This window comes from Eubalaena glacialis, chromosome 6, assembly GCF_028564815.1.
Source record: "Eubalaena glacialis isolate mEubGla1 chromosome 6, mEubGla1.1.hap2.+ XY, whole genome shotgun sequence".
Taxonomy (NCBI): Eukaryota; Metazoa; Chordata; class Mammalia; order Artiodactyla; family Balaenidae; genus Eubalaena; species Eubalaena glacialis.
This window is the reverse complement of record NC_083721.1, coordinates 40,347,162-40,419,250: the sequence shown is the minus strand read 5'-3', so window position 1 is coordinate 40,419,250 and position 72,089 is coordinate 40,347,162. Positions and strand designations below refer to the sequence as shown.

At 36.2% G+C, this 72,089-nt stretch overlaps 1 pseudogene; it reads left to right on the top strand.

The window, feature by feature from the left end:
• Positions 1–27,788: 27,788 nt before the first annotated feature.
• LOC133092950 (eukaryotic translation initiation factor 3 subunit E-like) lies at positions 27,789–43,499 on the top strand (annotated as a pseudogene).
• Positions 43,500–72,089: the final 28,590 nt, after the last annotated feature.

Sequence of the window (72,089 nt, the reverse complement as noted above, 5' to 3'; positions counted from 1 at the left end):
ATAGCTTGTCCTTCAAGGAGCCAATGTTCAAACCTGTGTATAATTTAGAAATTTTGTTCATCCCATGCATTCAGTGAGCAGGATTGAATTACTCAATGGTTGCAAAATAGAAATGTAGAATTAAAAAAAATAATTTACAGCATTCCTATAAATAATTATATCCAACACAGAAGATAATGTTACATACAACACTAAAGACATAACAGGTTATCCAGCCTTGCCCTTACTTATTTAGTTTTTTTAAAAAAATCTTTTATGGTGTGTCCAACCAAATTTTAACAATCCATGTTGGCTTCTATGACTTCCACTGGAAAATTAATAATCAAATAAATTTCAATAAACACTTTTTAAAATTATTTTATACTAGAGCATAGTTGATTTACAGTGTGTTAGTTTCAGGTATATAGCAAAGTGATTCAGTTATAAATATACGTATATCCATTCTTTTTCAGATTATTTTCCCGTATAGGTTATTACCTATATGAGTAGAGTTCCCTGTGCTATACAGTAGGTCCTTGTTGGTTATCTATTTCATATATAGTAGTGTGTATATGTAAATCCCAGACTCCTAATTTATCTCTCCGCATCCTTCCCCTTTGGTAACCATAAGTTTGTTTCCTGTGTCTTTGGGTCTATTTCTGTTTTGTAAATAAGTTCATTTGTACCTTTTTTTTCAGATTCCACATATAAGGGATATCATACAATATTTGCCTTTCTCTGTCTGACTTACTTCACTTAGTATGACAATCTCCAAGTCCATCCATGTTGCTGAAAATGGCATTATTTCATTCTTTTTAATGGCTGAGTAATATTCCTTTGTATATATGTTCTACATCTTCTTTATCCATTCATCTGTCGATAGATATTTAGGTTGCTTCCATGTCTTGGCTATTGTAAGCAGTGCTGCAGCGAACACTGGAGTGCATGTATCCTTTCAAACCATGTTTTTCTCCAGACATATGCCCAGGAGTGGGATTGCTAGATCATATGGTAGTTCTATTTTTAGTTTCTTAAGGAACCTCTATACTGTTCTCCATAGTGGTTGTACCAATTTACATTCCCATCAACAGTGTAGGAGGGTTCCCTTTTCTCCACCCCCTCTCCATCATTTATTGTTTGTAGACTTTTTGATGATGGCCATTCTGACTGGTGTGAAGTGATATCTCATTGTAGTTTTGATTTGCATTTCACTAATAATTAGCGATGTTGAGTATATTTTCATGTGTCTCTTGGCCATCTGTATGTCTTCTTTGGAGAAATGTTTATTTAGGTCTTCTCATTTTTTTCATAGGGTTGTTGGTTTTTTGATATTGAGCTGCATGAGCTGTTTGTCAATTTTGGAGATTAATCTCTTGTTGGTCACATCATTTGCAAATATTTTCCCCCATTCTGTGGGTTGTCTTTTCGTCTTGTTTATGGATTCCTTTGCTGTGCAAAAGCTTTTGAGTTTAATTAGGTCCCATTTGTATATTTTTGTTTTTATTTTCATTACTCTAGGGGGTGGATTCAAAAAGATATTGCTGCAATTTATGTCAAAGAGTGTTCTTCCTATGTTTTCCTCTAAGAGTTTTATAGTATCTGGTCTTTCATTTAGGTCTTTAATCCATTTTAAGTTTATTTTTCTGTATGGTTTTAGAGAATGTTCTAATTTCATTCTATTACATATAGCTGTCCAGTTTTCCCAGCACCACTTATTGAAGAGACTGTCTTTTCTTCATTGTATATTCTCGCTTCCTTTGTCGTAGATTTATGGACCATAGGTATGTGGGTTTATTTCTGGGCTTTCTATTCTGTTTTACTGATCTATAAGTCTCACTTTGTACCGGTACTATACTGCTTTCATTACTGTAGCTTTATAGTATAGTATATGAGGTCAGGGAGCCTGATCCCTCCATCTGTGTTTTTCTTTCTCAAGATTGCTTTGGCTATACAGGATCTTTTGTGTTTCCATACAAATTTTAAGATTTTTTTGTTCTAGATCTGCAAAATATGCCATTGGTAATTTGATAGGGATTGCATTGTATCTGTATATTACCTTGGATAGTATAGTCATTTTGACAATATTAATTCTTCCAATCCAAGAACATGGTATATCTTTCCATCTGTTTGTGTCATCTTCAATTTCTTTCAGCAGTGTCTTATGGTTTTCAGAGTACAGGTCTTTGCCTCCTTAGGTAGTTTTATTCCTAGGTATTTTGTTCTTTTTGATGTGATGGTAAATGGGATTGTTTCCTTAATTTCTCTTTCTGATCTTTTGTTGTTAGTGTATAGAAATGTAACAGATTTTTGTGTGTTAATTCTGTATCCTGCAAATTTATGGAATTCATTGCTGAGCTCTAGTAGTTTTCTGGTAGCATCTTTAGGGTTTTCTACGTATAGTATCATGTCATCTGCGAACAGTGACAGTTATACTTCTTCTTTTTCAATTTGGATTCCTTTTATTTCTTTTTCTTCTCTGATTGCTGTGGCTAGGATTTCCAAAACTCTGTTGAATAATAGTGGTGAGAGTGGACATTTTTGTCTTGTTCCTGATCTTAGAGGAAATGCTTTCAGTTTTTCTACATTGAGTATGATGCTTGCTGTGGGTTTGTCATATATGGCCTTTACTATGTTGAGGTAGGTTCCCTCTTTGCCCACTTTCTGGAGAGTTTTTATCATAAATTGGTGTTGAAATTTGTCAAAAGCTTTTTCTGCATCTATTGAGATGATCATATGGTTTTTATTCTTCAATTTGTTGATGTGGTGTATCACACTGATTCATCTGTGGATACTGAAAAATCCTTGCATCCCTGGGATAAACCCCACTTGATCATGGTGTATGATCCTTTAATGTGTTGTTGGATTCTGTTTGCTAGTATTTTGTTGAGGATTTTTGCATCTATGTTCATCAGTAATATTGGCCTGTAATTTTCTTTTTTTTTTTTCGTATCTTTATCTGGTTTTAGTATCAGGGTGATGGTGGTCTCATAGAATGAGTTTGGGAATGTTTCTTCCTCTGCAGTTCTTTGGAATAGTTTGAGAAGGATAGGTATTAAGTATTCTCTAATTGTTTGATAGGATTCTCCTGTGAAGCCATCTGGTCCTGAACTTTTGTTTGTTGGGAGTTTTTAAATCACTGTTTCAATTTCAGTGCTTGTGATTGGTCAGCATATTTCCTATTTCTTCCTGGTTCAGTTTTGGAAGATTGTACCTTTCTAAGAATTTGTCTATTTCTCTAGGTTGTCCATTTGATTGGCAAATAGTTGCTTGTAGTAGTCTCTTATGATCCATTGTATTTCTCCAGTGCCATTGTAACTTCTCCTTTTTCATTTCTAATTTTATTGATTTGAGCCGTCTCTCTTTTTTTCTTGATGAGTGTGGCTAAAGGTTTATCAATTTTGTTTATCTTTTCAAAGAACCAGCTTTTAGTTTCATTGATCTTTTATATTGTTTTCTTCATCTCTATTTCATTTATTTCTGCTCTGATCTTTATGATTTCTTTCCTTCTGCTAACTTTGGGTTTTGTTTGTTCTCCTTTCTCTAGCTGCCTTAGGTGTAAGGTTTGGTTGTTTATTTTCTTAATTCCTGAAGTAAGATTATATTGCTATCAACTTCACTTTTAGAACTGCTTTTGCTGTGTGCCATAGGTTTTTGGATCATTGTGTTTTCATTTTCTTTTATCTCTAGGTATTTTTTGATTTCCTCTTTGATTTCTTCAGTGATCCATTGGTTGTTCAGTAGCATATTGTTTAGCCTCCACGTGTTTGTGTTTTTTACAGTTTTTTTCTTGTAGTTGATTTCTAATCTTGTAGCTTGTGGTTGGAAAAGATGCTTGATATGATTTCAATTTTCTTAAATTTATCAAGGCTTGCTTTATAGCCCAGCATGTGATCTGTCCTGGAGAATGTTCCATGTGCACTTGAAAAGAACATGTTTTCTGCTGCTTTCAGATGGAATGCTCTATAAATATCAATTAAGTCCATATGATCTAATGTGTCATGTAAGGCCCGTGTTTCCTTATCGATTTTCTGTCTGGATAATCTGCCCATTGATATAAGTAGGGTGTTAACGTCCCCCACTATTATTTTGTTACTGTCAGTTTCTCTTTTTACGGCTGTTAGCATTTGCCTTATATATTGAGGTGCTCCTATGCTGGGTGCATATATATTTAACAATTGTTTTATGTTGTTCTTGGATTGATCCTTTGATTATTATGTAGTGTCCTTCCTTGACTCTTGTAACATTCTTTATTTTAAAGTCTATTTTGTCTGATATGAGTGTTGCTACCCCAGCTTTCTTTTGGTTTCCATTTGCATGGAATAACTTTTTCCATGCCCTCATTTTCAGTCTTTATGTGTCCCTAGATCTGGAGTGGGTCTCTTGTAGACAGCATATTATATTGGTCTTGTTTTTGTATCTATTCAGCCGGTCTGTCTTTCGGTTGGAACAATTAATCCATTTACATTTAAGGTAATTACTGATATATATGTTCTTGTTGACATTTAAAAATCTTTTTATTTTTTTCTGTAGGTCTCTTTTCTTCCCTTCCTCTTTTGTTCTCTTCTTTTGTGATTTGATGACTATCTTTAGTGTTGTGTTTGGATTCCTTTTTCTTTTTTGTGTGTATATCTATTGTAGATTTTTGGTTTGTGGTTCCCAAGTGGTTTTGATATAGCAGTCTATATATACAAGATTGTTTTAAGTTGCTGGTCTCTTAACTTCAAATGCATTTCCAATATCCTTCATTTGTACTCTCCTCTTTTCATCAGTGCTGGTTATGATATCGTATTTGTTTGTGGATGATTTCATACCTTCACTGTATATTTGCTCTTACCAGTGAGCTTTCCCATTTGTAATTTCCTTATTTCTAGTGGGGACCTTTTTTTTTCTGCCTAGAGAAGTTCCTTTAGCATTTGTTGTAAAGCTGGTTTGGTGGTGCTGAATTCTCTTAGCTTTTGCTTGTCTGTAAAACTTTTGATTTCTCCATCAAATCTGAATGAGAGCCTTGCTGGCTAGTGTACTCTTGGTTGTAGGTTTTTCCCTTTCATCACTTTAAATATATTGTGCCACTCCCTTCTGACCTGCAGAGTTTCTGCTGAAAAATCAGCTGATAACCATATAGGGATTCCCTTGTATGTTATTTGTTGTTTTTCCCTTGTTGCCTTTAATATTTTCTCTTTGTCTTTAATGTTTGTCAGTTTGATTAATATGTGTCTTGGTGTGTTCCTCCTTGGGTTTATCTTGTATGGGACTCTCTTTGCTTCCTGGACTTGGATGAATGTTTCCTTTCCCATTTTAGGGAAATTTTCAGCTATTATCTCTTCAAATTTTTTCTCAGGACGTTTTTCTCTCTCTTCTCCTTCTGTCACCCCTATAATGCAGATATGGGTGCATTTTATGTTGTCCCAGAGGTCCTTTAAACTTTCCTCATTTCTTTTCATCCTTTTTTCTTTATTCTGTTCCATGGCAGTGATTTCCACCATTCTGTCTTCCAGCTCACTTGTCTGTTCTTCTGACTCATTGATTTTGCTATTGATTCCTTCTAGTGTATTTTTCATTTCAGTTATTGTATTGTTCATCTCTGTTTGCTTGTTTTTTATATATTCTAGCTCTTTGTTTAACATTTCTTGTATCTTCTCGATCTGTGCCTCCATTCTTTTTTCTGAGATCTTGGATCATTTTTACTATAATTACTCTGCATTCTTTTTCCAGATGATTGCTTATCTCCACTTCACTTAGTTGTTCTTCTGGGGTTTTATCTTGTTCCTTTGTCTGGAACATATTCCTCTGCCATATTATCTTGTCTAACTTTCTGTGTTTGCAGTCCCACAGGCTGCAGGATTGTAGTTCCTCTTGCTCTGGTGTCTGCCCCCCTGGTGGTTGACACTGGTCTAATAAGGTTGTGCAGGCTTCCTGGTGGGAGGGGCTGGTTCCTGCCCACTGGTGGGTGGACCTGGGTCTTTTCCCTGTAGTGGGCAGTGCCATGTCAAGGAGTGTATTTAGAGGTGGTTGTGGGTTCAGGACGACTTTAAGCAGCCTGTCTGTTGATGGGTGGGGCTGTATTCCTGCCCTGTTTGTTGTTTGGCCTGAGGCATCCCAGCACTGGAACCTAAGGGCTGTTGGATGGGGTCAGGTCTTGGCATCAAAATGGCGGCCTCCAGGACAGCTCACGACAATGAGTACTCCCTAGTACCTCTGCCACCAGTGTCCTTTTCTGCTCAGTGAGCCACAGCCACCCCCTCCCCCACCTCCCTATGAGACCCTCCAAGTCCAGAAGGTTGGTCTGGCCCAGGCTCCTATGAAGTCACTGCTTTTCCCCCTGGGTCTCAGTGTGCACAAGACCTTGTGTGTGCCCTCCAAGAGTGGTGTTTCTGTTTCCCCCAGTCCTGTGGAATTCTTGTGATCAAGCCCCACTGACATTCAAAGACGAATGCTGTGGGGGCTCCTCTTCCCGATTCCAGACTCCTGGGGAGCCTGACATGGGGCTTAGAACTCTCACTCCTGTGGGAGAACCTCTGTGGTATAATTATTTTCCAGTTTGTGGATTGCCTACCCAGCCTGTATGAGATTTAATTGTATTGTTAATGCACCCCCTCCTACTGTCTCATTGTGGCTTCCTTGTCTTTCAAAGTAGAATAACATTTTTGGTAGGTTCCAGTCTTTTTCATTGATGGTTGTTCATCAGTTTGTTGTGATTTGGGTGTTTTTGTGAGAGGAGGTGCACTCAGGTCCTTCTACTCCATCACCTTGTCCTCAAACCCCAGCCTCAATTAATGTGTTGACCACTTCATTTCCTTGCATCCAAATTCCATGTAATTACCTACAGTCTTTCACTATTTCATCAGGAAGAACAATTATCACCATAATCTAAAAACATTTACTACCTCCTCACAATGCCATCTCTCATGTGGGATAAAGCTAGTTAAATGGATACAGTTCCTGTGTTCTAAAAACATCCTCAACCTCCTTGGTCTGGCTGTACTGTGTGTTTGAGTCTCTATCACATTGTCTTTTAACAGCAATTTTACCAAATCTTCTTTCCTTTATTTTTGAAAAGTAAATGCTTGTTTCTCCTCAATTTCTTTCTCCTGGTAAATGTCCTAATGCATAGTTGGTCCATTTTTTTTCTTGTAATAGCTTTATTCTAGGTAGATTATGCACATGGTGCCTGATGCCCTCCTCATTACACAGTGGTAGCTGCTCAATGTAACCAAAACAGTTCACTCCAAGGTGGAGGGGGAAATTGTTTCTCCTCCTTAGTAAACCACTCTGTTCTGGAAAGAGCAACAACTTTTATTTATTTGTAGATCCAGGGACTGTTTGCTCTCAGATCTCTTCCTAAACTTTCCAGTGTTTCCCTCAGTATCACAGGAGGATTGACTCCCAGCAATGGCAGGAGTTTGAGGGATGAGACCAGGAGTCAGGGAGAAGCTGGGATATTTCTCCTTTTCTACTTTGAACAACATCTCTGGCAGCAGCTATATCTCCAGAGATGACTATGGCTTCTCTGTAGCCTCTATTCCTGCTATACTCCCAGCTAATGCCAGGTACCCTGGCCTCAGGCTCTCTTAATATTGATCCTCACTTATGGGTGGAAGCAGCTTCCTGATGTTACTAATCTCTGGTTCACTTCACCATCCCCTTAGCTCTTCCATCACTGTGAAACTAATATCCTGCATTGAATTTGCTACTTTGAGTATTCAGAGTGATTTCCGTTTACCTGGTTGAAATGTGGCAGACACACTTTTGCCTATAAGGAATGGTCCTAGGGAAAAAATCCTCAAGAAATTATGTGGCATAGAGTTGTTCATATGTTAGAGTATGAATGTGGGAATGACCCCCTTGCAGGCAAAAAGGAGAATTTTAGTAATCCATGGTATGCAGTGTCATCAAATCCATTTGAAGTATCAGGGCTCTAAGAACTAAGAAATCTGCTGAACTCGTCCACTGTGGCAGCAGTAATGGTTATAAATATTGTAAGGGATAGAAGAGTATATGAAACGGCATCGAAAGCCTTTAAGAAAAAGGTTAACTCAAAGTTTTGAACTTTTAGCTCAAAACTCTGGTAGAAAACCAGAGAACTTCATAACAGCATTAAATGGATTTTTTAATTCAGTTGTAGACACAGCTGAAGATCAGAATCAAAGTTTTATGGTACAGTTTGGAGAATTTTAAAGCAAATTGGACAGACAATTTATCAATTTTCTTAGTGAGGAAGGAAAGATTCCCTTAGACGTTGGCAGAAATATTTGGGTGTTCTCAGAGTAAGCTGGAAAACCTGGGCCCCCATAATTAAATAAATCCCATAATTGAGTCCCAAAATTCATTTGCCAGTTCAAACAACTCCCTTCCTCTTTTAGAGGAAACTAACCTTCTTTCATAAAATACCCACATCATACTTCAAAAACGAGAGTCAGGTTCCAATAAGACCCAGGGGAGAATCACTAATTATCTTGGGAGAAGACAGCTTACACATCACAGAGATTGAAAGAACTTGCTTGTATTTACCATTTGGAAGCTGAGAAGCATATACATGAATGGATCCTGAGCATGTTAGACTAAGGAGGTGGAATAGAAAGTTAGATAGGCTATATCTATTGGATACAGGATTTAATGGAGTAACTCAGTTGGCCTTCTTGAGGAGGGCCTTGTAACCATTATGTGTACAGACTGTAAATCATCCTCTAAACATCCCCTGATATAGTATATAGTCATTTTGCCAGTGACTCTGTACTGGAGAAGGGGAAAAATCCCAGACACTGACTCTGAGTTGACCTTAATCCCTGTGGACCTGAGATGTGACTATGGTTCGCTGAAGCTTATGGAAGGTGGCTGGTAAATAGACTTTGGCCAAACCTCTATCTCAAAGTGGGCCTATTGAATCCATCCTTTGGTTATATTCCCAGTTCCTGACTACATAGTTGGGTAAAGTAGATGAAGAAAATAACAGAATTGGTCCAGTCCAAAATGGCAAATTAGGAAGACCTTGAACTAACCTCTCCCACAGACACACTGAACCTATACCTACATATAGAGCAAATCATCCTGAAGAAGAACTGAGGGTTGGTTGAACAGCTTTTGCACATCATATGATAGAGGGACCACATAAAGAGGGGCAGATGAGTCACAGACACAGTATCTATGGAAATCCCACCCCTGATGTGGCAACGTGCAGTAGGAAGGGCTATCACTGAGGGACCCATGTGCAGACTTGCCTGACCTGGGGCACAGCAAATAAAATAAAATAAAATAAATAAACAAAAAAAAACAAAAAACAGTGGTTTAAAGGGCACCTAGTCTATGCATCAAGGATATTCATTTACTAACCCTAGAGCATCTGCTAAATGGGTGGGGAAATGACGAGACTCTCTCTGAGGTAGGAGGTACTAAAAAGCACCACTTTTGACATTCCCCTTCTACCTTGATAGCTCAGGTGGGAATACAATCCAGGTGTTCTAACTGACCAGCTAAGGCAGTGCCAGTGTGCCCCCAGAATCCTGACCCTCACAAGCTACAGCCATCCCCCCAAGTGAGCACCAGTTTGGAATGTCCTGGGCTCCCTGCCCATGTCTACTCCAGCTCCATCTCTCCTACTGGGGCAGCCCCATCACAGTGTGCCCCAGGACTCCATGGCCCACATGTGCCTGCTTCAGCTCTAGTTGGCCTGCCAAAACTGCTTGGTACACACAGTCTGCACAGGGGACACTCTGACACAAGCCATGCCTTCAAGATTGAGAGAGGTATCTGTTTTGTCCACATGAAAACAAACACAGAAAGTCAAACAAAATGATGAGGCAGAGGAGTATATTCCAAATGAAAGAACAAAATAAAACCCCAAGAAAAATACCTAATGTGATGGAGATAAAAAAAAAAAATTTACCAGATATAGAGTTCATAATGGTTAAAATAGATGCTCACTGAATTTAGGAGAGGAATGAGGGAACACAGTGAGAACTTCAACAAAGAGAAAACATAAGAAAGAACTAGTCAGAATATAAACACTGAAATAAAAAATACAGTAGAGGGACTCAATAGCAGATTAGATGGTACAGAAGAATGGTCAGTGATCTGGCAAACAGAATAGTGGAAATTACCCAAGCAAAATAGAAAACAAAATTTTTTTTAAATAAGGATAGTTTAAAGGATCTATGGGACACATTTGCATTATATGGATCCCAGAAGAACAAGAGAGAGAAAGAAAGGGGCAGAAAAATTATTTGAAGAAATAATGGTTGAAAAACTTCCTAACCTGGAGAAGAAAGCAAATATCCAGGTCTAGGGAGCACAGAGACCCCCCCCCAAACACAATGAACCCAAAGAGATCCACACCAAGACAAATTATAATTAAAATGTCAAAATTAAACATAAAGAGAGAATTTAAAGACAGCTAGAGAAAAACAATTAGTCACATGCAAGGGAATCCACATAAGCCTATCAGCTGATATTTCAGCAAAATCTTTGCAGGCCAGAGGGAGTGGCATGATATAATTAAAGTCCTAAATGAAAAAAATTAACAACCAATAATACTGTACCTAGCAAGGTTATTATTCAGAATTGAAGGAAAATAGTTTCCCAGACAGGCAAAAACTAAAGGAGTTCATCACACTGAACTGGCTTCACAAGAAATGTTAAAAGGTCTACATGAAGTAGAAAAGAAAAGGAAATTAAAGTATATAAATTCACTGAAAGTCAAACTTTAAAAACAAATGTATAAACAAACAAAATGTTAAAAAGAAAACACTTTTCAATCTGAATCACCTCATCATGTTGTCTTAGTACGAATTATGTAGATAATTCAATATATTTTACTTAATATAATGGTGGTTTGGAGTGTCTGGTTATTTGGAAATGTCACTGATTATTCTTATTGAAGGGTAAGCATGGTGCATCATCATTTTAAACAGAATACGAAAGTGAGGCTGAGATTACAATCATCAAATCTCAGAGGCTTCATGCAAGAAACTTCTATTTCACACTCACTGTAGAGGTTGACAAGGGACCTCTACTCCACCTAGCTGCTCTAGAACCCAGAATAAGGAAGGCTTTCTTTACATCTTGAAGTTGCAACGTCTGGAACACTTAGTCTTTTCAGCTTTTACTTTTTTTTTTTTTCAATGGATTCATTTTGGACTTGCACAATGAAAGTGCAATTTGTTTCCAATTTGTTGGAAATTAAACATGTTCCTTCTTCTGTTTATATCTAATTGGCTCAAACTATTCACATGGTCCTATCAAGCTGCAAGAACACAGAGAAATGTGGGCAAGAAATGTTTGGTGAACATTTTCTCTACCGCAGCTATGAACAATAACAAATATTTATTGATTACTTTTACTTATGTTAATCACTGATCAAAAAGCTGAACACATATTAAGATATTAATTCTCATTTGGCCCTAGGAAGCCTATAAGCCAACCATGGAGATATTTCTTCAATAATACTCATCCAGTTGAAATGATACAACTTCTCCAAAGGATTCCACAAATCAAGTGTCCTTTCACATTTGGAAGAAAGAAAATATACAGTAAAAATTAATGAAAATACCGTAGAGTATTTTTCCTATGGATAGGAACATAGTTATTTATTATTATATGTAATTTTTAAAATAAATTACAATTTTAAAATGATGAACCTGTGATTCAGAGAGCTGATATGCCTTTCTAAACACATACAGCCAATAAATACTGAGACAAGGCACAATTCATCTCTGAGTCTAGAGCCCAGACTACCTGCCTTTATGGTAGAACTTAGCAGTTTTTCCCCTGCAAAAGAATATTCCAGCCACCACAGTCCAAGGCAGTAATCATATGGTCACAGTGATAGTTCTCTATTGATCTCCAAGTCACTTTGGTGCTTTCTGTCAAAGCTTTGAGATGTATCTTCCTTTGAGCAGTCAATTTTTATGATACTTTATTAGATGGGTAAGTTGATGGTGTACTATTAGTCATGGTTCACCAGAGAAACAGAAGCAATAGGATATGTATGTGTGCGTATTTTAATTCATTCATTCATTCATTCATTCATTGTGCAAGTCCAAAATCAGCAGAGTAGGCTGGCAGGTAGGAGACCCCAGGGAAGAGCTAATGTTGTGGACGGCAGGCAGAATTTTCTCTTCTTTGGGGGATGTCATTCTTTTTTCTTGTAATACCTATTTTTATTTTAGAAAGGAGAGGAAAGTTAGGCTGTGATTACAATCATCCAACCTCAGTTGCTTAATGCAAGAAACATTTATTTCAACTGATTGCGTGAGACCTACCCATATTTTGAGGCTAATCTGCTTTACTCACGGTCTACTGATTTGAATGTTAAACTTACCTAAAAACTACCTTCACAGCAATGTCTAGACTAGTGTTTGACCAAATATCTGAGTATCATAGCCTATTCAAGTTGACACATAAAATCATCATCACAGATCAGAAAGCTACTGATAAAATACTTAGAAAATTATTTAAAGGAAGAATTTTTTTCTCACATATTAATGTAATCTGTACTTTTAACATAATGTTTTTAGAATAAATACATAACACTCAGATGTCTTTCCAGACTCATTTTACATTTAAATATGTTTAAAAAATATCCATAATTAAACCCAAGTCTACAGAATTTTTATTGACAATGTTGTCTTATCCCCTCCTCTTCCCAGAGAGAAGCTGTTCTCCAAGTGAAAACACTCAGTGCAACTCAACAAGTATTCACAGAGCACCTGTTGAAAGCCAAGGAAAAGCCTTATTTTCTTTTGTATCTTCTGTGCCATTCATTTTCCCTCATATACAGCCTTAGAGTCTTACAGTTTCACGTGCCTAGACCTTGATTTCCCAAGATAATTTCCCCAAAGAATGATATGCTTCTTGACGTAAGGAACCATGTCTTTTCTTGGTAGGCTCTACAACACTGTTCACAAAGCCAGTACCCTAAAATATGGCCTTAATATGTTAAAAATGAAATTCCTTCTATTTCAGAGATTTTTATTTGAAGATTAATGAAATAATTACAAAAAATTGACTTATTTTTATTTTTTTATTGAAGTATAGTTGATTTACAATGTTGTGCCACTCTGCTGTACAGCAAAGTGACTCAGTTATACACATATGTACATTCTTTTTTAATATTCTTTTCCATTATGGTTTGTCACAGGATATTGAATGTAGTTCCTTGTGCTATACATTAGGAACTTGTTGTTTATCCATTTTAATGTAATAGTTTGCATCTACCAACCCCAAACTCCCAGTCCATCCCTCTCCCTCCCCCACTCCCCCTTGGCAACCGCAAGTCTGTTCTCTATGTCTATGAGTCAGTTTCTGTTTTGTAGATAAGTTAATTTGTGCCATATTTTAGATTCCACATATAAGTGATATCATATGGTATTTGTCTTACTCTTTCTGACTTACTTCACTTGGTATGATAATCTCTAGTCGCATCCGTGTTGCTGCAAATGGCATTATTTCATTCTTTTGTATGGCCGAGTAGTATTCCATTGTATATATGTATCACATCTTCTTATCTGTTCATCTGAAAAATTGACTTATTTTAAAAGAACGACTTATGTGTGACTTATGTGTCAAAGGGACATCTCAGGAGAAATTTGGTGGAAGGAGTACAGAACTGGGTATCAGGAGAGGTGGCATCTCCTTCTGGCTCAGTGGTAAGCAAAATGAGTGGCTCAGGGCATGTCAACTCTCCCTGCACCTGAGTTCCCCACTTAGCAAAGGAGAGGCTTGGACCAGAGAACTTTAAGGCCATAGAGATTCTAAGAGTCTATAATTCTTTGAAATATTCTAGGACTTTATTTACATTTTTATTTCTCCTAAATTATCTCGGTTATGTTATTCACACCAAGATAATCTCCTTAAAGTATAGTGAATTTTAAAATAATACCTTTAAATAGTTTTGCAATTTTTTGAAGAAAAATCTTGTAGAAAGAAGAATTCTATAATTAATAAAGGAAATCCAGATGGCATATAATAAACAGAAACATTCTGGTGTTGTATCATCCTGTTGTAGTTGAAAGATATTTTGAAAAAGAAAAATAAAAGCAATTCTAATAGTTTTGAAAGGACTGACTTCCTTCAGCATTCTGGCTGACATTTCTGATTATTTTCTATGTTGCTATGATTGACAGCTTGAATAAATCTACACGAAATATTAGCAATCCAGCTCCAAATAGTGTCAAAACCTCCATGCTCAGAATGAATGTCAAACTCCCAACATAATCTACAATTACAAGACTCCTGCAAATCCCAATCCTGTCTTTTTTTTTTTTTTTTTTTGATGTGAAATCTACAAGCATAGTAATTACATCTTGGTAGGATACTTTTTTCTTTTTTTTTTCTTTTTTTTACTAAGGGGTCAAATTTAAACCATCTGCAGACAGATGGAAGGGAAAGTGGAATTAGGGCTGTTACCAAAATCTTCTGCAGCTGTCAGGATATGTCTGCGGCAATCCCAATGGTCCTAATAGACAACACTACATCCTGGGAGAAAGAAGCAGGGACTCAGGGGAGAGGGACGTTCTTCTCCTGGCTGATTGTTTTGGCAAATATGAGTAAGTGATGATCGGATTTATCTTTGCAGATACTGTTTCTATGGGCCTGGCCTGTAGATTTTACTCAAAGTCTTTGGTGTACTTTCTGGTCATCCAGCCACAGTGTGATTTCCAGTCATCCAAGGGAGAACCAACTCAAGCCCCAGGCAGTTATTTCTCACACCTCCCACACCCACATTCTTCCTATTATGATCATCATCTGATCTCTCCTGTTTGTTTTAACCTTTGAAGAGAAAGAGAAAAAGAATGAGTATACCAGAGAGCTTGGCCATTTCATGAAATAGAACAAAGCTAGCCTGTGTAGCAGGAGCAGGGGTCTTCTGGAGACACTGACACCCATTTCACATAGGGTACACCACCCAGGCTTTTCTCAGTTTCTGGATTCTTCAGGTGACAATCATTCTAGCTTGTTGCATGTTTGTTTTTTTACTTTCTATTTATTTGTTTCATGTAAGCATATTAAACATGCTCTTGCTTGGTGTCTCATACAGCTTGCCAAAGTCAAATAGATTCTTGGAACATTAGGTCTCCATTAAAAAGGAAGGGGAAAGAAGAAAAACATACAAAAGGAATACTAGTTTACAGCAAGAAGAATATTTGCCTAATACCCATCATCCGTACTGTGTTTTTTGTTGATGTTTGGGTTCTTTTCCTCTTCTTTTATGAACTCTGTAGTTTTTACTAGATGGAAAAGTGATTCCATATTAAAATTTCTCACAGTGACCAAATCATCCTACTCTTATTTCTCAGACGTGTCACACGACTTCCAGATTCTGCAATGTGTGCTCCTACGTATATCCTTTTGAGGATGCTTTGATACACTCACTTTTCTTGTCTCAATCTTACTCATTTTTTAAGACTCTTCAAGCCCATTCTTTACTCTGCATGTAGCATTTATTACCTGCTGCAATTATAAGCTACACAGTAAATTTTACCTGGGTCCATAATCTTTCGGCACTTGTACAATTTCCCTATATAGACTCTTAACCTCTCTGTGACCAAGATCCTGTGATACACTTTTCAGTGTTAACAATATCTTTGAAGCAGCTTACTCAGTAGAAGTTTATGAAAGGATGATGATGATGATGATAATAAATTGAGGTCTCATTTGGAATGGTACGTTTGGGATGGAAAAATAGTTTTAAAAAAACTTGTGGAGATAATTGCATCATGTAATACTTTCAAGATGTCAGGGTAAAAATATGTTCAAAGATAAAGTCCTGTGGGCTTAAGTTTCACCATTTATCATGACTCAATAGTATTCAAGTTTGTCTTTTATTCAAGGGCAGAGCCCTTTTCCAGAAAGAGGGTGGAATGCAATGTTATTCTCAGAGCAAGAATGAGAAAGTAGTTTAACCCTTACAACTTTGAAACTTAAGACAAGGGTCATTACTGGAAATGTAGGCAGAAAGAAGATTGGAACCCAAGGATGAAAGAAAGAGGTTGGAGGAAGAACACATGTGGTTGGCCTCAAATATACTGATAGTCCAGATAAACTTCTGTACTAAAGAAGCTATAGCAGAGGGGCTAAGTATGGTCAGACTTTCTCCATGGGGTCATTTGAGTTGAGAATGAGTTTGCAATGTTGTTGGGTGTCCAAGACTATCGTTCAAGTACTTCAAGTGTCAGTCAGCCTCATGACTACTAAAATTTTGAAAAAGTAATTATTAATGTGAGAGTTATTCATATCAATATATTGATACACTGATGTGGTAGCCTTTCATTTATTCCTGGAAGGAAGGGAAACAGGAAATGGCAGATAATCAAATTTGCATTCTTTTAGTGCCTATTTGTCTTGGCACTCTTTTGAGGGCTTTGTGTATATTGACTCTCTTAATTCTTACGGTAACCTTAAGAGGTGTGTGCTGTTATTTTCCTGGTTGTTCAGAAGGAAAAACAGAGGCATGGAGAATTTAAGCAACAGGTTCAAGCTCGTACATGGCTGGTGAGTGGAAGAAATAGGATTCAAACCCAGAGAGTCTGGATCCAAGGGGAAGGTTCATAACCACCGCACTAAACCACCTCACATGTCATTGGATATTTCAACTAGTTTTGTGCCAAGAATTGGACAAGGATGGGACAGATTCTAAGTTTACAGTTGGTAATCCGAATAGAACATTTGGAATTTGAGAGCAGTTGATGAAGGCAGGCAAGTAGTACATTGGTTATTCAATGGTTTCTTTCTGGTCCTGAATGAGGGTACCTCTGCATGGATACATTTTAATACATCCTTAGAGTCCTTGCTTGGTAATATGTCAGGTCCTTGGCTATCAGCAGGCTGGGTGCTGGCAGTTGTGCTTGCCCAAGAACAATCCAGGAAGCCATAGTTTTCTCCACATCCCTGGCTTTAGCACAATTGTGATTCTGATGCTGATAGGTGGTCCTATCCTGTAGTGGTTCCTTCTTCAAGTCGGAGTTGCTATGTGTTGTCAGTAAAGATGCCCTAGAGTTTGTCTGCAGTTAGTGTCACTTGCTTGACTCACAGAGTAGAATAGAGCACTGAGTGAAGGTCGAGTCACACCCCCAGTCTAACAAATTTCATACCCACAATGTTTGTAGAAACACCACATTTCTTATGCCGATCGGATGGTAAAAATACCCACTATATTCATGCATCACATCTTGGTATTTTGTTGAATGTTTAACACAGAACCTGAACTATTACATAACTCAAGCCAATTTATTGGGATTAAAATTTATCTCCTTAAATATTTTTCAACACTTGAAAATATTAAAAACCTAAATATTGACCACTGCAACTCCCATTACTCTCATGTTCTAAATTTATTTTCTCATTCGGCAGTTAGATTAAGAGAATCTCTATTGCTTAATGTATGGCCACTCATTAAGTGAAGGTTGTTCTCTTGCTCTCTGTATATCCCCTGCCCAACCACTGCCTGCCTCACCTTTATCCTACTCACATGACTGACCTTCCTACATCCTTGCCCCAGGCCCCAGCTAGTGATTGTTCTTATCAGAAGCAGTGAGGGGCGTGCCCCTCTGCTGGTTTTCTGCTGGTTTCCTGGTAACTAATGAGCCTGCCTGCCGTGCACCATACATGGTAGGGTGTAGCTCCAGGACCTTGCTTCCGATGTGTAAACTCCCCCATCCATTAAAGGAATGATGTCTCTGTTGCTGACTCCAGGCTCTTTCTTCAGTCTTGAAGCTGGGCAAGCACAGGCCTTGCAGGCCTGTGGGGTGAAGCCCAACACTTAATGTGTTGCCTTGTGTTTATTTCTCATTCTACCATTCTTGTATAGGAGGTCAATTTAACTTTCATCTGAAGTGTAATTATTTTCTTTCAAATATTTCAGATTTTGGTCCATTGGCTACTAGGATGCCTCTCTCACAGCTTTTTAAATTTTTTTTTTTAAACATTTTATTGACTATTACTGATATTCATCTGCCTTTCCAGTTGCCACTATTTCTCTTCCTAGAGATGCTTTTCTTTAGGTTTCCTTATCATTTCCTGCATCCATCACAGAAGATCTTTTACTATTTGTAAAGCAACTAAAATAAAGGCTTATAGAACTTCCAGTTCAAGTTGTAACAGAGAGCACATATATTTATTTCACTTTCTTCCTGAAAATTCAGTGAAATTACAACACAAATGACAAAAAACAGAGCTGAGTAAAGTGAAGCTATCATCAGAACAAATATTTAGTTAATTTCTGTATAATGAAATGCAGATGGACTTATTTGAAAGATAAATCAGATGAAGGGCACCTAAGTTGAAAGCCAATAAAGAAGAAATTATAAAATAAAAATAAACTGCTATGTATAAAAAGAGAAAAACAATCACCAATATAAAATGTTAAAAATAGACTTGAAGAAAAAATCTAGGAAATTACCAGAATATACACAAAAAGAGAAAGAGATGAAAAAGTAAGAAATCAGTATTAGAGATAGAGATAGTCATTCTGGGAAGGACATCATCTATGAAATAGGAATTCCAGAAATGCCAAATGAAGAAAATGGAGGGTGTGGTAGATAAAACAGTGGTTCCGAATGATATCTATATCTTAATTCCCAGAACTGTGAATATGTTACCTTACATAGCTAAAGAGAATTTGCAAATGGGATTAAATTAAGGATCTTAAAGTGGGAAAAGTATCCTGAATTATTCAGGAGGGCCCAATGTAGTCACAAGGGTCTTTATAAGAGGAAGTAGGAAGGTCAGAGTCAGAGAAAGTGATGACAGTGGAAGTCTGAATGATTTAAAGAAGGAGCCATGAGCCAAGGAAGGCATGTAGCCTCTGGAAGCTAGAAAAGAAAAGGAAATGGATTCATTTTAGAGCATCCAGGACAAATGCAGCTCTGTTGACACCTTGATTTTAGGACTTCTGATCTCCAGAACTACAGATAAGAACTTTATGTTGTTTTAAGCCACTAAGTTTGTGGTAATTTGTTACAGAAGCAGTGGGAAACTAAGAGAGAGAGAATGAAATAATCAAAGGGAAAATAAAGTGGAATTTCCTGAGGGCACAAAAAAGAACAGTGCATTCAAGATTGAATGAACCCCTCTAGTACAAAACAACATTCACTGGAAACAAACAAACAAACAAAAAAACACCACAACTAGACATATCACAAAATTTAGAACAAGAGAAGATCTTAAAAGTTGTTGGCAGGAGGACTTAAAACAAAAGTTAAATCAATACTAAACTAAACAGCCATAAACAAAAGATTGGTTTTAAGATGGGCATCATAAATATTTCTCACAAGAAACATTGGATAGAAGATGATGGAACATTCCTTCAAATAGATGTCTAGGATAAATGGTTTTAAAAATTGATATCTATCCACAAGAAGACTATTAATCAAGGTGAGAAACAAAGGCATTTTGGAAATGTAAAAACTCAGATAGTTTACTACGTGTAAATCCTTCCTTAAAGAAATACATAAAAGTGTACTCTGGCAAAATAAAGCAGCTCCTTTTCTAGGTGTCTACCTGTAGCCAAAGTCTAAATTTCAAAAGCAAGCACTGATGAGAAGATTTTTCACATTTTCAAGTAAGAGTATTTCTTGTCCTTATGGTAGTTAAATACATGCTTGTTTAGGGAACAGGGAGGAAAATCTTAAATTGTTTCACAAGCTTGTTCTTTTTTACACCTACTTCCTCTACTTATTGCCCAGGGAGTTTGAAAGAACATCCTGGGATGCCTGACAGTATAGTTGCAAAATCTGTAGCATTTGAAATGGTCCAACCATTTTTATAAACATTCGGCTTTCATTTGAGACTTTTAAAGGTTTCAAAATTATTTGCAATTCCTAGAAATATTTTTAAGAACACAATGAAGGAAACTGAATTGCCACTAACCAATAATTCTTCAGTCTAACCTTGTTTAGCTGTTTGTAGTCCCCCATTATCTGACCCCCTAAGAAATATACACATTCTTTTGGCATTTCCTCCATCTTAAAGCCCCAATATAGATTTTTGCAACATATTTCTTCCATACAAGGTATATTTAAAGTGGTTCGAGTCATAACCATATCAGATTTTTTTGATCACATTTCTATCAGATGTTATTAGTATATGTATTTCAAATAGACATTTCTCTCCAAACAAATCCTGAGATCTCTTATTCTCTACCCTCAGCACTGCAGTTTGGTGCTGAGTCTGTGAAAGCTTATGAATGGCCAAGGAGGACAGCACTGACCCTACTGCAAATCTCTGGGGCTACTGCCCCAGGGTTTCTTTCTTTATGCTCATGGATGGCCAGAGATCTCTTGCAACAAGGGGAGGGATTCCAATTCCCAGCAAGAAGGCTCTCTTGCTATAATACATTCAAATTACCTTCTCATTTTGGAGAGCCTGAAGAATGCTTTGCTGTTCTGATGTTCTTTGTTCTCTCATCCACAAGCATGCATGCACAAATACAGTGATGCCTCTTTCTCTGAGGCCTGCTAGCACAAAGAGCATGGGTGGACTTCTGGCTTCCAGTTCTGTGTGGAAGAAGATCGGAAGTCACCATTCAGTTCTAACAACAAGTAAAAAGCTGGACAGGCTGAAAAACTCAACAACTCATCCTGAGAGAGGAATGCCCACAGGGCAAACTGCTGCCCCCAAGACTGGAGAGACAGTCAGGCAAATACAGGGAGCCTTGGCTTATAGGAGCAGAGACTCGCCAGCAAAAACTGCTGCAGGAACCAGTGCTGGGGTAGAGAAACCTAAACTGTACTTGATACATTTCTGGAGGCTTTGCGTGGACAAATCTGAGAGTTAAAAATTCTAGAGGGACTCAGTCATAGGGGTGGCCCCACATTATTGCGAGATTTACTTCCAGGAGCTTGACCAGATTCTCACGGTAAATGTCTGAGAAAAATCCCCTCAGGCTTCCCACACGGGGAGGCGGAAAAGGAACTATTATGAAATACCCAAGAGGACAGGTTTCCCTCACTTTTTCAAAGTAGGGAGTTCATGAAACCTTTCATAAACTGAAATGGTGTAAAGAAGCAATTACCTTAGGATACATTTTGCCAGTGGATGCATAAAATAAATCGAGCTAAAGCACAGATGCTCACAGACACAGTTCAAAGCCTTGGTGGCTTGATGCTGAATGTAGGTCCCAGAGAGGGAGCTTGGCGGGGCCACCCTTACTGCTCTGGGTGCACGCTGCCTCTATAATGGCTCGCTGCAGAGCAAACACGCAGTGCTAATTTTGTTTTTTGCCTTTTTCATAAATGCCAAGATCCTCTTCAGATTTCTTTTGGTTAGTGAAAACAGGTACTAAGGTAGGTCTTTCATAAAAGTGAAGTGGTGTAAAGCAGACTTTCAAAAGCAGGGGATACCTATACTCTGTTCTTTTTTTTTTTTTTTTTTCATTTTTATTTTATATTGGAGCATAGTGGATTAATAATGTGTTAGTTTCAGGTGTACAGCAAAGTGATCCGGTTATACATATACATGCATCTATTCTTTTTCAAATTCTTTCCCCATTTAGTTATTACAGAATATTGAACAGCGTTCCCTGTGCTATACAGTAGGTCCCTGTTGGTTGTCTATTTTAAATATATCAGTGTGTACATGTCAATCCCAAACTTAGTCTGTTACTTTTAACAAGGCTTGTCATCAGGAGAAACTAGTTAAGCAGAGCCTAACCTGCTGGGGTTTTATCAGAGGCTAAATGACATGAGGAAAGGAAACACCCAACTCTAGCCTACTCTAGCCTTCCACGTGGCAGAAGGGAAATACAATTGACCCTTGAACAACATGAGTTTGAACTGCCTGGGTTCACTTATAGATGATGTTTTTTGAATAAATACTACATGATCCCTGGCTGGTTGAACATGCAGATTAAGAGCCATGGATACTAAGGGCTGACTATGGGACCTGAGTGTCCTGGAATTTTGGTATCTGTGGCGGGTCCTGGAACCAATCCCCACAGATACCAAGGTATGATTGTAGTTAACTCAAGCCCACTTTAGCATCTTTTCTCAGCTAAGTGGGGAGAAAAAACCTGTGAAAAACCTGTGAAGTGTTTCACAGTCCAGAGGCATAGGATCACTGAAAGACTGAGATCTAATCATAGGACTATAAAAAGTTTCCCTCCCCTTGTACTTCACCACCACATCAATAAAGGTTTATTTACAACAGCTCCTTTTACTCAGTATTGCCATTGTTCAGCTCTCAAGAAAAATTTCTAGGCACACTAAAGGAAAAGACACAATTTGAAGCAACAGAACAAGTATCAGAACCAGGCATGGCAGGGATGTTGGAATTATCAGACTAGGAATTAAAAAATCTGTGGTTGATATGCCAAGGGCTCTAATGGATAAAGTAGACAGCCTGCAAGAACAGAAGAGCAATGTAAGTGGAGATGGAAATCCTAAGAAAGAATAAAAAAGAAACGCTAGAGATAAAAAATGCTGTAATATGAATGAAAAAGGCCTTTGATGAGCTTATTAGTAGACTGGATATGGCTGAGGAAAGAATTTCTAACCTGAAGGATACATCAATAGAATCCTCAAAAACTAAAAAGGAAAGAGAACAAAGACCAAGAAAAACAGAAAAGAATATCCAAGGACTGTAAGAAAACAAAAAGGTGTGACATACACGTATTGTAAATACCAGAAGGAGGAAAAGAGAGAAAGGAACAGAAGAAATATCTGAAACAATAATGACTGAGAATTTCCCCAAATTAATGTCAGACACCAAACCACAGCTCCAAGAAGCTCAGAAAACAACAAGCAGAATAAAAGTGAAAACAAACAAACAAAGTACACCTTGGGGTAATGTTTTTAAAATACCGAAAATCGAAGATAAAGGAAAAATCCTGGAAGAAGCCAGAGGGGGAAAAACACCATATCTATAGAGGAATAAAGATAAAAATTACATCCAACTTCTCCTTAGAAAGCATTCAAGTAAGAAGAGAGTGGAACAACATATTTCAAGTGTTGAGAGGAAAAAAATAAAAAACACATGAGAATTCTGTATGCTGTAAAATTATCCTTCAAAAGTGAAAGAGAAATAGAAACTTTCTTAGACAAGCAATAATTGAGGAAATTTCTTGCCACTAGACCTGCTTCACAAGAAATATTAAAAAAAACAACCTCTTTTGAGAAAAGGAAAATAATGTAGATACTCAGATTTATATAAAGAAAGGGAATAAGTGAAGGTAAAATAAAAATAATTTTTTCTTAGTCTTCATTGTTCTAACAATTTTTTTTTCAAATTAATGATAGAAAAAAGTTTTAATTATGCTTATGTATGTATCTTATGTATATTTGTTATGTATGCTTATATGTAAGTGAAATGAATGATGATAGTAATACAAGGGAAAAGGGGAAGGAATTAGGATTATTTTGTTATTTTAAAGTACTCACACTACCCATGAAGTATTAATTGAAAGTGGACTTGGATGTAGTGTACAACACAGGGAATACACCCAACATTTTGTAATAACTTTAAATGGAGTATAATCTATAAAAATATGAGATCACTATGCTGTACAGCAGAAACTCATATTGTAAATCAACTATATTTCAATTTAAAAATGCAAAATTGAAAACAAAGTAAGAAAGTGGTCTTGGAAGTATCACTGATATGCAAAGAAAGGAGAGAAAATGGAGTCATATAAAATGCTCAATTAAAACCACAAAAGGCACACACAAAAAAGTAAAAGATAAAAATAGGCACAAAGAGCAAAGACAACAAATAGAAACTGGGTTCAGCTATTTTCCGCCTCCTCTTGCTTCACTTGCTAAGAAGTTGAATTTTCAGGATAGAGGAAGGGGCATGTCATTCATATATCTTCATGGTGGCTCTTAGTTTTGTCTTATTTTGGTTCAGCCTCCCTCTGTTTATTGCACATGCACTAACTGATATCTTTGCCATCAGTCTTGTCTACTTTGTACTTAGGCCTCCTACATGCCTCTGAAACTAAAGTTTGAGATTTTGAACTTAGGGTTGTGACTGTCCTTCCAGGAGCATAGGCATCTCCCACCTGGTTAATGCAGCTGACCCTCAGTTTCATTTGGCAGAGACATGCAATTCTCCTCCATGCATCTGTCTGGTCTTGACCCAAGTTAACTCATCCCACTACAGTAGGGCTACTCACAGACCTGGTGACTTCCAGTGCGGTCCCTCTTCTATAGAACTATGGCAGGACCAAGAGAGTGTCAACCATGTCTCTTACCATGCTGCTCCACCTTCCTTTTTTTTTTTTTAATTTATTTATTTCATTTATTTATTTTTGGCTGCGTTGGGTCTCTGTTGCTGCGTGCTGGCCTTCTCTAGTTGCAGCGAGGGGGGCTACTCTCCATTGCGGTGCAAGGGCTTCTCATTGCAGTGGCTTCTCTTGTTGTGGAGCACGGGCTCTAGGCGTGCGGGCTCAGTAGTTGTGGCTCGCGGGCTCTAGAGCACAGGCTCAGTAGTTGTGGTGCACGGGCTTAGTTGCTTCACGGCGTGTGGGATCTTCGTAGACCAGGGATCGAACCCGTGTCCCCTGCATTGGCAGGCGGATTCTTAACCACTGTGCCACCAGGGAAGCCCCTGCTCCACCTTCTTGATCAGACTGGGGTACCTCACGTCAGTACAGTTTGCAGAGTGTCCTGGGTCGACACGAATGATCTCAGTGGAAGGAGTGAGTCACAAGTCCCTGAATTTGGTACTCTCCTCAAATTGTCTAATAGACTTTCCTCACCTCCAGATCAACCGCAGAGAGGGAATATTGAGTCACAAGGCAATCTCCTTTTCTCCCCCACCTCCATTTTCTGACCAACCTTCAAGGTCAGGGTGAAGTGTTATTTCACTTATCACATTGTCACCTTTCTTTCCATATTGACCTCAGGGGAATGTAGCTGCTTTCTCTACTGGAAAACACCTAGTTTAGCCCTTCATATATTAATAGAAACTAAAGAAATCAAGCTAATCTTTATTTTTCTCTACAGTGTTGGGATTTAAAATCACTGTCTTATTGTAAAATATTATTGGTACTCTGTCATCATCTCTTTTTCTCTTTACATTGCTTCTGAAACAGACCTTAATTTTCTCATCCCCCAGTGACTGATGCCTATAGCCCTGGACCTCAGGTCAATAGGCATGATGGTTATATATGCAGAAAAGTAAAAGCATAAAGTTCATTAATACTTTTCAAATAATTACCTTTTTTGCCATTTTTATCTATCATCTCTTTAGAACTTAGATGTATATTTCAACGGCCCATCTAAAAGCTTCTGTTACCAGGAAGTCTGATAATCCGTATGAAGTCTTTATGCAAAAGCTGAATTCTTTATGTCTTCCTGTAACCCTCACACTCTCTTGTAAGTCTCATTTAATGGTGTCATTTCTAACTCAGTGCTCTACTCCAGAAACCACAGTCACATTTGACTTTACCATATCCTCCCTCTAACCCTTGCCTCCAATTAAGATGTGACTCAAGTATACCACCTCCAGAGTTGTCATCCCTAAATCCTTAGGAAAATAACTGACCTCTCTAAATGTATGCTTCCTTTTTTTTTTTTTTTTTTTTTTCAAACAAGAATAGTGTTACATAGATCACAGGTTGTTGAAAGAATTAAGTGAGATGATGTATGATGGATGTAAATTTCTTTGTAAAGGGTAGCATTACTCTTGTTTTTCTCCTCATAAACTTCCACAAGCTACTCCTTTCCTACTGGGTCCTTCTGTGTTACGCTCAAGCTTTTAGCAAAATATTCAGGATTCTTCACCATTTTCCACCATCTTTAACACCTTGAACACTGAGTACTCAAGCCACTCTGAATTTTTTCTCCTTCAGCATCAAGCCTTGCTTTTTCATAATTAAGCGTGCTCTCCACTGTTTATCTCACTGCTTAAAATGCCTTTCTGCCCCAGCTCGCTCTGCAGCTCTGCCATTAACTCTCCCAGTGACCTTGGGAAAATGTCAGAATCTCTCTCTGCCTCAGATTCCTAAATTCAAGGCTAGAGATAAAAATGAAGCTGTTTCTGTTTTGTATATAATTTCATTTGTTTCATTTTTTTAGATTCTACGTATAAGTGATCGTGTGATATCATGTGATATATGTCTTTCTCTGTCTGACTTACTACACTTAGTATGATAATCTCTAGGTCCATCATAGAAAACAAATTTATGGTTACCAAAGGGGAAGGGGGAGGGTAAATGAGGAGCTTGGGACTAACAGATACACACTACAACATATAAAATACATAAACAACAAGGTCTTACGCTATAGCACAGGGAACTGTATTCAATACCTTGTAATAATGTATAGTGGAAAAGGATCTGAGAAAGAATATATATATATATATATATATATATACTGAATCACTTTGCTGTATACCTGAAACTAACACAACATTTTAAATCAACTATACTTCAATAAAGAAACAAACAAAAAAATGAAACCAAACTCATGAAGATTAAGCAAAATAATACATATTGATATTACAAATTGGCCTATCCTGAGGAGCAAGTAAATGTTACCCACTAACTAAAGATTGTATTATTAATTACTATTTATTATCATCATTAGCAGCAGCAGCAGCAGCAACAACTTCCCAGAATGCTCTTACTTAACCTTCAAGAGCTAGTTAAAATATCATCTCATCTGAAAAGACTGCTCCAGGGAAATATATTCACTTATCCTGTTGCACTGTCCTTTCCATCTTGTATTCATTTCTTCCCAGTTTCTCAGAATCTTGAAGGCATAGACCATGACAGTTATCTTTATAGTTCTAGCACCTGGTCAGTGACTGCATATAGCAGGTGCTGAATAAACAGTTGCTGAATGAAGGAAAACAAACAAACAAAAATAATAAAACTTATTGTGTTGTTAGCGTGTAACAAATTGTTTTAAGATCTCCTATGTGTTAAGTCACTCGGTTCTTCAATAGCCCTGTCATTAGCTACTCCTATTATCATCCCCATTGCAGGGGTGAGAAACTGAGAGATGGAAAAATGCATTAATTTGGTCACAGTCAGGACTGGAACCAAGCTTATCTGGCTCCAGATTCTGTGTTTAACCTTAATGCTACATTGATTTTCCTGGGCAAGAAAGACAACAGAAAGACAGAGGACAGAATTGGAAGCTCTTCAAGGTCCTTCCTGTTTAACATTCTATGATCCAAGGATTTCTCTTAAAGTCTTTGAATCTAATACATGCAGAAATAATATATAAAGATATTATTTCTTCAGAAGTTTTATAAAACGTTCTAACTATTCATATTTATTCACTGGGCATATCTAGTCTGATAAAATAACTATGTTTCCTATCAATTAACCGTAGCATGCCTACTCATACTCTCACCTACTTATAATTTTATTCAAGTTCATTTTCTTGAGATAAGTGGTTCTGTTTTAAATGGAATCAATTAGGAGTCACCTTGAATCTGGAATTTTATAATTCCCAAAGTTTAAACTCTGCCATCATCTTAAATGTTTTACTCCAGGTTTGACCATGCTAGATTCATACATTTAAAAACACATTAGATTGAGGTAGGTGCAGCTGGGAGGATGATGTGATATTGCAAGGGACAGGCATTTCTCATAGGGTTTTAACCAGCTGCCCTGAGAAGAAGGGGCCTAGGGACACCACATTTGTTCATATAACTATTGTAAAGTAATGACAGTAGGCAGACTGTATGATAGAGTAAGATGGATGAGGCATGGAAGGCATGGAAGGACTAGATTCCAATAAAGAGTAAATTACCACTGAGGGCAACTGGGGCTCAGTCCTGCTGGGGACCCTTAGAATTGTTTCTCTGAAGGAGAGAAAGCTGGGTCCTTCACCATCAAATCTGTCCATCACTGTTGAGGGTTGTGCCCTATGGGCATTAGTTATCTCACACTTCCAAGCTACCCCGTGTGCAGGGTGAGTGAGCTTCCTGTAACTTCTGCAAAAACTATCAATCAGAATAGCAAAGCAGCCGGCACATGCGGTGAGATGCTGCTTGAGTGCATGGCAGGCAGCACTCCACAATTGCGGCTGACATTGCAGGTTTGCTCAGGGGACCTTAACACAGAACCCCCAAATGGTATTCTACAGCATCCCTTTTTTTTTTTTTTTAACTCTGCTTTTTATTTTATTTTTTTTAAAATTTTTATTTATTTATTTATGGCTGTGTTGGGTCTTCGTTTCTGTGTGAGGGCTTTCTCTAGTTGCGGCAAGCGGGGACCACTCTTCATCGCGGTGCGCGGGCGTCTCTTTATCGCGGCCTCTCTTGTTGCGGAGCACAGGCTCCAGACGCGCAGGCTCAGTAGTTGTGGCTCACGGGCCCAGTTGCTCCGTGGCATGTGGGATCTTCCCAGACCAGGGCTCGAACCCATGTCCCCTGCATTGGCAGGCAGATTCTCAACCACTGCGCCACCAGGGAAGCCCCAGCATCCCTTTTCACTGCTCAGAAATGTCACTGCCTCACATGAAGTTCAGCTTTTTAATAACTTTTCAAAGGTGTGTCTGGCCACCACCTCTTGAGAAAAAGGGTTAGAGACAGGGTTAGTATAGCAGGCTCTATTTCCTGCTACAGCTGTGAGTCCCAATTCTATGCCTTATGTTCATCATTTCCCTCCTCTACCACCCATTCTAGAGTCCTCTCACATTTGGCCAGCTCCCCAGTTGACATATAAGCTGCTTGCCTAAAAGAGAAACACAGACCTTCATCCCTTAGGCATCTGAGTCTTTGGTTGCCTTGCCCCTTTTCAGGCAGTTATTGCTGAAAATGCCTTTTTCTGTTATCGTTGAACATAGAAAGGCCGACAGAAGCCACAGTGATCCACCTCAGTGCCCCCAGTACTCCTCCATGCCTCCATGATGTGACAGCAACCATAGAAATTCACGATAATCACAGTCAACAACGCTGTCAGTTTACTAATTCCTTTATTTACGTGCTGGTCTACAGGTATGAGGGGCCCAGAATTACTAATCATAAACTGAAGCTTTAGGATTGGAGGACTCCTTAGTATATCCCTTAGAAGAAACATTTCCCTGCTGGGGTTAAAGATCTTGAATCTTGCAGAATTTAAAGTTGCAGGAATGAGCAACACACACTCCCCAGTGGGTCACTGAGAGGCATGGTGACAATGGTTAATCCTTCTTTCAACATTTGATTCCCACACCTGTGTATTCTAGTACTGGGTACAGGCGTGATATAATACCTGTCGATTAAATATGAATATTGCATCAGGGAAGGCAGTGCCCTAACCACAGAAGGTGTCGTCCCCATGCTGGCATTTTGGCTGAGCTTTTATGAGACTATTCTTACATTCTGTCAGATTTTCTTTGATCCTGTGATGACATGCTTCCACCTTAGAGGCAGCATTACATCTGATTCACTACCATGATCGGGAAGAGTAGGGTAACCTCAAGTGTGCTCTTGATATTGTACCCTTATTATCTCTTATTCTCTAGATCAGAAATCTAACATAAGGTTTCCAACAGCTTCTAAATATTTATTTAAACCCTGATTAAAAACTCAGGGTTTTAGAAAATGACATAGGGTAAGTCCATGAAATGATTGGATCCATTGCAAGATAGGTTTAGGCCAGAAATCCATTTACTGCCTTGCAATAATATATTAGGGATTAGGGTCACTTTAATTTCAGTATCAAGTAAGGCTCAGTTTTCAATGTCTCATGATAGATCTTGGGTATTCTTTCTCCTCAATATGCAGTTACTTTAAGGCCATAGGTTCTTTCAAGGAGAGATTGGTGAAACATTTATTATACATGCTTTTGGTGGCATGACAGAGTCTTTCCTCAAGAGAATTTATCTCCCTTTTGGTCACCAGGCCCTATGTGTGAGGTTAGCTCAGATCTGGAAACTGGGCAAGGAATAGGGATTTTTCATTGCAGAAGCTAATAAAAGAAGCCTTGGTTTATTATCTCTTGAGGTTTTTTATTCATATCCAGCATCACCCTTGCTGGCTGCTCATTTATTTCACTCCTAGACATATCACAGTGTCTTATAATTGTCAAAGAACCCCATAAGTTAAGGACCCCTTGTTTATCATATTAGTATTGCTGTGCTTTATAGTAATTATATTGACTTTGCTCCTGATGGCTATGTGACACCATCTGGTCTTTGCTATTCGGGAACCGTGTCATCTTCATTGACACGAGGGCCCTATCTCTCAGGGCATCATCTCCTCCTGCTAATCCTGTCTTACAGAGGACAGCCACAGCGAACTTCTCAAAGATGCTAGTGTTCTTCTCACTAATGCATGCCTTCTTGGGTACAACAGCTATCACCATTCCAGACCTCAGGCTCCTGCTTACTCTGTATCTTCACCATAATTTTAGCCTAGAAGACACTGAGGCCGAACATTGTCTCCTTTGCAGTTTTTCTACATTTACTATTAAATCCTGTGCTTGAATTTCAGCAAAGTTTACCCCTAGCTGTAGGAAACGAAAGTTTTGAAAAATTTCCATGAAGGCCCTTTGGCTTTCCCAGCATTCCCTGAATTCATAGGTGGATAACTTCAGACTGTCATTCTCTTTCTGCAAGGTTTCCAATATAAACAAACAAACAAACACACAAACAAATTAAAAATTCGGCTTATTCCATGGTCTTTAAAATTACCATTGTCCCCATATAGTTCAATATTAAAGTTACACCATAAGCCAGTGTTTTCTCTCTCTCTCCTGTTGCTCAACCCATTCTAAAACAGGTGAAAGTATGAGTGATCGTGGTGCTAAAAGCAGAACTTAAGACAAGGACTTATTAAAATGTAGCTTTTTTAGAAGGTGATACCCAGAAACATAAATGAAGACATGAGGAAAGTGACACAGGAAAAGAAGCTATTTGTTCTCACTGATAACAACTGGCACTTAATCCCACTGTGGGCTTCATTCTCTCTAAAGAACTGTGTTGAATGTACTTGTTGAATGAAGAAGCGGAACCTGGGACCTTTATTACTAATCCCCAGCTCCACTGATTGATGGATTCATCCAAGGGCATTCACTCTCTGAATTTCTGGGCTGCTTTGCTGATACTTCCTGAGTTGCTATAACAGAAAAGTAGAAAAAAATGGCTATAGTTTCATATGGGATGTGATAAGTGTGATGAGCTCTGTCTATGAAAATTGCAGCTTAGATTACAGTAGGCTAAGGGGTTGTGTCATAGGGCACAAGAAGCAGCATTTCCCTTATATTCATGATCACATTTTTACTTATTATATCCATTTTACAGATGAGAAAATTTAGGTTCAGATTCTGAAATAATTTATCCAAGGTCACACAAAAAAATAAGTGACAGAATATAATTAAAGCTCACAAGAAATGAAGAATCTCCAGTCCTATCCCAGACCTACTGAATCTGAATCTGCAGTTTAGTAGAATCTCTAGATGTTCTACATGCATATTTAGGTTTGCTAAGCAATGGCTTTCATTTTTTTTCTTAAATGCCTATAGTTATAAATCAAAAGAGAAAGTCATATATAGTATCAAGTAATCCAAAAGGTATACTGTTCTTTTAATTAAACCAAAGAGATTCTCCTAAGTATTTTCTTTTACAAACCTTAACTAATTAAAATATTTTGCTGGGTGGGACCCAGTGCAATTTTTTTAAAGAAGTTTCTGTGAGTTAGAGTTGGGTTGGGAATTGATATAAAAGGAGTGTTACTGTCATAGGTAGTGTGCCAATCAGAGGTGAAGGCAATGACACGCATGGGTATAACTCAAGGATGACTTATTTGAGAGTGTATTAGTTTTCTATTGCTTCTGTAACAAATTACAAAAACTTAGCTTAAAATAACACAAATTTATTATCCTACAGTTCTGTTCACTTGGCTATTTACTCTGCCCTGTTTCTCTTCTCTGCTCTGGAATAAAGATGTTGTTCAACTGGGCTTTTATCAAGAGGCCCTGGAAGAATTTTCTTCCAAACTCATTCAAGTTTTTGGAAGAATCCAGTTCCTTGTGATTGTAAGACTGAGGTCCACATTTCCTTGCTGGCTGTCTGCTGGGGTCTGTTATTAGCATCTAGTGGCTCTTAGGTCCTTCCCTGTGGGTCCTTGCATCTCAGAGTCAGCAAGGGCACATCAAATTGGCTCATGCTTGGAATCTCTCTGCTTTTCCCTTCTGTCACATATATCTTGCTTTCCCTTCTGACACATTTTTTCTGCCTTCAGTCAGAAAAGATTCTCTACCTTTAAGTGTTCATGTGATTATATTGAACACGCCTGGATAATCCATATTATATTCCCTATTTTAAAGTCTGTAACCTTAATTTATATCTACAAAGTTTATTTTACTATGTAGCATAACATATCCATAGGTTCCAATGATTAGGGGATGGATATCTTTGGAGAGCCATTCTGCCTACCAGAGTTTATGTGCTTCAAAATGTAGCAAGAGGTGGTTTGGAGATAGATTTTAGACAGCTATAAATGAGAGGAATACTTCCATTCTTTCAACAAATATTTATTGAGTAAATACTGCTTTCTAGTATTCTGGGCTAGGATTTTAGCTTTTGAGCAATGGGGTGTTTTCAAAGATTATTAAGTAGAAAAGTGATAGAATAAACAGTATCAGCAAAGCAGCCCAGAAATGCAGAATAAGTGCCCAAACCCCAGTTGCTGTCATCAGGCTATGGGTTCATACTTGAAGTGGAAGGGAGACTGATGATTTCTTCCTTTTTGTAACTGCAGGTTAGAGGTAGAGAGATAAGTGTCTCCTTTGGGAAGCTGGCCATGGAAAGAAAAAAGAAAGGATGACTTTGAGGAAAGGTACAAATAAATAACTGACAAAACTTTGTGCTTGGCATAAAAGGGATAAAGTTGATGAAGTTGGGATAAGGATAAAGGGATAAAGTTGCATGACGATTGGGAGAATTTGAGGAATAGCAAAATGATCATTACAATATCAATATTTCAAGAAGAACAAAACAGTGATCCCAAATCACTGAAGTGTCAGGCGTGCTTGAATAGAAACACCAGGTGAGACAGCAACAAACAACAAAAATAAAAACACCAACTTTTTTTGGTGTTCTTGCTTAATTGTTCTCTCCACTTGTTGCAGGCTGTCAAGTTGGACATTGCCTGGCATAATGGTGTGTTCCACAATCTTGACTTACCCACCAGTAAATCTCAAAATAACCCAGCTCTTCAAGTTTCAGTACAATTCTTGCCTATTTACAGGAAAAGAGTGTCATCATAGACAATGTGTTTCCAACAAATACATAGGCAGCAATTGGAATAAAGCATAGATCAAAGTATTAAAAATGATGCAAAATGAGAATACATTGGAACTATTTGAAGAGTACAAGTTGAGGTTAAGTCAATCTTACCACTAGGGGAAGGTTGACGTTTTTATTTTTACACATATTCAGATGTTGTCGCCTCTAATACATGAACCAGAAACATTATGAAGAAATAATGGAATAGACACAGAGTATGACACATGTGGTGGGCATTTGCTTCAACATCTCTGGATGGGAGATTATTAAAAAAGAAAACAACTCAGTTAAATCCTTAAGAAATTATTCATTCATATCCATACCTTGGTGTATATTTTATGGCTTCAGTTCTCCTACTGAAAAATAGTGTTTATTTTTAGGTTAATAGACAAACACAACAATGTTGAAGGTCATACTACAATCTAAAACTGTCTCAAATGTTTTTGGTTTGGCTTTACGGAAAATGCATTGTGCCAAACACTTTTTCTCCTTTATTTTTAAACCCTTGTGTATTTTTAAAGAAAATGTAATCCACATGTTTCTTATTCATTTACACTTAACTCATCAAATTCCTCTTGTGTAAGAGTGACTTGGAGACAAAAAGACTTTGGAAATTATTTGTTTGCCTTTGAAGCTCTTTCTTTTTATTAGGGAAGTAATAGCATGTTCTTTGGTATAGTTTATGTTAGATACTCAGGTATTCAGTTTTTCAAGTATGTAAATAACATAATCTAGAATATCTGTATTTGTCCTTATATCTTGCTTTCCCTATTCTATTAATATAATGGTAATCTTCACCATTATATCCTTTGTTATACTATTACTATGTTATTATTTACTATTAGTACTGTTGTTATAAACTTCATAATAACATTAGTGGTGTTACAAGAATATCTATATATTTGCAACATCTTCATTTACAAAGTGGTTTTATCTTACTCATCTTTCCTTAAAGACTTGTATGGAAAGAGAATTCCAGGCTTTGTAGCGTACTCACCTATTTCATTTCCTGATAGAATGTCAGAAAGAGAGAATTTGCCAACTGCTTTACATCCTCCAAAAATCTTCTTTTCAGTTCATCTGTTTTATTCCTACTTTCGTGACTAAGTGTGCTATTCATCTCTCATAGCTATTTTTAACCTCTCTTCAAATCCTTGTACAATTGTCTGACTTAATAATCTGAATTAAAAGTCATTTCATTGTTGAGCTGAATGATTCTGTCCTACTGGTTCCATTTATGTATTCTTTATACTTATGGATAAGACATTGTTCTAGTTTGCTTATCCTCTGAATTATAGCCTGTCACAGGTCTTTAAGTATTCTTAAATAATCTTGTGGATGTATACTCTGAAACTTAAGAGCACCCCCAAGCACCTTTAAAAGTAGGGTCTATGTCTTTTTATTTCTTTCATGTCTTCTTATCATGCTTAGTTCTGATTGCTACAACTTTTAATCTTAGTAAATACGACTGGTGGGTTGCTAATTTTTAAAGTACTATGTGGCATGTGCTACTTGCTTTCTACATGAAAATAATATAGTAAAATGCCAGATAAAAGTGGATTCTGACTCGGTCTCTTTTTAAAATTAGATTGCATGCTTGTAATCTATTGTAAGGATTGGTCCTTAAACTATTTTCTTAAATTCAACTAGGGTCTTGAAAACACAGTGCACATGAAAAGAACAAGTAATGAACAAGACCTTAATCAAAATTGCCAGTTCATTTGCAAAACAGATACTGATGGCCCACAACCAGCAGGGCCTTGCTTAGGCTTTGTGCTAGATTCTGGCAATGAAGAGAGGAAAGACAACCTCTTCTCTCAGACAACTGACCATTTTGGGAGTCACAAATGTAGACGATTTCAACACTGTGGGCAGAGTGATAGGACAAAGGTCAAAGAGTAGAGGCAGGCATCTCGGTCTAGTTTCAGAAAAATGCTTTTGGAGCGATCTCAAAGTTAAGCAGGGTGTGCAAGCTAAGCATTATAACAGGGCAACATGAAAGCCTCAATTTAAGAGACATTTACATAGCACTTACTTGTGTGGGTTACTGTTCCAAGCTCCTTACAAATATGAACTCATTCACTCCTCATCGCTATCCCATGGGTAAGCACTGTTACTAACCTAATTTTACAAGTGAGGAAACTGAAGTACCTACAAGTTAAGTGAATTGCCCAAGGTCAACAGCAGGCACAGCCAGGACTTAAATATAGGTATTGTGTGTCTCCATAGTCTCTACAGGAGACTTTTAATAGGGAATTTACATACTCATGGAGAGCAACACACAATCAAGGAAGAACAAGTGGGTTGGCATTTCCTGAGGGCAAGTTATAACTGGGACAATGTCAAGAGATGAAGGAAGCTAAAGAAGTGAGTGAGAACGATGTTACACTGAAAAACCAGGGTTTTATCTTAAACGAATCATTGTAATCATTGGGATAACAGGATTTTGTCTCAATATTAGAAAGAAGATTCTCTAGCATCATGGATTATGGGATACAAGATGGCTGGGTTGGAGGTAGAAAGACCTGGTAAGGGATACCTGCAATAGCACAAGTGAGAGAAACAGTGTAAATATGGTTGGAGGGAAGCTGAAGCTCACATGAGTTATTCTAGGAGAGGGCATGTGAGGGCTTAAGCTGTTGATGTTGGAAAAGGAGAGAAAGTTGTGTCTGGAGTGATTCTTCTGAGTTTCTGATTAAGACAACAGTGTAGACAGTGGTGACTACTGGGATAAAGAAGAAAAAAAGAGAATTGAACATTAGAAAATGCTTATGATACCATGTAAAGAGAAAAAGAAAGTAGAGCTCAAAATTGTATATTCTGTATTGTCCTTTAAAAAATATGTGTGTAATATGCATGGAAAAGCTCTGGTGAAAACAAGGACAACTATTCCTTGTAAATGGTAAAATTTCTCAGAACTTTTCATTTTTCCCCGTATCTTCTAAATTTTCTACAATGAACATGAATTAGTTATTTTTCCATTAAACTAAACGTAAATGTTACTGGAAGGATTTAGATAGTGATCTTATTTAAAGTTAACTTCTATGATCTTTCAGGAAAACAAATAAAGTACTTAGCAAAAGTAGATGATTTATTAACTTTGGATCAGGAATTCCCCTCTTAGGAAGCTAAAGTAATACTTAGGTTCTCACATGTTTATTTATAAATATATTTATTGTCATGTAGAAAAATTAGCATTAACAATCAGGGTTGCTGAAAACAATTATAGCACAAGTGTGTGAATGCATATTACACATTCATTAGAACAGTTACTTATAAAAATACTTAATCATCAGGGAAAATACCTCTGATATATGGAAGTAGCAGGGTATGAATTCTTTGATGCTATTTACATAGGATATCTCTGAGTGACGTATGATACTGATTTTCTTTGACTTGCATTTTTTAAGATCTGTAGAATATACCTCCATATTTACATATAAAATATAATAAAACATAAAAATAAAGACATTTAGTTCATAGTGTGAGCAGTTTCACTGCTGTTTAATCATTTCAAATGGGCTTATGTTGGACTGTAAGTACACAGCCAAAGAGGAGTGGAAAAGTCACCTGGGCTATGAGGCTGGCTGTGTCAGGGGAAGCAGTTGGTCAGAATCATGATTATAGCTGGGAATAAGTATGAAGGACCAATGATTACATTAAAAAGTATGTTTCTCAGGAGTATTTGAATATGATAAGAGGGATCACAGCTTTAAACTTAAAGAAGCACTAAATTTTGGAATTTCAGATACTAAGAAGATAAAAGGATATTTGTTGAGACATTATCATATTCTTGGGATTTCTAAAAAACAATGTTCAGGGCCCACACATAAATAGTGGACTTATTTGTGTTTTAGGCAAGTACTGCTTGTGTTATTATGTTTGGATATTTGGATACAGTGACCAACATTCAGATATGGTAGTGCTATGACTTGACTTCTATGGAAAATGTGAATCTTAAGGTAGCCATGTTTTTCCTTTGTCTCGTGAAAAGTCATAGAATCTGTAGAAAATTAATTCATCTTCATTTAACCTTTATCAGTGTTTGAAGAAACCATAAATATTTTAGATTCATTTGACAGAGCTAAAAATCCTAGGGTGTTAAAATAATTGAAATGATGGTATCCACATCAAAATATCTTTAACTGCATGTTACTGGAACTTTTATGCTAATCTTTATATTAATTATTTATTGATATTTATTGAATGACTACTATGTGCAAGTGCTTTAAATGCATTATCTCATTTAATGCTCAGAAGAGATAAAACTTAGCGATAGATCAGAAACTGACTGGGAGCATTTAAATTGATTTTGTTATGTGGTCACCAGGCTAGTAAGCAACAGATTCATTAGAGAAGTAGGTAGTATAATCTACATTTGATAGGTGTTGGTATCAAGGCTGTGGCCCAAAGTCACATTACTGGAGCACAGTGTTGGAATAAAGATTCAAACAATATTTAGTTGGAGTCTCTATGGCCACACTGTTTCCAGCATTTCTAGAAAATAGTATACCATTTACCATCCTTTAAAAACACTCTTGAGAATTTGCCATCTTAATGACATATCTTTTCTTTTATAGATACCTGTTAAATATTTCTCATAGTGCTTCCATACATTTTTTGTGGTCATATTTTTCATATACAGCTGTTGACAATTTATTTTATAAAGAGATAATTGACATACAACATGATATTAGTTTCAGGCATGTAGCATAATGATTTGATATTTGTATATATTGAGAAATAATCACTACAGTAAATCTAGGAAAGATCTGTTATCATACACAGCTTCATAATTTTTTTCTTGTGATGAGAACTTTTAAGATCTACTCTCTTAACTTTCAAATATGCAAGACAGTATTATTAACTATAGTCACCATGCTGTGCATTACATCCCTATGACTTACTTATTTCATAAGTGGAAGTTTGTACTTTTGACTCCTTTCATCCATTTGCAACCACCAATCTCCTGTTCTCTGTATCTACGAGCTTCTTTTTATTTTTTATTTTCAATTCCACATATAAGTGAGACCCTGCAGTATTCGTCATTTTTTGTCTGACTTATTTCACTTAGTATAATATGCTCAGGGTGCACCTATACTGTCACAAATGGAAAGATTTTATTCTTTTTTTTTTTTTTTTTGCTGAATAATAGTCCAGTATATACAAATATACACCACATCTTCTTTATTCTTTCATTCATTGATGGACAATTAGGTTGTTTCTGTATCTTGGTTATTGTACCTAATGCTGCAGTGAACATGGGGATGCATATATCTTTTTGAGTTAGTGTTTCTGCTTTCTTTGGGTAAATACCCAGAAGTGGAATTGCTGGATCATATGGTAGTTCTATTTTTAATTTTTTGAGGCACTTACATACTCTATAGTGGCTGCACCAATTTACATTCCCACAAACAGTGTACAAGGGTTCCTTTTTCTCCACATCCTCGCTAGCATTTTTTATCTTTTGTCTTTTCGATAATACTGTTCTAACAGGTGTGAGGTGATATTGTGGTTTCAATTTGCATTTCCCTGATGATTAATGACACTGAGCACATTTTCATGTACATGTAGACCATCTGTATGTCTTCTTTGGACAAATGTCTATTCAGGCCCTGTGCCCATTTTTAAATTGAATTGTTTTTGCTAATGAGTTGTATGAGTTCTTTATATATTTTGGATATTAACCCCTCATTAGATATATGATTTGAAAATATTTTCTCCCATTTAATAGGTTGTCTTTTATTTTGTTGATGATTTCCTATGCAGTATAGAAGCTTTTTAGTTTAATGCAGTCTCACTTTTGTTGTTGCTTTTGTTGCCCTTGCTTTTGGTTTCAAATCCAAAAAAAAAAAAAAAAAAAAATCACAAAAGCTATGCCAAGGAAATTACCTCCTATGTTTTCTTCTAGGACTTTTCTGGTTTCAGGTCTCACATTCAAGTCTTTAATCCATTTGAGTTAATTTTTGTGTATGGTGTAAGACAGTGGTCCAGTTTCATTCTGTTGCATGTTGCTGTCCAGTTTTTCCAACACTATTTATTGATGAGACTGTCCTTTCCTCATTGTATATTCTTGGCTCCTTTGTCATAAATTAATTGACCATATACATTGAGTTTATTTGGGAACTACCTATTTGTTCTATTGATCTATGTCTCTTTTTTTAGGCCAGTTCCATATTGTTTCGATGACTATAGCTTTGCAATATAGTTTGAAGTCAGGGAGTGTGATGCCTCCAGCTTTGTTCTTCTTTCTCAAGATTGCTTTGTCTACTTGGGGTCTTTTGTGGCTCCACACAGGTTTTAGGATCTTTTTTTTTCTGTGAAAAAGTGCCATTGGAATTTTGATAGGGATTTCACTGAGTCTGTATATTGCTTTGTGTAATATGCACATTTTAACAAAATTAATTCTTCCAATACATGAGCATGGAATATCTTTCCATTTATTTGTGTCTTCTTTAATTTCTTTAATCAGTGTCTTATAGTTTTCAGAATACAGGTTTTTCACCTTGGTTAAACTTATCCCTGGGTATTTTATTCTTTTTGATGCAATTATAAGTGCAATGGTTTTCTTAATTTCTCTTTCTGAGAGTTTGTTGTTAGTGCATAGAAACACAGCAGATTTTTTATGTTGATTTTGTATCCTACAACTTTACTGAATTCATTTATTAGTTTTAACAGTTTTTTGGTAGAGACTTTAGGGTTTTCTACATATAATATTATGTCATCTGCAAAGAGTGACAGTTTTACTTCTTCCTTTCCAATTTAGATGCCTTTATTTTTCTTGCCTACTTGTTCTGGTTAGGACTTCCAAAACTATTTTAAGTAGTATTTACCTGTTAAATATTTCTTATAGTGCTTATGTTTATTCCTTTTGTAGTCATGCCTTTCATATATAGCTGTTGACAATTTAATTTTTATAGTATGTAACTTTCCATATGTTCTATATATCTTTGTACTGTCATGATTTAACTTAGTCATTTTGGGTTAAGGAGAAAGAGTTCTCTTCTGGAATTAAAAAATATTTCTTTTTTTCCCCACAGCCCTTCCTCTTTTCTTTTCTCCATGTCTTTCTATCTCTTCCTTCCTTCTTTCCAATCTTTTTTTAAAAATTTAACTATTGTATTTAAACCTTGCAGTATTGGGAGAGGGGAGATTTGATATGGGGGTAGGTGTGATTTTTCATTCTATGTGATTTTTTTATCTTACCAAGGACAGAAATATAATGGGAGAATTGTTTTCTTCAATGATTTTAAGAAAATATTGAATATTTATATTGGAACTCATTATTCTTCAGTTTTACTTGTTCTTATGAAGCAAGAATTGTTTTCTCTATTTTGCAGATAAGTCAGCTGAAACTCAGAGAGATTAAATGATGCATCCAAAGCCATTCAGCAAGGAAGTTTTCTGAATGTGGATTTGAACCCAGATCTGCCTGGTGTCAATGCTCATGATCTTTTTCTATTCAGATACTCTCTTACTTTATTTTAAACATAGGATTATTAGACTTCAGAGATGAAAGAGCATTTGAGATTACTCATTCCAACAACTTCAATTCATGTTTTAGGGAACTGTAGCCTAGAGGAGTTAGACCACTTAGTTAAGGTCACGTAACCATAAAGTTATTGGGTTGGGCATAAAGTTCGTTTGTTTTTTTCCATAAGATGGCTCTAGTAGCGCTTAGTTGTCTAACTTCATTAGAAACAATTTTGTTAGATTGTATTGTGACAGCTATCATATCAGCGTGCATTAAAAAAAAAAACTTATCAAAATTGGTGAATTTTTGTGTAGCCATTTTAATATTGAAGATGGAAGAAAAAAGCAACACTTTCAGCATATTATGCTTTATTATTTCAAGAAAGGTAAGAATGCAACTGAAACACAAAAAAAGGATTTATGCAGTGTATGGTGAAGGTGCTGTGACTGATTGAACATGTCAAAAGTGGCTTGTGAAGTTTTGTGCTGGAGATTTCTCACTGGATGATGCTCCACGGTCAGGTAAACCAGTTGAAGTTTGATAGCGATCAAATCGAGACAATAATTGAGAACAATCAACCTTATACAACGTGGGAGATAGCCGACATACTCAAAATATCCAAATCAAGAGCTGAAAATCATTTGCACCAGCTTGATTATGTTAATCACTTTGATGTTTGGGTTCCACATAAGTTACGCAAAAAAAATCTTGACTATGTTTCTGCATACGATTCTCTACCTACACGTAAGGAAAACATTCTATTTTTAAAACAAATTGTGACGGGTGATGAGAAGTGGATAGCGCACAATAATGTGGAACGGAAGAGATCATGGGGCAAGCGAAATGAACCACCACCATCTACACCAAAGGTCGGTCTTCATCCAAAGAAAGTGATGTTGTGTATATGGTGCGGTTGGAAGGGAGTCCTCTATTATGAGCTCCTTCAGAAAACCAAATGATTAATTCCAGCAAGTACTGCTCCCAGTTAGACCAACTGAAAGCAGCACTCAACAAAACGCGTCCGGAAGTAGTCAACAGAAAATGCACAATCTTCCATCAGGAGAGCACAGGACTACATGTTTCTTTGATGACCAGGCAAAAACTGTTACAGTTTGGCTGGGAAGTTCTGATTCATCTGCTGTATTCACCAGACATTGCACTTTCAGATTTCCATTGATTTCGGTCTTTACAAAATTCTCTTAATGGAAAAAATTTCAATTCCCTGGATGACTGTAAAAGGCACCTGGAACAGTTCTTTGCTCAAAAAAATAAAAAGTTTTGGGAAGATGGAATTATGAAGTTGCCTGGAAAATAGCAGAAGGTAGTGGAACAAAAGGGTGAATAAGTTGTTCAATAAAGTTCTTGGTGAAAATGAAAAATGTGTCTTTTATTTTTAACTTAAAAACCAAAGGAACTTTTTGGCCAACCCAATACTATAGCACCAGCATTAATTGTGGTTGCTTTCTTTCCATATTTCAGGAACTAACAAATTGGCCTAAATTCCTTGGCTTACTGGGTTTAAATTTAAAAAATAGACTCCTACACTTTACTTTTCCTTGGCAAGAAGGTGGAGTATGACTTGACTACTCACATTGCACACTTTTTGGATTGGCATCTAGTCTTTTCATTGCTTGAGTTTCTCTCTGTAAAGGAGATATATAATGAAAAAGAATTATTACAAGGGAAATTGGATCTTCTTAGTGATAACAACACGGTAGCCTTTGCTATGGATGTATACTAAAACCTTTGTTCTGATGATATTCCTCATGCTTTGAGAGAAAAAAGAACCACTGTTGCTGCACAACTGAAACAGCTTCAGGCAGAAACAGAACCAATTGTGAAGATGTTTAAAGATCCAGAAACTACAAAGCAAATGCAGTCAAACAGGGATGGTCAGATGCGGTTTGACTACCTGGCAGACAAACATGGTTTTAGGCAGGAATTTTTAGAGACACTCTCGGTATGCAAAATTCTTATATAAATGTGGAAATTACTCTTGAGCTGCAGAATATCTTTACTTCTTTAGAGTGTTGGTTCCAGCAACGGATAGAAATGCTTTGAGTTCACTCTGGGGAAAACTGGCTTCTGAAATCTTAATGCAGAATTGGGATGCAGCCATGGAAGACCTTACATGGCTAAAAGAGACCATAGATACAATTCTGTGAGTTCTCCACTTCAGTCTCTTCAGCAGCGAACATGGCTCATTCATTACTCTGTTTGTTTTCTTCAATAACCCCAAGGGCGTGATAACATTATCGATCTCTTCCTTTACCATCCGCAGTATCTTAATGCAATTCAGACGATGTGTCCACATATTCTCCACTGTTTGACCACAGCAGTCACAACAAAGAAAGATGTTTGAAAACATCGCAGGTGTTAAAAGATCTGGTCCACGTTATTCAACAGGAGTCTTACACATATAAAGACCCAATTACAGAGTTTGTTGAATGCTTATATGTTAACTTTCACTTTGACGGGGCTCAGAAAAAGCTGAGGGAATGTGAATCAGTGCTAGTGAATGATTTTTTCTTGGTGGCTTGTCTTGAGGACTTCATTAAAAATGTCTGTCTCTTCATATTTGAGACTTTTTGTCGCATCCATCAGTGTATCAGCATTAACATGTTGGCAGATAAACTGAACATGACTCCAGAAGAAGCTGAAAGGTGGGTTGTAAATTTGATTAGAAATACAAGACTGGCTGCCAAGATTGATTCTAAATTATGTCATGTGGTTATGGGTAACAATGCAGTCTCACCCTATCAGCAAGTGATTGAAAAGACCAAAAGCTTTTCATTTAAAAGCCAGGTGTTGGCCATGAATATTGAGAAGAAAATCAGAATAGTAGGTCAGAGGTTCCTAACTGTGTAACTCAGGACTCTGGCTTCTACTGAAGAACTGAACAGAAAAAATGAAAAATCTATAAGAGAAAGGTGAAATAAAACCATTTTACAAAGGTGAAACATTTTAGAAACAATTAACATGTTAAATATAAATTTTGGAGACTTTGAATAAAATTGGCTATGCTTCATTAAAAAATAAGATAAAAAATAAAAAAATAATAAAATAAAACATAGACTCCTGAAGTAGGGAGATGAATTAGAAAAAGATGTACCATTTGGACAAATGATGATTTTGTGCAATTAAAACTGCACCCCTGCCTCAATGTCAGGTATCTGGGTGCAAGGATTGGAGGTGGACTTTTAACTCCCCCTATCCACTTCAGCTGGATACCCTTGAGCTATGTACCAATTCATGACCATTTGTAGTCACTCTTCAAATAGAGACTTCAAAGACCTTTCTTTTGTCTCTTCTTACACAGCATCTCCTTTAACTTTGTCACGTGGTGCTGCTTTGCTCCTCTAGTCTCCATTTGGGGTGTATTGTTGATATGTTACTATAACATATCAACAAGCACTGATTGTTGCTTTAGTTATTGCTCTTAGGAGTGTCTTTGTCTTATGCCAATATCAACAGTGCTTTCATCTTTAGGGCTCTGAGCAGGCACTCTATTATACAGTCATATGAACTGCAGACTCCATTGTAATAAATCTGTTCTCAATATACCCTTTAAGTTTATATTCAATTACCCTTTCACTCATAGGATTTTAACATTAGGCTAAAATTGAACATCTTGTTCTACTAATTATAAACAATAAAATTTTTTACATTCTTTAACTAACTTTAATTCAGAAGTAAAATTAGCAACTCATGTACCTCTAAACTAGTAGTTCTCAAAGTATGCTCCCTGATTCAGAAGTATTAACATCACCTCGTCACTTGTTAGAAATAAAAATCCTTGGGCCCACTCAGGAATCACTACTGAGTGATTCTGATGTGCACTAAAGGTTGAGAGCAACAGATCTAAACCATTATGCTTTACTTGCCTTACTCCTAAAATATTTTATATTACAACCACACATGATGACCCCTTCATTTCCAATTATGCTACTAAATTTGCCTATGTTTCTCTTTCCCAAATAGCATGTGTAACTTAGGGAAACTTGAAAGCACACTGAAAAAAAAAGTGGTATGATGGAGATCATACCAAATGCCCTTATTGGCTTCACAGTAAACACTGTTTGCCAATTTTATAGAAGAAAATACTGCAACATCTTTTTGTACATTTCTTACATATATTTCTTAAGTTTTACTTCATTGTTCCTAACATCAGAGAAAAAAATATATCAGAGGTTTTAGAGTATAGGTTCAGTACTCAGTTATCATATTTGTTCATTGCATTGTGGTTTATTTTAAAACTAGACACTGTAAATGAAGTTTCTTGGGTTAAATGTGCTGATTAAAGAAAGGGTCATTAATTTATTTTTAGTCACAACTCTCCAAATAGGAAAGTAGTCACAACTCTCCAAATAGGTGTAGTTGAAACTGAACAACAGATTAATACTAAAATCAGTTTTACATTAGTTTACAAAAATATATGTATATTGTTCTAAAAAGGTTTAGACTAAGTTACTTTCATTTTCAAATCTCTAATTGTGCTAGTTTTGGGTATCTTGACCACTGAGCTATTAAACATAAAAAAATTTGCACCATTCCAACATAATTAGATAGCTGATTATAATAATACGATCACAGCTGCTGAAGCCCAACACAACTTAAACAATGTCATTTTTTAGTTTCTTAATAAAAAGAGTACATATCTATGAGGTCATCATAAATTAGTTCCTTGCCATTTGTATCGTTGAATTTTATTTTTATATTTCAAGACTGAATCAACTTTTGCAACAAAAGAAATAGTATATATTCTTTTAGTTAACTACTTGGAAAACAAAGTTATTTCTGTCTTGAATATACAACATTTTCTTTCTTTCTAGTAATCACAACATTCGTTTTATGATACTTAGATTTTTTTGGTGGAGTGTTGTTACTCTAGCATCAAAACAGGTTTATGGTGTCTCTGCAACTGAAATATCAACTAGAGACAAAGTCAGACTGTGTGAAATTTCCCTACACTTTCTTGGGTAATTCCCAAATTCCACGGAGTACTTCACATTGTAACAACAGATGTGTGCTGTCCATTAGGTACTGCTGTCCCATTTTGTCTAATTGGGCTCAATATTGTAGCTATCAGATATGCTTCCTCTTATTGTTATCTGATACCATCTACAAGAAGTATCATTCATCATTTCTACATGATAACATAAAATGTGTGTCTTTTTAATACTGGTCCTTTTGAACAAACTAGTTGTTTCTTCTGTATAATGTCCTCCAGCTCTGCTGTCCTGTGGGAAACATAAATCTATTTTCTTTGTGTGAGAGGTTTCCTCTAAGACGTAGAGTATTGGCTTAGAATAGTTCCAACATGTAGTGGATTATTCAGAAGTTGAAATTTTATATATTTTGTTGAAAGGATAATATATATTTATTATAAAGGCAAAAATTCACACAAGCACAAAGAAACTCATGCACATAACACACGTATACACAAGACTACTGCTGCTGGTTTGAGTACATGAGACCTAAGGCAATCTGAAATAATGGTTTTAGTTTAGTCATCTGATCTAATGACAGATGCTCACTTGCCTTGTTCATCTCTATGATCTGTAAACTCCTCAAGGAAAATTTCCATTTGCTATTCTTGGGGTAGACATGGAAAATTATGAAGGTTTAAAAAGAAACAGGCTACTGGGGTTTAGGGTTCCATCTAAGTGAGGCAAATTACAGATAATTTTTGATTTTATGTTAATAAGAAAAATCTATTATTAAGGCTCTTTGCAGTTTTTACAATGTTTTTATTTTTTGCGTAGTATCTTATATCTTTTGATAGTCACCGCAAAGTTATGAGTCAAAGAAAGTTGTGATGGTCTCCATGAGGAAATTGGGATCTAATGTGGTTAAATAAACGACAACAGGTCACACAGTATTGTATGGCAGAACCAACCAGCAATCAGGCTTCTGACTCCTAAATCAATAATCTTCAAATTATGCCAATGAACATCAATAATTAAAATAAGGAAAAGATTTTCTCTCTTAGGACCTATAATATTCAAATGGGCATCCATGGTCTCCCACTATGGTCTCACTGCCTCATTGATTTGGCTTTTCTCACAAACAGCTGAAGTAGGCTTAGTTCATTCATTTGTTCTCTAATTTACTTCATAAATATGTAGATAGACTAAAGGATTGATTATCTGCATAAACAGGGAAATCCATCCATATAAATGTATGAATTTTATTGACTTATAAATGTGACATATTGATTAAAGTGGTCAATTTATTTGTCCATCTAGACAGTCTAAAGCAAAAATATGGATACTAAGAGTATTATAATAGAATTGGAGTTTTATATTAAGCCCCTAAATCAGTTGTTACATTTCTACAAAAATAAAAATAACTTTTGATTTGTACAGTTATTTCTGTTGCTTTGGATATAATAATCACCCTGATGAATATTCAACTTTGAAAATAGAAGCAACTATAAAAATAATGAAAATGGAAACACGGCAGTACTTTGCCTCTCTTTTTATAGAAAATACGTTATAGTGCTGCTGCTTTTGATAAGAAACAGTCTGTTCTATGGTCATGATGTGGCTCTCTGCTACACAAGCAGCTAAGAGCATCCAAATGACATAATGGGAATAAAATTACGGCCTCAGAGAGTCTGCTCCATCACTAGTCATATCTGAATTGTCCCAATTGAAGAAGTAATATGAGCACTTTTTTTGGTGATTTAAATACATGTGTTTTCTACTCATTTCTAGACAATAATGGTTTCGATTTGTTCCTTAATTCAGTATTTCTTGTACAGTTTTTAGTGGTATATTGACTTACATTAGTAAAAGAACAGTATGAAAAAAAAAAAGACACTTTTCTTTGCCTGAAAAATACTAGAATATCATAAACAACTGCCTGTATCCAGGCAGGACTATGTTAGCATTTTTGGGAAGCAGGAAAACAAAACAAATCAAAGACTTTACCATATGAAAAACAAATCTGGTGCTTAAAAGTAAAATTTGCTTTTATTCCTCAAGCTTTTATATCTCTGGGCATATATGCTTAAGAATGTGGAAACATAAAAGAAAATATGATAGGTTTTCAAATATTAAAAATGTTATATTATTTGTATAAAATACGCTGAAAAATTGACATTTCCAGTCATGTACTTTTGATTCTAGACTTAAAGGTAAAGGAATGAATTTGCTAAAGCAAGGGCTCTAAATTGATTATACATAACTTAGGAACCAATTATTTAAAAAAATACATTAAAGCAATGAATGTGATACATACATACACATACTACAATGCCAGCAAAAATAGCCTTGTCAAAGACCATAGTAACAATTTCAAATCTGACAAGTCTGGCCCTGTTAATAGTGGAACAAACTAGGTCAGATTCTTTAATAACTCTAGGCCTAGGTTAATAGGAATGATAATTATAATACCTACATATTAGAGTTGTTGAGAAGTTTATGTAAAGTAAAATAATGGTTACATGATATTCAATAGGTAGAACTGTTTTAAGAAAAATTGCTTATAACTGTCAGTCATCATGCATAAAAGCTGTTAATGATATGTAAAAAATGGAAAATTCAACATGTAAATTAACATTTCTGCAAAGAGAACAATTGGAAAAGCAAATTTAAGTTTTTTGAGATTTAACCAAAGACTTCCTTGATGCTTGTATTAAAAAGAGAACAGTGACTAAAGCTTTTGGCACCCTGGGGAACTAACATACCTATCAAAAATCCTTGGAGATTTGTGAAAAGAAAGTATTTTCTGCTGTTTTCAATGAGTATATTCCTCTAACAGTTTAAAAAATAACCTGTAAATGTGAAGCAGGAACAGTTTAGCACATTCAGCCATTCAGTCATTTTTCCATTCAACAAATATTTTCAACTGCCTACTATGTGTCAGGAAATGTGCTAGACTCAAGATGAAAAACATATGGTCCCAGCCTCAGGGACATTCTGATGTTCTCACAAAACATTGGCAAGATAAAGTCTCAAAACCTCCTGCCCTTTTATATCCACACCAAGCATCGAACGTTTTACAATAGCCATAGAAGTTATAACTTCTATATTTATTGATTCACTGACCAAATGTGAAAGCTAAACAACCTAGAAAAAAAGAAAAAACTGTTCACTTCTGAGGAGATCATAAGGAGGACCTATTTGGGGACCTAGTTATTATTTTTTCAAATCAAAATTTCTTGAATTTATACTTTAATAAGTCCAAACCTTAGGTAGTCAGAGCTGAAACACCAAACTGTGTAACAGCAATTTAAGTAAAATGTGCTAGTCATCTCACACATGCTAAAAGTTAGCTAGCATATTTTGCTGATGTGTTAATTTTTTTTTTTTAATTCCACAAGAAAGTCTTTGTTTAACAAATTATAAGAAACAGCCAATTTGAAAAATGTTATCTTGCTATTTCTGTCGTTATATTTAAGAAATATTTCCATGATCTATAATATAAAAACTAATTTTAAGATGATTTTAAAATCATCTTGAAAATTGCCTGAAGTAAATTTTGCTATATATCTAATACTATGTGTTTGACATATCCATAAGATCAAAATTCTCTTAAGTCCTATGATCAGTTGCAAATATAAAAAAAGCAATTACTGTTTTGACATCAGATTTTTACTTTTTCTTAGCAATGCTTCAGTCACTTGAAAGACCATGGTGTTGAACACCAAAATACATGAAATACTTCTAACTTTTAAAGATGTCCCTCCACCCCAGCCTTTCTGGAATAGCTTCATGAGGTCACTGAGGGTAAAACATTAATTTAGGAAAAAGAAATTCTAAAATGTAATTTGACTCATTTTTATTTTCCTTCTAGAAACTCCTCCAAACAAGGTAAACTTAAAAGGAAAATTATATTTTAAAATATAATAATCATAATAACATTTCCCTATTATATGCATATATATATACATATATTTCTGTCCAAATGATTCTCATATATTATACATGGGAAATTATGAATAGAAGTGTCCATTGCCAAAAGAGGTTATGATTATATATTCCTACATGCTCTAAAGTATTGAGTTTAGCATAAACAAAGTTCATAGACCTGAAAACTTGAAAATTACATGATGACTCATACCAAGCAATTTTGAATATGTTGGTTCTGTTATGAGTTATCCTAAGGCCACTGAATCTTTACAGATAGTTCTTCCTAAATCTAATATAGAGAGGAAGAACAATATTGCAGATAAGGACCGGGCAAGCTGAACAGGCTGACTTCAAATCCCGATTCTACCATTTACTGGCTTTGTGACCTTCTCTGGGTCAGAATCCCCATCTATATTTGGGGATGACTCCTTATTCCCCTTCAAAAAAGTATCTTCCTCATAGGGGTATCATGAAGATTAAATGAGTTAATACACAAAGAAGCACTTAGAGTAACAACTCAATAATAATTAACTCTTATTTTTTAATGCTCATGGATCCACCACTATAAAAATTACCTTTGGGTTCTAGAAAATAAAATTGGTAAATCTAAAGGAACACTCAGTGCTATGAATGTTTCCTATAAATTGCTCAAAGCTATGAGTGCTTCCTATAAAAATCACTTGTTATCAAATCATCTCTAGATAGACTTACCTAATGCCAAAGCCCAGAAAAAAAGAGAATAACTTTTTTTTTTGAGAATAACTTTGAAAAAACCAAAAAAACCAAAAAAACAAAACAAAAAGTTTCATTAGGCTTTCAAATATTCCCAAATATCTAGACCCAGATATTCCTGTAACTGTGAAATCAAGCCAGGCAGATATTATTTTCACCTTCAGGTGATTATATGACATTAAATGCTAGGCATTTAAATGTTGGGATATGATTTTTTTATCATGCTTTTCAAGAAAGGAATTAAAGTGGTTATTAATTAATCGCAAGACTAATTTGAATCTGGGAATGCCAGAAGAGAAGTTGGCTGGCAGACCCAGCCAGTTCAAAGAGAACAGACTGTGATTACGTTCTCTCAACTTCCTGGTCAAGATCAAACTTTATAACATGTTTTGAAGAGTAAATGAGACTGTTCCATGAGGCCAGCACAAGGAGAAAGAAAGTCATTTCCTTTTTAATTTATTTCAACTGGCATGTGTCTTGGGTCAGTTTCTGAATAATTTTTGTATGTTTAATGAGCAAAAATGCAAGTGGAATTTTTGGTTTCCAACTCATGCAGATATACGTCTTCCAGGTTCTTTACCTTAAAAATAAGTTATGAGAAGTTAAGTCTTGAAAGATCCTATTAATATAGGCTCTAGTCACACCTAGTGTCAGAGGGACTTCACATGGAAAAAAATGAAAGAAAATGTCAAAAGCAAGTGTGTTGCATTCAGAATAGCACACGTAGCTATGTTCAAATTTTCCTAAATATAAAGAAATAGGAATCCCTGCTAAACCTCAAGTGATTTCAGGAAAAATATAAATCTTGCTGTCCAAACAGACCAGAATTTAGATAATTCAGAAAACTGTTATAGTGGAGCCAATACTGTTCTAGAATTTTACATTTTGTTATTTAATATATATGTTGAGAGTTTAGCTAAACTACTCCATGATATTGTTGCCTCTGCATCCATTTTGTTTGGTTAAGTAGCCTATGAGGGTATTAAACTGACACTAGCCCCTCATGAAAGTGCCCCCAAATAACAGTCTGCAGAGTCACAAGCAAATTAAGTTTCTGATAATACTTCCCCAACGGCTCTTGTGATCAACAATCTTTCCCACCTCTCAGTGCCTTCTCTGTGTGCTCCCTTTAGATAAGACCCCTGTGGAGCTTACCAAAACCCCACTCTTTTGAATTGAATTAACCAATCTTGCCTTAGCCTGAGAACCCCAAAGCACTTCGCCCAGGAACCCTAATAAAAGCATGTGCTCGAGGGCCTGCCTCTTTCTCTGCCTGCACTCTGCCTTGACCTCTCTATGTAACTTTTTTTTTATTTAATTTTTTTAAATGGAAGTATAGTTGATTTACAATAGTGTGTTAGTTTCAGATGTACAGCAAACTGATTCAGTTATATATATATACACACACACACACACATATACATATATATATATATATATATATTCTTTTTCAGATTCTTTTCCCTTAGAGATTATTACAAGATATTGCGTATAATTCCCTGTGCTATACAGTAGGTCATTGTTTACCTATTTTATATATAATAGTGTGTTCATGTTAATCTCAAACTCCTAATTTATCCTTCCCACCCTCTACTTTCCCCTTTTGTAACCATAAATTTGTTTTCTATATCTGTTGGTCTATTTCTGTTTTGTATATAAGTTCATTTGTATCATTTTTTTTTAGATTTTACATATAAGCCATATCATATGATATTTGTCTTTCTCTCTCTAACTTACTTCACTTAGTATGATAATCTCTAGGTCCATCCATATTACTGCAAATGGTATTATTTCATCCTTTTTTTATGGCTGAGTAGTATTCCATTTTGTATATATACCACATCTTTATTCATTCAGCTGCCGACGGACATTTAGGTTGCTTCCATGTCTTGGCTGTTGTAAACAGTGCTGCAATAGCATATGATCCTGCAATCCCACTCTTGGGCATATATCTGGAGAAATCTATGTAAATTCTTTAGAGTACCATGTACTTCCCCCAGGACCTGTGAGTAATAATCTTCTCTACTTCAACTTTCTTGTGGTCTGTAGTTGAACCATAACTCACCATTCAGTACCCTGTGCTCCACTTAACAAATGTTAATTTAACAAAGTTTTAACAATATCACAGTAAAAGTTTGCCTATTTAAATATCTTAGATAAAGCATTTTTACATAGAAAAAATTAATTTAAAAATATTAACTCGGTTGGTGGAGAAGAAGATGGCGGAAGAGTAAGACGCGGAGGTCACCTTCCTTCCCACAGATACATTAGAAATACATCTACACGTGGAACTGCTCCTACAGAACACCCACTGAACGCTGGCAGAAAACGTCCGACCTTCCAAAAGGCAAGAAGCTCCCCACGTACTTGGGTAGGGCAAAAGAAAAAAGAAATAACAGAGACAAAGAATAGGGACGGGACCTGCACCAGTGGGAGGGAGCCGTGAAGGAGGAAAGGTTTCCACGCACTAGGAAGCCCCTTCGTGGGCAGAGACTGCGGGTGGCAGAGGGGGGAAGCTTCGGAGCCACGGAGGAGAGCGCAGCCACAGGGGTACGGAGGGCAAAGCAGAGAGATTCCCGCACAGAGGCTCGGTGCCGAGCAGCACTCACCAGCCCGAGAGGCTTGTCTGCTCAGCTGCCGGGGCGGGCGGGGGCTGGGAGCTGGGGCTCGGGCTTCGGTCGGATCCCAGGGAGAGGACTGGGGTTGGCTGCGTGAACACAGCCTGAAGGGGTTAGCGCACCACAGCTAGCCGGGAGGGAGCCCGGGAAAAAGTCTGCAGCTGCCGAAGAGGCAAGAGACTTTTTCTTGCCTCTTTGTTTCGCAGTGCGCAAGGAGAGGGGATTCAGAGCGCCGCCTAAAAGAGCTCCAGAGACGGGCGCGAGCCGCGGCTATCAGCGCGGACCCCAGAGACGGGCATGAGATGCTAAAGCTGCTGCTGCCGCCACCAAAAAGCCCGTGGGCGAGCATAGGTCACTCTCCACACCGCCCCTTCCGGGAGCCGGTGCAGCCCGCCACGGCCAGGCTCCCGTGATCAGGGGACAACTTCCCCAGGAGAACGCACTGCGTGCCTCGGGCTGCTGCAACGTCACGCCGGCTTCTGCCGCCACAGGCTCGCCCCGCATCCGTATCCCTCCCTCCCCACGGCCTGAGTGAGCCAGAGCCCCCGAAGCAGCTGCTCCTTTAACCCCGTTCTGTCTGGGCGGGGAACAGACGCCCTCAGGGGACCTACAAACAGAGGCGGCTCCAAATCCAAAGCTGAACCCCGGGAGCTGTGCGAACAAAGAAGAGAAAGGGAAATCTCTCCCAGCAGCCTCAGAAGCAGCGGATTAAAACTCCACAAACAACTTGATGTGCCTGCATCTGTTGAATACCTGAATAGACAACGAATCATCCCAAATTCAGGAGGTGGACTTTGGGAGCAGGATATATTAATTTTTCCCCTTTTCCTTTTTTTGTGAGTGTATATGTATATGCTTCTGGGTGAGATTTTGTCTGTATAGCTTTGCTTTATAATAGCTTTATTTTACTTCACTATATTTTATCCTCTTTCTTTCTTTCTTTCTTTCTATTTTTTCTCCCTTTTACTCTGAGCCGTGTGGATGAAAGGCTCTTGGTGCTCCAGCCAGGCATCAGGGCTGTGCCTCTGAGGTGGGAGAGCCAACTTCAGGACAATGGTCCACAAGAGACCTCCCAGCTCCACGTAATACCAAATGGCGAAAATCTCTCAGAGATCTCCATCTCAACATCAAGACCCAGCTTCACTCAACAACCAGCAAGCTACAGTGCTGGACACCCTATGCCAAACAACTAGCAAGACAGGAACACAGCCCCATCCATTAGCAGAGAGGCTGCCTAAAATCATAATAAGGCCACAGACACCCCAAAATACACCACCAGATGTGGACGTGCCCACCAGAAAGACAAGATCCAGGCTCATCCACCAGAACACAGGCACTAGTCCCCTCCACCAGGAAGCCTACACAACCCACTGAACCAACCTTAGCCACTGGAGACAGATACCAAAAACAATGGGAACTACGAACCTGCAGCCTGTGAAAAGGAGACCCCAAACACAGTAAGATAAGCAAAATGAGAAGACAGAAAAACACACAGCAGATGAAGGAGCAGGGTCAAAACACACCAGACCTAACAAATGAAGAGGAAATAGGCAGTCTACCTGAAAAAGAATTCAGAGTAATCATAGTAAAGATGATCCAAATTCTTGGAAATAGAATGGAGAAAATACAAGAAATGTTTAACAAGGATCTAGAAGAACTAAAGAGGAACCAAGCAACGATGAAAAACACAATAAATGAAATTTAAAATACTCTAGATAGGATCAATAGCAGAATAACTGAGGCAGAAGAACGGATAAGTGACCTGGAAGATAAAATGGTGGAAATAACTACTGCAGAGCAGGATAAAGAAAAAAGAATGAAAAGAACTGAGGACAGTCTCAGAGACCTCTGGGACAACATTAAACGCACCAACATTCGAATTATAGGGGTCCCAGAAGAAGAAGAGAAAAAGAAAGGGACTGAGAAAATATTTGAAGAGATTATAGTTGAAAACTTCCCTAATATGGGAAAGGAAATAGTTAATCAAGTCCTGGAAGCACAGAGAGTCCCATACAGGATAAATGCAAGGAGAAACACGCCAAGACACATATTAATCAAATTGTCAAAAATTAAATATAAAGAAAACATATTAAAAGCAGCAAGGGAAAAACAACAAATAACACACAAGGGAATCCCCATAAGGTTAACAGCTGATCTTTCAGCAGAAACTCTGCAAGCCAGAAGGGAGTGGCAGGATATACTTAAAGTGATGAAGGAGAAAAACCTACAACCAAGATTAATCTACCCAGCAAGGATCTCATTCAGATTTGATGGAGAAAATAAAACCTTTACAGACAAGCAAAAGCTGAGAGAGTTCACACCACCAAACCAGCTTTACAACAAATGCTAAAGGAACTTCTCTAGGCAAGAAACACAAGAGAAGGAAAACACCTACAATAACAAACCCAAAACATTTAAGAAAATGGGAATAGGAACATACATATCGATAATTACCTTAAATGTAAATGGATTAAATGCTCCCACCAAAAGACACAGACTGGCTGAATGGATCCAAAAACAAGACCCATATATATGCTGTCTACAAGAGACCCACTTCAGACCTAGGGACACATACAGACTGAAAGTGAGGGGATGGAAAAAGATATTCCATGCAAATGGATATCAAAAGAAAGCTGGAGTAGCAGTTCTCATATCAGACAAAATAGACTTTAAAATAAAGACAATTACAAGAGACAAAGAAGGACACTATATAATGATCAAGGGATCGATCCAAGAGGAAGGTATAACAATTGTAAATATTTATGCACCCAACATAGGAGCACCTCAATACATAAGGCAAATACTAACAGCCATAAAAGGGGAAATTGACAGCAACACAATCATAGTAGGGGACTTTAACACCCCACTTTCACCAATGGACAGATCATCCAAAATGAAAATAAATAAGGAAACACAAGCTTTAAATGATACATTAAACAAGATGGACTTAATTGATATTTATAGGACATTCCACCCAAAAACAACAGAATACACATTTTTCTCAAGTGCTCATGGAACATTCTCCAGGATAGATCATATCTTGGGTCACAAATCAAGCCTTGGTAAATTTAAGAAAATTGAAATCGTATCAAGTATCTTTTCCGACCACAACGCTATGAGACTAGATATCAATTACAGGAAAAGATCTGTAAAAAATACAAACACATGGAGGCTACACAATACACTACTTAATAACGAAGTGATCACTGAAGAAATCAAAGGGGAAATCAAAAAATACCTAGAAACAAATGACAATGGAGACACGACGACCCAAAACCTATGGGACGCAGCAAAAGCAGTGCTAAGAGGGAAGTTTATAGCAATACAAGCCTACCTCAAGAAACAGGAAACATCTCGAATAAACAATCTAACCTTGCACCTGAGGCAATTAGAGACAGAAGAACAAAAAAACCCCAAAGCTAGCAAAAGGAAAGAAATCATAAAGATCAGATCAGAAATAAATGAAAAAGAAATGAAGGAAACAATAGCAAAAATCAATGAAACTAAAAGCTGGTTCTTTGAGAAGATAAACAAAATTGATAAACCATCAACCAGACTCATCAACAGAAAAAGGGAGAAGACTCAAATCAATAGAATTAGAAATGAAAAAGGAGAAGTAACCACTGACACTGCAGAAATACAAATGATCATGAGAGATTACTACAAGCAACTCTATGCCAATAAAATGGACAACCTGGAAGAAATGGACAGATTCTTAGAAATGAACAACCTGCCGAGACTGAACCAGGAAGAAATAGAAAATATGAACAGACCAATCAGAAGCACTGAAATTGAAACTGTGATTAAAAATCTTCCAACAAACAAAAGCCCAGGACCAGATGGCTTCACAGGCAAATTCTATCAAACATTTAGAGAAGAGCTAACACCTATCCTTCTCAAACTCTTCCAAAATATTGCAGAGGGAGGAACACTCCCCAACTCATTCTACGAGGCCACCATCACCCTGATACCAAAACCAGACAAAGATGTCACAAAGAAAGAAAACTACAGGCCAATATCACTGATGAACATAGATGCAAAAATCCTCAACAAAATACTAGCAAACAGAATCCAACAGCACATTAAAAGGATCATACACCATGATCAAGTGGGATTTATCCGAGGAATGCAAGGATTCTTCAATATACGCAAATCAATCAACGTGATACACCATATTAACAAATTGAAGGAGAAAAACCATATGATCATCTCAATAGATGCAGAGAAAGCTTTCAACAAAATTCAACACCCATTTATGATAAAAGCCCTGCAGAAAGTAGGCATAGAGGGAACTTTCCTCAACATAATAAAAGCCATATATGACAAACCCACAGCCAATATTGTCCTCAATGGTGAAAAACTGAAACCATTTCCACTAAGATCAGGAACAAGACAAGGTTGCCCACTCTCACCACTATTATTCAACATAGTTTTGGAAGTGTTAGCCACAGCAATCAGAGAAGAAAAAGAAATAAAAGGAATCCAAATTGGAAAAAAAGAAGTAAAGCTGTCACTGTTTGCAGATGACATGATACTATACATAGAGAATCCTAAAGATGCTACCAGAAAACTACTAGAGCTAATCAATGAATTTGGTAAAGTAGCAGGATACAAAATTAATGCACAGAAATCTCTTGCATTTCTATACACTAATGACGAAAAATCTGAAAGTGAAATTAAGAAAACACTCCCGTTTACCACTGCAACAAAAAGAATAAAATATCTAGGAATAAACCTACCTAAGGAGACAAAAGACCTGTATGCAGAAAATTATAAGACACTGATGAAGGAAATTAAAGATGATACAAATAGATGGAGAGATATACCATGTTCTTGGATTGGAAGAATCAACATTGTGAAAATGACTCTACTACCCAAAGCAATCTACAGAGTCAATGCAATCCCTATCAAACTACCACTGGCATTTTTCATAGAACTAGAACAAAAAATTTCACAATTTGTATGGAAACACAAAAGACCCCGAATAGCCAAAGCAATCTTGAGAAAGAAAAATGGAGCTGGAGGAATCAGGCTCCCTGACTTCAGACTATATTACAAAGCTACAGTAATCAAGACAGTTTGGTACTGGCACAAAAACAGAAATATAGATCAATGGAACAGGATAGAAAGCCCAGAGATAAACCCATGCACATATGGTCACCTTATCTTTGATAAAGGAGGCAAGCATATACAGTGGAGAAAAGACAGCCTCTTCAATAAGTGGTGCTGGGAAAATTGGACAGATACATGTAAAAGTATGAAATTAGAACACTCCCTGACACCATACACAAAAATAAACTCAAAATGGATTAAAGACCTAAGTGTAAGGCCAGACACTATCAAACTCTTAGAGGAAAACATAGGCAGAACACTCTATGACATAAATCACAGCAAGATTCTTTTTGACCCAGCTCCTAGAGAAATGGAAATAAAAACACAAGTAAACAAATGGGACCTAATGAAACTTAAAAGCTTTTGCACAGCAAAGGAAACCATAAAAAAGACAACCCTCAGAATGGGAGAAAATATTTGCAAATGAAGCAACTGACAAAGGATTAATCTCCAAGATTTACAAGCAGCTCATGCAGCTCAATAACAAAAAAACGAACAACCCAATCCAAAAAGGGGCAGAAGACCTAAATAGACATTTCTCCAAAGAAGAGATACAGATTGCCAACAGACACATGAAAGAATGCTCAACATCATTAATCATTAGAGAAATGCAAATCAAAACTACAATGAGATATCATCTCACACAAGTCAGATTGGCCATCATCAAAAAATCTAGAAACAGTAAATGCTGGAGAGGGTGTGGAGGAAAGGGAAGCTTCTTGCACTGTTGGTGGGAATGTAAATTGATACAGCCACTATGGAGAACAGTATGGAGGTTCCTTAAAAAACTACAAATAGAACTACCATACAACCCAGCAATCCCATTACTGGGCATATACCCTGAGAAAACCATAGTTCAAAAAGAGTCATGTACCAAAATGTTCATTGCAGCTCTATTTACAATAGCCAGGACCTGGAAGCAACCTAAGTGTCCATCATCGGATGAATGGATAAAGGAGATGTGGCACATATATACAATGGAATATTACTCAGCCATAAAAAGAAATGAAATGGAGTTATTTGTAATGAGGTGGATGGAGTTAGAGTCTGTCATACAGAGTGAAGTAAGTCAGAAAGAGAAAAAGAAATACAGTATGCTAACACATATATATGGAATCTCAGGAAAAAAAAAAAAAAGGCCATGAGGAACCTAGTGGCAAGACGGGAATAAAGACACAGACCTACTAGAGAATGGACTTGAGGATATGGGGAGGGGGAAGGGTGAGATGTGACAGGGTGAGAGAGTGTCATGGACATATATACACTACCAAATGTACAATAGATAACTAGTGGGAAGCAGCCGCATAGCACAGGGAGATCAGCTTGGTGCTTTGTGACCACCTAGAGGGGTGGGATGGGGAGGGTGGGAGGGAGGGAGATGCAAGAGGGAAGAGATATGGGAACATATGTATATGTATAACTGATTCACTTTGTTGTAGAGCAGAGGCTGAAACACCATTGTGAAGCAATTATACTTCAATAAAGATGTTTAAAAAAAAATTAACTCATAATGACCATTATATCCCAATTATTATAAATCCTTAATACCTAAATTAAGGACTTCCATGGCTATAGCAGATATTCTAAGTGATCTTATTTGTCCTATTAAAGTAGACCTAGTGAACGAATGTGAATAAAAAATGTACCACAGTTAGGGAAAATACTAGGATGATTTTATTGCTTCTGTAGGTAAAATTGGTTGAGTAATTTGCTTGGAACTTAGAATTATCTATCAAAGAAGACATCAGAAGCAGAGACCATACTGACTGGATTGACAGCTCAGGGCTACCAAAAGAATGGTTTGCAAATTAATTCTCAAGCAGATACAACACAGCCTTTAAGTCAAATATGGGCATCATACTTATAATTTTTTTCAGTGGGAATTTAAAAATAAAGGAGATCATTATGTCACAATGAGTGGTCATTGTATCTTTTATGTAAGAGTTGAAAGATCCTAAAATCAGCATTGAGGTGAAAATAAACCATCTATAAAGCCCCTTTTATAAGAGAAACACCAACAGTGCATTAATTTTTGCTGCATTTCATAGATTCATGTCACTACCCTCAATATATAATTAAATAATGTTTCTCTGGCTGGATTTTAATTTATGGGTTCTAGAGTATACAACTGGGAAAATGCCATATTCTTATGACACCAATATCATTTTAGGTTTGGTTCAAATACTATACACACAAACATACACCCACACCAAATACAACAAATCTATAGAGCTATCCAATCACTTTAGGTTAGTTTGCTTATTATCATTGTTTTTGAGTAAATTTTGTCATTTTTAAAATGGATATTATGGCAGATTAAAGGTAGCCACAAACTCTTTGACTCTGCTTCCATGAAGAATTGGAGCCTATGAATCTGTGTGTGTACTGTGACCGCTTTGATCAATAACATACAGACACAATGATGCTGTGGGCAGGTGCTGGGTCTAGATCTTAGGAGGCTAGAAACATCTACTTACTGTTTCTTGGAACATTCTCTTGAGTAACCCTGAGCCACCACACAAGAATCCAGACAACACTGAGCCTGCCATGCTAAATGGCACGTATAGTCCCCCTCCTTGGCAGCCCCTGGCCAACCTCAGCCTTTTAGTCATCCACACCAAGGCTCCAGATGTGTGAATGAAGACACCTTGGACCTTCCAGATGAGCCCGTCTTCTGCTGAACCCCAAGGTGGCCTTAGTCGAAACCACACAGGACAGAATAGCCCAGCTGAGCTCTTCCTGAATTCTTGATCCATAAGATCATAAGATATAATAACTTAAAAATCGGTTCCTTATATCTCCCACTGTTTCATTTAAATCATATTTTCTGTATAAGTGAAGTTAATAAAAGCATTCTGTGAATCTCAGCTATACATATATCCAAGTCATCTGACTTGGTTTCCTGTGATAGAACAGAATTCCTCCATGTATATCTTACAATTTTCTGGCAGCTTTGGCTTCTCCTCAATTTCAGAATAATAAAAATATTAAATAATTCTCCAAAAAAAACCCCCACCAGAATCAAAGATGGGGCCTTGCTTAAATGTCACCTCTTCAGAGAGGACTTCCCTGACCAACCTGCGTGTACGTGCTTTACTGATCTCCTTACTCCGCTTAATTTTTCTTGTTACATTTATCACTGCTGACATTACAAATGTCCACCTTCACTTCTGCATATCACTTCCCTGAGTGTACTGTGTTTTGTTTACTGCATAGAACAGTGACTCTCACACAGTGCCTCAATAAATATTTGCTGAAGAATTAAAACTTTGTCTTTAGATATTTTACCTGAAAATTACAAACTTTGTTTTTAGAAATAAAACTATGTCACCCCAATACTTTAAAAGAGAAAGGTATTATGGCATTGTCTAAATATAGAAATATTCAGTTCTCAATAAAGACTAATAAAATGCATTTATTAATGTTTTGGTTTTAAGGGATAATTACCTCAAATATTTACCTAATATTCATTTGTATAATCAAAAGCCATTTAAAATTTAACTTACTTTTAAATGTCATATTAAATCTTATAGCTCTCTGTGGAGTTGATAATCAACCAAAATGTTTTCTTTGTCTTCCCTTGATTTAATTTACATGACAGTAAATTGTGTGTGAAATACTAGCCTCCACACTTCATGTGATAATCTGTATAATTCATGATCCTGAGAGTGTCAAGACATTTATTTTAGCACATGTGAGTTTATAATGGCATTGAAAACTTATGCTGATAAAATCAATCATCCTATTTGACAAAGGGTGGAAAAAAATCTAGAGGGCCTTTAAGTAAAAGCGAAATTGACTTTAAAATGGCAAAACATACAGTGGCTCCCCATTTGGTTTAAATGAACATGCTATTATCAATCTATTCAAAAAATCTCAGTGTGGTACCATTTCCCTATTAAAGCTTTATGCAGAAGGAGTGGAGCTATTTTGTATGCTTATCCTTTGTTCTTCCACCACTTTCTCTTTCCCATGTTTACATTACAAGAGGGAAGCTAAGAAAATAAAAGAAGAAGCCAACTGAGAAAGGCCACATAGAAGATTTGAAGCTTCCAGAGTGGGAGCAAGGAGCACAAATCCTCCAGGCATGTTGCTTGCATGGCTAACAATACATTTCACTTTAAAATTCAGTTAAACTGCATGAGAGGCTACATCATCATCTTCCTGAATTAATTTCTCTTTCCCATGCAACAAATGACTGTTCTTCTTATCAACCACTCTCATAATGGGGAGTAAACAACCAATCACCTCAGCAACGTATATTATTAAGATTCGTCCTTTTTCGGGCCAGCTGTCCCTGCAATTGTATTTTACAAATACAATTCTACACAGCTCCTCTCAGTTGAACACAATAATGTAATTTTACTGAATGACTCTGCAGAAGGCCTAATTATTTCTTGAAGCAGGGCTCCTGATGTTATTTTGCATTTAATTCACGACCACATGCTGAAGGTTATTATCTGTGCAGCAACCAATTGACATGTTTCCTAAAGTATTTCACATACTTTTTAACCTGTGACTTTAAAAAACAATTGTACTTTGCTTTGCTTCTCAAACACACCTGAAGGACTCAGATATAATAGAGAATTAAATTATAAAGCTTATATACATTGAATTAAATCCATTCTTAATTCAAAAATATGTACTAATTCTAGTGCTCTTGAAAGTACACTTTGGTCAGCCAATCAGTTATCCATATATTTTATTTTAATAACAAAATTAACTTGTGAATCTGTTTCAGTGACTGGGAAAGATGTTATTCATTCATGGAGTCCTTTCAGAAAGCATCACTTAAAAATGATCTTCTCTTCTTGAAATACCTAGAGCCTGTTTAGATTTCCTTGTGATATTCATCATGATACTGTCTTAAATTGTGGTAACTTTTTTTTTTTACAGAGACATATATATGCATATATCCTTATCTTCCATTTAAAAGTACATTGATATGAAAAAATACCACAATAAAGTAATAGTTAATATAAAGCAATTGCTTACATAGTACTAGTACCTCATCCTTTTTGTATGTTATCTCCCTAAATCTTCACAGTGTTCCTGGGTAAAAATCCCATTGAACAGGTAAGAATTTCAAAAATTGGAAAGATTTAGTAGCTTACAAAAGGATAAACAGGTACTAAATGGAGAACACAGGATTCTCGTCAAGAATCTGCTGTCACAGATCTAACTTATAACACTACATTCTGACACATATTTAGATTACATTTTCAGTTGCAGAGATATCATGTGTGTGTATGTGTGTTTGTGTAATTGTCAAGATGTGTAGATTTCTTTGGAAGGAATATAAAGTTAACATTAAAGTTTCCCACATGGACACTGGGTCTTTAAAAACTGACAAATACTACAGCAGTACTATTAACAAAGTACTAGTATTTTAAATTCTAGAATAGAGGCTGTAATAAAACTTGTCTTTACTATATGACTTTACTTGGGGGAATTAAATGTAGTGCTTTATTTTCCATAGATGGCAATAAAAATGATTCACTCTCCGATATAATACCTAGTTACATTTGAGGGGAAAAAGTATCCTGATGAAGACTGAAGATGAAAATAATATTTAGAGCTATAATAAAAGAAAAAAATGAAGTTACAAATAATAAGAGTAAACTTAAAATATAAACATGCTTTGTTAAAAAAAACAAAAAAAAAGGATCTATTTCACTTTTCCAATAGTTCTGGCAGCCCAGTAAACCATTTCTACAATCTAGGCTTATTCTTGGTCACAGAGGTTCATTTGTTGAAATGACGTTAAAATATACCTACAAACCTCACTAATTCTACCACGGAGCCTGGTCGATAAGAATAGTTAGCTATTAGTGAGCCCTGCCTGCAAGAATATATTTATTTATATTACCTAGGAAACATTTAATTCACACTGAAAATGAGTTGTGACAAGTGTAATTCCAAACCAGAAGACAGAAAAATACCTATGTTAATGAAGTTCACAGAGAAAGTATTCTCGTGTTCCAGAGAAATATCCTAAGAGTCATTTTCTTAGTTTCCAAATGATGAAGGTCAAATAGTTGTGACTTTGGTAATAATTCATACAGATATGTCATTTAATTTTTTTAACTTATCAATAAGAAACTTAGGAAACACGATTACTTAATTAATAGTTCCTGTGCTAAAGTATTAACGGAACTAAATAATACTCTTCTAATGAAAATTACAATAACAGTGTAAAAATATATCCTGAGGTCTATTCTGCAAAATGAGAGTCAAAAGAGAGGATGTGTGATTTCAATAAACATACTCAGACTGCAGTGCTATTAATGACATGATTAATATAGTTCTTTTTATACTTTATATCCAGGTGGATAAGATGATTTGTACAATTGATGAAATCATAAAAACATGAATATTGAAGATGTGCTTTATCAAAAGAGATATTATACCATTAAACATTAGATGCTGCATGTGTAGGAAGAAGCATCCTGTGAATAAAAGAACTGTCATTTTAGGTCTTCATACATTCAAAGAGTATTTCCTAAGTATTTTTAACTATTAGGGAGAGATAAATCAAATTCATATATAAAATTTTTTAACACCCAGAAGCAATATATAATTTAGGATTAGGGCACAGAGTGATTCTAGGTGTAAGAGATTGATATCTTGTTTATTCCACAATAAAGAAATCATAAAATGGTCTTTTAAGTTGTTTGTATGGCTTTACAGTGAATGGATTTTTCAGATTATATTTTCCCAAATACTAATCGTATAGTAACAGATTATTAATTTGAATGAAAATATTGCATTTCTACAAGAGATGTTGTTATATATCAGTTCTCAACCATCAGTCTGTTGTAAAGATTTTGTTACATATTAAAAACTTTAGCCAATGAAGTAATTGGTGTAATACACTTAGAATAAAAGAAAATATTTGAGTAATCACTAGGTTAAATTAAAGGGGAAACATTAAACCTAGCAACTAAAAACTGAGAATACACCTTCATATACACCATTATTTGTGATCACATCACAAATAAAACCTTAGTGTATTTCTCAAAGATGAAATTTTAGTTTCCATTTTTAATTAAATCATCAAAGTTAGATGTTAAAAAAACACCTCAAGTTGAAAATAAACACAGAAAAGGAACAAAGCAAAGCAAATCTCTGCTAGAAAGTACTGTATAAAATAGAAAGCAAATTATGATGACTGATTATTTAGCAGCCAACATCATGGTAAGCTGTATAAGATATGTCCAACACTCTATTCAGAGGTACAAGCATAGTTTTGAAATTTTTCATATTTATAAATAGAGAATGAAAATAAATAAGTATTCATATTAATAAGCCATACAAAGAACAGCAAAGTATACCAAAAAGAGATAGGAAAGAAATTCCAACACAATTGAGGCAAAAAATAATTGTCCAAGAAAAGTAGAATTAAGTTTTTAAAAGATTTTTTTTGGACAAACAGAATATATAAAAACTCTTCCAGTCAAATCTGAATTTATATCCATCATGAAATATTGATTTCTAAGATATATTATAATCTTTCAAATATCCTCAGCTCTGCTGCTAGCCAACAGCCAGCAGCAACAGCCAAGTAAATGGTGCCACTTTGGAAGTAATTTTTCCAGTCAAAGTTGCTTTGTATGATGGATGTTGAAGCAGGAAAAGATATTCCCATCAAGCTCTACCTGAATTGCAGACGTATGAGCGAAAAATTAGCTGCTGTTTTTGAAGCCACTGAATTTTGTGGAATGAATTGTTTTACAGCAATAGATTCTTCACTAAAGTAATTTATTCCTTTGGAATTCCTTTGCAATTTCTTTTGTGCTTTTAGATACCTTTCTTCTTTCAATTGGTTCTCAATTTTGATCCTCAAATTCAATAATTGAAATAGTATACATAATAAGTAAAAACATTTAAAACACTCCAACAATAGGGAAATATTTAAACCTATTGTTCATGTATTTATTTATGGACGGTCAGGCCACTCAAGATGGCTGTTCTCTTGCTCTCTGTACATCTGCTCGACCAGTCCCTGCTTCACTTACACCCTACTCACATGACTATCCAATCCTCTTAATCGTTGGGCTTAATCAGTAACTGCCAACATGCTTGCCCCCTGCCCCAGCCACTGGTTTCTCAGGTAACTGATGAGCCAACCTGAAGTCAATTCCCTCTATAAATGGTAGCCTCTTTCTCCCCCGAGTAAGCTTGCTGTCGTGTCCTGCCTGCCTGCCTGCCTGCCCGCCCGCCCGCCCGCCTGCCTGCCTGCCTGCCTGCCTGCCTGCCTGCCACACATGATGGACTGTTGCTCTAGGACCTTTTGCTTCAGATGGGTAGGATTCCCTATCCAATAAACCGTTGATGTCTCTGTTGCTGTCTCCCATCTCGAGGATGGGCTTACAGGTCTGTGGGGTGCAGCCCAACAATTTACAGACATTAAAACGTTTACAACGATATTTGATAACACAGAAAAGGCTTATGACTTAATGTTAAATGAGAACAATTTGATAAAAATCTTTTTCTTTTTGCTTTCTTTGCCACTTCATGGTCTAGCCAATAACCACCTAAATCCACAATTTCTCCTACTCTTTTCCTGCACCCAATCAGCTGAACATGAGCAGAGAAAACAACCACCCTGATTGTTCTCACCTGAAATTCGTGAACATTAGCCTTGATCCTTCCAGACCTATCCCCTCCCATCCCTACTCCATTTCCTCGGTCATCAAAAGGGATCATTGCAGACTGTCACTAATCATGACTAACCTCACCTGCCCTCACATATTCTGCCCTTCTGCCTATTTCCAGAACTCACTTTTTCATAGATCTGACTAAAGGATGTCCCATTTCCTTTCTTTCTCGGCAGCATCACAATTGCCCCCTCTTTCTTACACCACATTTTTGCTCCCCTTTAGCTAACTTCAATTATTATTCAAACCATATATTATTTTTCTCATTTTAAAAGAAAAAGCAAAACTTATTTAAATGCCTTCTACTCCCAAATGTTATATATCTGGACCAGACTTGTCTTTTGAACTGCACAGCTCTACATGCAACTCCCTGGTCAACTTTTCCATTTGAGTGTTTAATGCACACCTCAAACTTAGCATGTCCTGATCTGGATTCTCAGCCTTCTCTCCATCAACAAACTTTCCATTTTAGAATACAGAGTCATGGGTGGCATATTCTGTTGCTCTGGCACAGAGTAGTTGTTCAATACATATTTGCTAAATTAAAGAATAAATGCATACATGAATCAAATTTTCAGGCACAAATACATATAAACAAATAACAAACGAAAAATGCAATACATCAATATCTGAATAGTAGTGACCTATAGTGGTGGAAGGATTACAAATGCTACTATTTGTTTTATTTATTTAAATTTTCCATAATTGTTATGTGCAACTCTTATAGCTAGAGAAAGTATTGAAAGTACAACCATTCTAGATTTTAAGACACATAAAGAAAAAGACTGGATAAGTAAATTAATGAAAATACTGCTTTAGCAGAATTAAATAATTAGAATTTATGATTATGTTTATAGGGTCATCAAGTAAAGTTTCTTTTTGCTCTACTAAAAAGAAAAAAGGCATTTCAATGAAAAGTAATGATATTAAATAAATTTTAGTGGACATTTTCTCATATTTATGAAAAATAGAGAAAAGGAGCTTTGCCTTTTTAATTGCTATGTCAGATCTAGGGAAGTGTCTGGTACCTGTAATAAGTATTTTTCATAACTAAAAATGCTATTTTAATTTTATTAGATGAATTTTTTTATGAGTAATTGATGCTCAACATTTGTATCAATTTCTTATTTTATATCCCCTAGGGCCTCTCCATACCAATAGTTGATTAACAATAATTCAAATGATCAAACCAAGTTTCTGTTAAATTGATATATAATTCAGATATTTGACCTATTCAAATCCTTCCACCAAATTACTGTTGCAAAATGAAATCATTTTTTCAAGTTAAAAATCTAAGCATTTTAACTGAGGGTCAGACAATGTAATCAGCTTTTATTTCCTTCTGAGTTGTATCTACTTTGTATTTGTGCTCATGGAATTATCCAATGGATACTTGGAGCTGATGTGGCTAAAGGACTCTAATATTATAGTCTAGGCTATGCTAAAAAGAACTCTTTGTGTTTTAAAAACCACATGTGTCATCTACATTCCTCATGAAAATGATCACTGAAAAGTTCTTATTAAAATAGATCTGATAACATGTACTCATACATGTCCAAATATGGATTAAAGTCTATGTGACTTTTCCTTCTTTCTTAACAAGGGCTAGGGGCTTCATGTTCTTTAATGAATAATGACGTACAATTTGTATACACACCCATAGAACTGAATGTTTGTTATTCTTAATTTTGCAGTTTCTTTTAGAGCATAGTGGTTATGAGCTTAGGCTCTGGTTTTAGGCAAACTCTGTGACCTTAGGTTATTGAAAGCTGTGACTCAGTCTCCTCTTTGTAAAATAGACATTAAAATAGCACTTAACTCATTATTGCTATTTTGAGGATTAAATAAAATAATGTACGTAAAGTTTTTGGAACATTTCCTGAGGCATGTTCCTAGAAACTATGACATATAGCAATGGACATATGCCTACATTGGGATATCTTTCTTTTTCTCTATATGTGCATTGTATTAGTTTGCCAGGACTGCCACAACAAAATACCAGACAACAGAAATTTATTTTCCCACTGTTCTGCGGCTGGAAGTCCAATACTGAGGTGTCAGCTTCTCCTGAGGCTTTTCTCCCTGGCTTGAGGTGGCCACCATGTGGCCGTGTCCTCACATGCTCTTTCCTCTGTGTGCAGACATCCCTGGTGTCTCTTTTGAGTGTCCAAATTGCCTCTTCCTATAAGGACACAAGTCATATTGGATTAGGACCCACCCTAAAAGCCCCATTTTAACTTAATCTCCTCTTTACAGACCCTATCTCCAAACGCAGTCCTATCCTAAGGAACTGCAAGTTAGAACTTCAACATGTGAATTTTGGGGGACACAGTTCAGCCCATAACACTTATTTACAAATTTCACAAAGTTCTCTAGACATTGTCCCCCATTATGCCAATCCCTATACTGTTTAATTATTACAATAGTCCTATGAAAGATGTATCATTTATTTATTTATGAAGATTCCATGGCTGAAATAAAGGTTATCTTACTCAGCGGAACTAAAATGATGACAAGTTTAGAATCCAGGTTTTAAACCATGTCTTCCGTCTGATTCAAAGGCCAAGTTTTTCCCACCACATTGTGATTTATCCTAAATTGATCGATTGTCTGTCATTGGTCAACTCACTTGCCAGATAAACCTTTCAAAGAACCACTTTTTTGTAGATGTCGTTTTAAATTTTTGTTTGCTTTTTAATCATCTCCATTGGCCAGGCTGTTTTATCAGTTTGTAAATAGATGTAACCTTGTAGAATTTCATTTGTGTTTTATTGGAGTGACTGCCTTTTTAAATTTTGAATTTATCAATGATTGTCAAAGTAAGAATCAATTAAGCTTTCTTACAACTTTTGCCATGTCTTCGCTAGACTCACTGGAACCAGGATTGGGCCATTTTTGCCTATGTGGCCAATTTGGATGATGGAAAAATGAGATTAAGATTGTCAGGAATTCCTGGAAAATGAGAATAACTCATACAGGTTTATTGAAGATAAGGCTGAACAAGGCACAGAATTTTGGGTTCCTTTGCCCTATCTTTATCACTGCTATCTTCTATTTGTCCACATTCCTAAAGTAGACTAATAAATGGAATTAACAGTATGGCTTTTTTTAAAAGGGTTTATTTTAGGAATAAAAACAGGACTAAGAAATTAGACCAATTTTTTTTCTAAGTGGATTGTAAAAGTACCACTGATTTTCAAAACAACACTGATTTCAACAAATAAATGTTGTCATCTCAACTGACTCATTTTGTTAAAAGTGGTTTTATGTGCCAATCTGTGGCCTACTCTAAATGGATGCTCTTGTAAAAGTGCAGATTTTGAAATTTCTTTTCATGCTATTAAGCCTTTTTCCTCCCCTGTGATATGATCCACTGAGCACAGTGAAAGACATATTATAATTTTTCACAATAACAGCATTTTTAAAAAAGGAGATACAGAAGTTCTTTCACTTCCATAGTTTTTTTTCTTTCTTTTTTGCTAATAATCCCTCTTCAGAGACCATTTTTACCATGAAAATAGATGTTTCTCTACTATATCACTTTACCAGCAAGTTGCTTCAAGTTTCCAAAACCTGCAGCAATTTGCGATTTTGATAATATATGACTTTATATTATGCAACCACATACAAATTACCTAAAACAGTGAGAAAGAGCCCAGCTGACTACTTAGGATAAACATCTCAGTAAAACAGTATTTTCATTTAAATTTTATCATCTATGACTTGCTTAGTTATTATTAACATTAATTTATTATTATAAGTAATAACTAATATTCAGTTATTAATACTAGTTATTATTATGATTGATGTGGGAAGGTTAATATTGTCCACTGTGATTCCTGTTTGGATTTATGGATTTATTGCTTTGTAAAGGAGTTATTTTATTTATCAGAGAAAAAACCATAAAATTCTTGTATATTCAGGTTTAGTAATAATTTTTTTAAAGGTGTAGGATAGTTTATTATTTATGAATTTGATACTTTTTAAAGATAAATGAATCCAAATATTATTTGAAGAAATAAACTTCCTTTTTCTTAGTTTTAAATAGTTTTATAATTTTATATTTAATTTGAGTTATGAGAAATTTTACATATCAAAATGAGAAAATATATTAATCCTTAATACAATTAAAAATATATGTAATTCTAAAAAGTATGGTTGAATTCCATTTATTGGGTTCAGCACTGGATTGAAGGTGGGTTAAAATTCATATCCCTCAAAGCCAAATTTTGTATAAGATAAATCATTTTTGGAGAAGTACAAGGGAGTTTTAATAACGCTGACATGAATTAACATTTTTCTGTAAAATATACATTTCAATATTAGTAAAAACATTGATTTTTGAAATTAAAGTATCAAAGCATTTCTTAATATTCTATTCTTTCTATCAACGATCACTGTTAGAATATTTTAAATACAGTCTTTCTTTCATTCACTAACGCATTCCCCTTAAAAAACAAAACAAAGACAAATCAACTTTTGAAAATAGATTGAAAATGTACGTATAGTGAATCTAGCTTTGCATTTCACATTTTGTTAAATCATGTAGTTTTTAATTATGTATATTTTATAAAATAATAATACTCCTTGATTGTGATGTTGAAATATGATCATCCAAGCAAATGCAATAACATTTGAACTTTATCAATTTGAGTTCTCAAAGCAAACTAGTAAAAAGCCTCCCAAGTAAAAGAATATCTAAAGTACATACAGTGCCTCAATTCTCTTAATTTGCCCTCAATTGGATGTAAAGGGTGATTAACTGAAGTGCTGATTATAAAATGATTTGCAGGGTACACAGGTAGATTTAGTCATCTATTTAAGTCCACAAGTATTTTTCCAGTATAAAGTAGCCATGGGTACAAATTGTCCCCTGAAACCAAGGCAATTCATTTCCACTTTGAAAGATTAATATTCTTGAGGGGGGAAAAATTGCTAGTACTGCATGATTCACATTTCCAGAAATTCACTTTAAATTTATAACTAGCACCCAAATTTCGCTACACATGCCCTCATCATCATCATCTCCTATTTATATTATTGAGCAATATGTATAGAATATTATATACTAGGCTTTTGTTATCTATGGCATTGACATTTCTCAGATTGAAGCCAATTTCACAGATCTGAATTAATACAAGAATTTAGTATGCTTATTATAAATAAAAGTTCCCTCACGGTCAAAAGACATGGAAAGCTTCCAGGTAAATATTCAAAATGTTATGTATTCAAAGAAAAAATAGACTCTCTAATAGGATATGTAAAACTGCTTTCTATTTCCATTGTATTCAATTTTCTCTCTGAACTAAAATTCTATTAATGAATGTAATTAAAATGAAAATGGGTGAGTACTTTATATGGGTTGCATCTCTTGGCATAGTTATTCATATAGTTAAAATTATTGTCCTTAGAATTAGGTAAAATTGTAAGCCTTCTCAAACTTTGCATATAGTATAAATTTGTGTTAAATACGTAGAAATTTTAAAAATATAAAATGCATT